Source organism: Tripterygium wilfordii, chromosome 19, assembly GCF_013401445.1.
Source record: "Tripterygium wilfordii isolate XIE 37 chromosome 19, ASM1340144v1, whole genome shotgun sequence".
NCBI classification, from domain to species: domain Eukaryota; kingdom Viridiplantae; phylum Streptophyta; class Magnoliopsida; order Celastrales; family Celastraceae; genus Tripterygium; species Tripterygium wilfordii.
In genome coordinates, this window is record NC_052250.1 from 2208181 (window position 1) to 2262673 (window position 54493).

Here is a 54493-nt window from a genome sequence, read left to right on the forward strand (position 1 = left end):
ACAATATTAAATAGTGTGATCTGGAAAAATCAACAATAAGAAACATAATATATATATTAGACATTCACTTGGTGGACCATCCAGAAGATTGTCATCATGCCCCATAAAGAAAGATGGAGAAATGTGCATTCAATTTTTTGACTAGTTTAAGAATCTTTGACTTCAATCATCCAAAGAAAATTACAATTTCTTGTAGGGTGGGTTTGCTGTCATGATTGTGAATTCAATTAAGGTGACAGATTGTGGGTGCAGCTTGTCATTGTCATGGTCATGGTCATGGTCATGATACCTTAGCCTACTGATAGCCGTAGAGAAACTCATGATTTGATAAGTAGAAAACGAATGAGGGTGCAGGCAGTCGATATATTGACCGTCAGATTCAGGGATGACAAAATTTTATCCCATCTGAATATTCGAATTTGTTTGATCAAGTTTAAATCAAGTTTGGATATAAGTTAAATGTACAAAGTATGAGTCCAAATACAAAAAATTTATCCGATTTAAATTCGGATAAAGGTCTAAACACATAAATTTTATTCGGTTTATTTATCCGACCCTAACTCGAATTAGGTTATTGTCCGATTTAAACCATTTCAAATATGATCAATTAAGTATGTCTGAAATTCAATCCAAATTAGAATCTAGAAATGTTATCTGACACAAAACCGACTCATAACCAATTTCTAGTACCCCATGTTAGATCTGCTTTAAAGTGTGTGGGACCCATACTATTTTTATCTTTCAAAAAATATATCTAACGACGGCACCTTATGCAGTTTCCACGCAGACATCCTTAACTTATAAGGGAAAAAAAAAAAAAACATAAGTGATAAGACCAACGTGGCACACCTTTCGAGCCTATCCTCAAAAGCATACGTGCCTTTTGTACCATACTTATGCACTCTGACACAGGTGGACAAAGTTCTGGATAGAAACATTTCTGTTCCCTCTTCTGAAATCTTATAGAGAATTTCAATGGCTTCCACAGGACCCAAACATCAATGGCTTCCAAGTGAACACTCCATCCAGTCCCTGCATTCTTTGAAACTAAGAGTGTGTTTGGATTGAGGGATTTGGGGGGAAGGGAAAGAAAAGGAAAATGAAGGAAGAGAATGGAAGGAAAAATACATTTCAGTCTCTCATGTTTGGATAAATAAAAAAAAGAAAGGAAGGAAAAATAGTTTAATTTAGTAGTATATCCTTATTTTTTATGTTTAAGTGTTATGTCCAAAGATAAAATAGGTTTTAAACTTATACGTAACTTAATTACTAGTCTTTTCCCTCCAAATGACTTCATTTTGGGAGAAAAGAATTTTGACAAAAATTTAATGAAATCTTCTTCCTGAATCCCCTCAAATCCCTCCCCTCAATTTTTTATAAACTATCCAAACAAGGGAATTAGAAGGAAACTCCTTTTCCCTTCTCTTCTCTTCCCTCCCCTTCAAATCCCTCAATCCAAACACACTCTAAAGCTTTCAAACCAAATACACCATATATATTACCTTTCTTTCAAGACATTAAACTGCTGCATATCATATCTTCAGTCTTCTGTTCAATGAGTCCTGTATATGCATAGATGATGGCTGGACCACCTGTCATGAAGATGGCTCTATCATGAAGATGGCTTTACTTGGCCTTTGCTTCTCTCTTATTCTGCTGATTGGGCTGGCTCTCTTTGGGCTAGTTTGTTTTGTTTGACAAATATTAATGCGGTGATCCGAGCCTGACCATGATGAAGCCCCGGTTCGACCCAACCCATTAACATAGCCCTAAAATAAGAACAAAACATTGTCACTATTTAGATGAATCAAATATAAACCAACCTATACTCATCATTTATGAAGTTTTAACAAATCATAAGTAGGTGATCATTAAATGTAATTTTCTAATTAAGGAAAAAGGTTAGGTATTTTCAAACTTATCATATAATAAAAGACAAGGTTAGGTAAGCACATGTATGGTAATTAATATCTATAAAAGCCAGAAGAATTAGAGAAACAGATTCCATGCAATATACCAATCAATCCTTTAGAACAAGAAAGAAAGATGGAGCAAAAAGAACTCATCGTCGATGCAGCTGCCTCTCTACCTCCTGTGCCTTCTGTTCAAGAATTGGCCAAGGATTCTAATGTCAATGTTTCGAGATATGTACGGTCGGACCACGATCCGTTCATCGTCACTGAGATTGCTCCGATAGCCGACCTACCGATCATCGACATGGAGAGCCTTCTCTCTCAAGAATCAAGTGATGCTGAATTGACCAAACTCGACTTTGCCTGCAAAGAGTGGGGTTTCTTCATGGTATATATACACATTCACTTCTTTGTTATTTTATGCAAAAATGGTAAATTGTTTTTTTCCAAATGAATTGATTGGGGATCAAATGATTTGACTCATCATGAGAATCAAGGGTCTTAGGTTCGGGGCAATGGTAGATCTAGAAAATATATTGAGGGTGGACTTGATCAGTGGGCGGAATAGGAATTTATAAGAGGAAAGCCAATTATTGAAAGGGTTCGGTTTTTAAAGCTGTTTACTGAAAAATACCAAGAATAATCAAATATTGATTAAAATACATATCACAGATAAAAACATAAAATATTCAAAAATAATAAAAAATAATAATCATTTAAGTTGTGCTAGACAATTTTTTATTGAGTATAAATTATTTACCATGTATGATTGTATATATATTAATCAATAATTAAAAGTTTATATTAACTATACATATTATATAAATATTGAAAATATATAAGTATTTTCAAAAATTTCATGGTGGACTTTAACATTAATTTCAAGATTTTGGACCTTCACTATACGTAGTAAAATTTTTTTTCAAAAGTTCAGGGTGGGCTGTGGCTCCGCCATTGAGTCTGGGTTAGATTTGATTTTATTCGTGAATACAAATAATTGTGCCACTTATTTTCTATTTTTCCATAATTTTGTGCATTGAATGTTGTAGCTGGTGAACCATGGAGTGAGCTCAGAAATGCTGGAGAAGATTAAGGTAGAGATTCAAGACTTCTACAACCTCCCAATGGAAGAGAAGAAGAAGTTTTGGCAAAAACCAGGAGAAGTTGAGGGGCTTGGGCAACCCTTTGTTGTTTCTGAGAACCAAAAGCTTGATTGGAGTGATCAGTTCCACATGATTACCCAACCACCTCACTTGAGGAAACCTCACCTCTTCCCCAACCTTCCTCTTCCTTTTAGGTATTCAAATCATATAAATACCCTTCTTTCTTTTTTTTTAACGTGGAACCCACTCAAGTTGGATTGAGAAATGGTCCATCTCACAAATTACGATAATGGAAACACTCATGAGTCTTGAACTCAAGACCTCCCGCTTGGCTAAGAATTACCACAGTCAAGTTCATCATTTCAGTCAACAATTCGTTATTACCATAAGCACTCTCTCTATATAGTCTATATGATTCTTTTGCATTGGTTGTGATATTATCTTTTTTTTTTCCTTATGTTTAATGTAGGGAGACATTGGACAATTACTCGTTGACAGTCAAGAATCTAGCATTGGCGATCCTAGAACAAATGGAAAAGGCCCTGAAAGTGAGTACTGGGATTAAGGAGATTTTTGTAGAGGGAACTCAACAGATGAGGTTTAACTACTACCCGCCGTGCCCTCAATCGGATAAAGTCATCGGCCTGAGCCCTCATTCCGATATGGGTATCACTGTCCTCCTTCAAGTCAATGATGTTGAAGGTCTCCAGATTAAGAAAAATGGCAAATGGCTTACCATTAAGCCCATCCCAGGTGCCTTCATCATCAACCTTGGAGACATGGTTGAGGTATAATTCAAGAAAACAATATTTTTCAATTGGTATATGAATAATCATTAGGTTTGATTGCATATTAATTTCCTTAAATATCATCTATAGTTTCATCTTTTGATTAAGGATATTGTCCACTCTACTCATGGGCCTACACGGATTTGATATCCATGCGCTGTCAGTATTGATTCTTATGCTTAGAAAATGTTTTCTTGCGTGAAAGGTGCAAGACCTTTACTTATACAACACTCAGTTGAGTTATGTCAATCTAATGTGGGATATTAATCTTGAAATAAATTTTGTTTTGTACATCTATGTGACGCATGGAGATTATAACCAACGGCATATACCCTAGCGTCGAGCATCGCGCAATAGTGAACCCGAAGAAAGAAAGGCTCTCAATTGCTGCATTCCATGCCGCGGGACACCACTGCGAGATCGGTCCGGCGTCTAGCTTGGTCACTCCAGAATCACCAGCAATATTCAAAACGGTGGGAGTTGGAGAGTATCTCCAGGGTTTTTTCGCTCGTGAGCTTGGTGGAAAGACCTACCTTGATACCTTGAGAGTGAAGCAAAATGAAGCCTAAACAATATTGTTTTCCTTGTGTGCTATATTTGAGAGATAATTTTGCAAGGGCTTTATGATATATATATATATATAATATTAGAAGTTTTATAATAAAGTTTTCTGGTGAATGTACTTGACCATGTGATCATGTATCCATCCATATTTAAACAACATGGTTTTGTTATGTAATCTTTTTTCTTTAATGAAATTCTTCCTTATCAAAAAAATGATTTTGTGTTTTCATGTATTTGATATAGTAATGAATATCTCATAATAAAGAGTTATATAACAACAAAGATGAATAAAATAAGGTAATGGAATGCTATAAAATTAAACACATAGAAAACAAATAATGGCGTTAGAAAACTGTACATGCATATTTTGCATTCATTCTCCTATAAATAGTTGAAATTTTTTAACATATGACGAACCAAAACAAAGTGTTTATTACATTTTAGATATATACCATGGCAACATTGAAGCAGAGATCGATCTCCTGCGACCAGAGATCTTGAGGCCTTTGAAGTCCGGTAAGGCCCTCGATCTCCGTGACCAGAGATCGAAGACGAACACGAAGAGGTAGAAATTGGCGAAACCAGGGGCGGATGTAATGCATACCTAGCCCACCCTCAATTCTTGAAATTTTTTTACTGAATATACCCAAATATACATATAGGCCCATTTATTTTAATACAAACTAAGCCCAAGTAAGCCCAATTCTCCACAAACCCTAATAAGTCAATTTGTTTCCATTGAACCTCGTAGAGGTCTTACGATATGAAACAATCATGACATTTTCTGGATTGATTGTAAAGACTTTATTTAGCAGTTTTTTTGTATGCATTTTTTGGATCGATTGTAAACAATCATGACATTTTCAGAAAGATGAAAACTCGACAGGGTCGATTGTGAAGACTTTATATAGCAATTTTTTTGTATGTATTTGGAGTCTTAGAGACCTGAGCTCTTGGAGTTGAAATATTAATATATGGATATATTTTGACTACTTTTTTGTTGGATACTTGTAAATAAAAAATTTCGGGCCCTCCAACCTTTTCACCCCCCCTATAGACTAAGCCCCCCTCATAACATTAATTTCTGGATCCACCCCTGGGCGAAACAATTGGTTTGGACAAGCTAGAGGCGCGAGAAAAGCTACCGATTCGAGTACAATAGTCATTCAAGCAGTGGAATTTAGCTCTCCAATCCAGAAAAAGCGAGAGAGAGGTTTTTGGTTCAAGTTGGTTTGGATTTTCATAAAAAAATAAGATGAGCACTATTTGCACCCTGCACTTTATTAAGTACACCCTATTAACATTGCAAAAAAGTGAACCTTCAGCACCCCATTGACCCTACAATTCTTAGTCCCAAATTCTTATCTCATTCTTCTTCCTCCATGAAACCCTAAAACCAAAACACACAAACACCCACAAAAGGGAAAGCCTTTCATGTCCCACAAAAGGGTCCATGTTTTCTTTTGCTCCCCCACCACAAATGACTCTTATTTCTACCGTCAAGCTCACCATTCCAGTCAACGACCCGTTGTTACCATAAACACTCTCTCTATAGTCTATATGATTCTTTTGCATTCATTGTGATTGCATTTTTTTCTTATGTTTAATGTAGGGAGACCTTGGACAATTACTCGTTGGAAGTCAATAATCTAGCATTGGTGATCCTAGGACATATGGAAAAGGCCCTGAAAGTGAGTACTGGGATTAAGGAGGCATTTGCAGATGGAGCTCAACAGATGCAGTTTAACTACTACCCGCCGTGCCCTCAATCAGAGAAAGTCATCGGCCTGAGCCCTCATTCCGATATGGGTCTCACTGTCCTTCAAACCAATGATGTTGTAGGTCTCCAAATTAAGAAAAATGGCAATTGGCTTACTATTAAGCCCATCCCAGGACCCTTCATCGTCAACCTTGGAGACATGATTGAGGTACAATTCAAGAAAAAAATAACATTTTCAGTTTAGATATCTAACAGCTTATAAATTCGTTTATTTTTCACAGCTTATAAATTAGTTTATTTTGACAGCAAATAAATTTTACAAAATGAAGCCATCGATCATCTATATTCTGTAGTTTGATTTGGTTTTGATTTTGTACATCTATGTGATGCATGCAGATTATAACCAACGACATATACCCTAGCGTCGAGCATCACGTGATAGTGAACCCGAAGAAAGAAAGGCTCTGAATTGTTGCATTCCATGTTGCAGGATACCATCGCGAGCTCGTTCCCCCTTCTACCTTGGTCACTCCAGAATCACCAGCAATGTTCAAGAATATATGCAGGGTTTTTACGCTCGTGAGCTTGGTGGAAAAACCTACCTTGACACCTTGAGAGTGAAGCAAAATGAAGCCTAAAAAATATTACATGGCATGATATTTGAGAGATAATTAGGAGTGTTATAATAAAGTACTTGACCTTGTGTGCTATACATGGCATGATATTTCTTTAATGAAAATTTTCATTGTAAAAATTAAAAAAAGAAAAGAAAAGAAAGTATTTTCATGTACTTGATCTATGCATTATTTGTCCACTGACATAAATATTTATTTATGATCGTGAAATCTTGTTCATATGCACAAATATGAACGCCATTTGACAATAATTTATAAAAGAATTAGTTGCACTCTTGAATCAACTATTTGTTAAATAATGGCTCATATTAGAAGTTTTATCTAATACCGAAAAGCTTTGAGGCAATGGGAAGTTGTGCGAGAGGGGAGCATATCTTACCAATCGAGCCGAATGTATTAAGGAATTTTCTATATTGAAAACCGCCACAAAACCTGAGGACGTAGGCACATTGCCAAATCTCATAAATCATGTGTTTTTCTTCTCTATTTCTCTTTTCAATTGCTTCTCTTTATTGTTCTATAATCCGTGATTGTTTGTGAGGGAACCCGTTTTGCAACACTATTAAGAATTATGGTACCATTGACATGAGGGTTTGCGGTGGTTGGGAAAAGAAGGATTGCGGATGGTTTAATAGAATACACCATCATAATAAAGAGTTATATGTAACAACAAAGATGAATAAAGGTTATTGAATGTTATAAAATTAAACAGTTAGAAAACAAATAATGGCGTTAGAAACTATAAATGCATTTGCATTAATTCTCCTAGATCATCCTCCTATAAATAGTTGAAATTTGTTAACATATGACTAACCAAAACCAAGTATAAATTACTATATTATATATATATACACCATGGCAACAATGAAAGAAATCTCAACTATGCTGGTTTTGATTTTGGTGATTGGTGGATCTCTCACGACTGCACTCGGACAACCCTCCAGTTATAAGGAGATAGTTGAGAAATGCAAGAAGAAGATCCTGGAACTGGGATCCTTCCCAGAGAAAACATATGAATACATTTTCTTCAACAAAGGAAGTCTTAATGATACGTTGTGCAAAGATCTTGTGGAGCTGGGTCTAACTTGCCATGTGATATTCACCAACGTTGTTGTCGTAAAACCTGAATTTAAAGCAAAAGATAAAGCATACATATTTTGGTCTAGGGCTATTACAATGTGGGACACATGTCATCAATAAATAGTTCATGTCATGTTGCTTTGATCTAATAAGCTTGATTTAAATTTCCATTTCCCTTATATGTATTCTCCCTTTATCTACCATAAATAAAAGAAGCTCTATTCCTTAACTAAATTGTTGCAACTTTTTTGCATTTACTATTGTGATTTAGTTTTTCCATGTACTATTGTGATTTAAAAGAACCTCATAGGGGTCTTACGATCTGAAACAATCATGGCATTTTCTGAATCAATTGTAAAGAGTTTAGTTAATAGTTTTTTTGTATGTATTTTTTGGATCGATTGTAAACAATCATGACATTTTCAGAAGATGAAAACTCGACGGGGTCGATTGTGAAGACTTTATATAGCAATTTTTTTGTATGTATTTGGAGTCTTAGAGACTTGAGCTCTTGGAGTTGAAATATTAATATATGGATATATTTTGACTACTTTTTTGTTGGATACTTGTAAATAGCTTTTAAAAAAAAAATTCAGGCCCTCCAACCTTTTCGCCTCCTCCCTCCTATAGACCAAACCCCCCTCATAACATTTTCTGGATTTGCCCCTGGGCGAAACAATTGATTTGGACAAGCTAGAGGTGCGAGAAAAGCTATCGATTCGAGTACAATAGTCATTGAAGCAGTGGAATTTACCTCTCCAATCCAGAAGAAGCGAGAGAGAGGTTTTTAGTTCAAGTTGGTTTGGATTTTCTTAAAAAAGAAGATAAGCACTATTTACACCCTATACTTTACTAGGTACACCCCATTAACGTTACAAAATAGTGATCCTTCAGCACCCATTGACCCTACCATTCTCAGCCCCAAATTCTTATCCCCTTCTTCCTCCATGAGACCCTAAAACCAAAACACACAAACACCCACAAAAGGGAAAGCCTTTTATGTCCCACAAAAGGGTCCATGTTTCCTTTTGCTTCCCCACCACAAATGACTCTTATTTCTACGGTCAAGTTCACCATCTCAATCAACGATCCGTTGTTAACATAAACACTCTCTCTATAGTCTATATGATTCTTTTGCATTCATTATGATTGCATTCTTTCTTATGTTTAATGTAGGGAGACATTGAACAATTACTCGTCGGAAGTCAATAATCTAGCGTTGGCCATCCTAGAACAGATGGAAAAGGCCCTGAAAGTGAGTAATGGGATTAAGGAGGCATTTGCAGATGGAGCTCAACAGATGCAGTTTAACTACTACCCGCCGTGCCCTCAATCGGAGAAAGTCATCGGCCTGAGCCCTCATTCCGATATGGGTATCACTGTCCTTCTTCAGGTCAATGATGTTGAAGGTCTCCAGATTAAGAAAAATGGCAAGTGGCTTACTATTAAGCCCATCCCAAGCGCCCTCATCATCAACCTCGGAGACATGATTGAGGTACACTTGATTTTTACAGTTCTTATTTTTTATGTAATTTTTATTCTATCTTTTAAAATAAATTTAAATGGATTTTTTTTTCACCGCTATAAACCAAGGTTAGCTATAAGTTTCATTAAACACCTAACTGACAATTTATAAGTTCGTTTATTTTTCACAGTTTATAAACTAGTTTATTTTGACAACAAATAAATTCTACAAAATGAAGCCATCATCTATATTCTATAGTTTGATCTGGTTTTGATTAGTACAACTATGTGACGCAAGTAGATTATAACCAACGGCATATACCCTAGCGTCGAGCATCGCGCGATAGTGAACCCGAAGAAAGAAAGGCTCTGAATTGTTGCATTCCATGTTGCAGGATACCATCGCGAGCTCGTTCCCCCTTCTACCTTGGTCACTCCAGAATCACCAGCAATGTTCAAAACAATGGAAGTACAAGAATATATGCAGGGTTTTTACGCTCGTGAGCTTGGTGGAAAAACCAACCTTGATACCTTGAGAGTGAAGCAAAATGAAGCCTAAAAAATATTATTTTTCTTCTGTGCTATACATGGCATGATATTTGAGAGATAATTAGGAGTGTTATAATAAAGTGTTTGACCATGTGACCTTGTGTGCTATACATGCATGATATTTCTTTAATGAAAATTTCATTGTCAAAAAAAAAAAAAAAGATTTCGTGTTTTCATGTACTTATATAATCTATGTATTATTTGTCCATTGACATAAATTAAATTTATTTTTATGATCATGAAATCTTGGAAATATGCACAAATATGAACGGCATTTGACATTTATAGAAAGAATTAGTTGCACTTAAATCAATTATTAAGAATGATGGTGCCGTTGAAAGGAGGGTTTGCGGTGGTTGGCAAAAGAAGGGTTGCGGATGATTCAATAGACAAATTTATGGATTACTTTGAGAATTTCTCAATAAATTTAATGAAGAAATACTCGGGTAGAATTCTCTTTAGAAATGGTGTATAATCTTCTTTAAAAAAAATTCCCACAAACTACAATCACAATAAATAAACTAGTTACTAGTATACAAGAGAATACACATCATAATAAAGAGTTATTTGTAACAACAAAGATGAATAAAGGTAATTGAACGCTATAAAATTAAACAGTTAGAAAACAAATAATGGCGTTAGAAAACTATAAATGCATTTGCATTAATTCTCCTAGATCATATATCCTCCTATAAATAGTTGAAATCTTTTAACATATGACTAACCAAAACCAAGTATAAATTACTATATTATATATATATATACACGATGGCAACATTGAAAGAAATCTCAACTATGGTGGTTTTGATTTTGGTGATTGGTGGATCTCTCACGACTGCACTCGGACAAGCCTCCAGTTATAAGGAGATAGTTGAGAAATGCAAGAAGAAGATCCTGGAACTGGGATCCTTCCCAGAGAAAACATATGAATACATTTTCTTCAACAAAGGAAGTCTTAATGATACGTTATGCAAAGATCTTGTGGAGCTGGGTCTAACTTGCCATGTGATATTCACCAACGTTGTTGTCATAAAACCTGAATTTAAAGCAGAAGATAAAGCGTACGTATTTTGGTCTAGGGCTATTACAATGTGGGACACATGTCATCAATAAATAGTTCATGTCATGTTGCTTTGATCCAATAAGCTTGATTTAAATTTCCATTTCCCTTATATGTATTCTCCCTTTATCTACCATAAATAAAAAAGCTCTATTCCTTAACTAAATTGTTGCAACTTTTTTGCATGTACTATTGTGAATTAGTTTTTGCATGTACTATTGTCCACCTTCCATCGATCTCAGGTAAGATCTCGATTTTGACAATCTTGCTTATACGTTCCTATATTTCTTTTGTCCAATACTAGATAAATTCATAAGGTTTATTTTACTCACTGCTTAATAGGAATCAAACCACGACTCTTCATTTCAGTTTTCACCCGAATCCTATAGAATATTAATGACCCGTTTGGTATATTTTTTATTTTATATGTTTCCCGTGTTTTATAATTTTCAAAAAAAAGTCACTTTTTTTTTTAACTGGTTTCATGTTTCCCATGAATTTTAGAATGTAGGGATGAAAGGTTCAGTTTCTGTAGGTTATTTTTCTTTCAATTTTTTGACATAAATTTAACCGATTGGTTGAGCGATTATTGTTGATTTTTTAATTTTTGGTCGGTTTTTTAAAGAAATATATAAACAAATCTAAAATTGATTATTTTGTCAATTAACCGTTCGGTTCGATTTTGTTGGTAAATTTTTACAGCCCGACTAGAATGACAACCAAATTTGTTTTAAAGATTTTTTTTTCGTTTTTCAAAAAATAAAAACAGAAAATACATTAAAAAAAGCATAATAAACACACCTTAAGAGCATCCACAGTGATGCTTGAAATATCAAGCACTTCAAAATTATTCTCTCTCTCCTCCTTTATCCTACGTGGCACAATTTAATTGGATTATTAAATCTCACAATATACACTATTCATCAACACTTCATACATTCCAACACTCCATACTCACTTTCTCTATTTTCTCTCTCTTCCTTTTTATCATCTCTTTCTTCCTTTTCATATCTCTCTCTTCCTTTTCATCTTCTCTTTCTTCCTTTTTATCATCTCTCTCTTCACTATTCATCAACTATATACATACTCCAACTCTCAAGTATCATTTTTCCACAACTAAATTTTCAAGCGTCATTTTTCACCCATTGTGTGCATGTAGCGCTATACTTATCAAAAAAGTAACATTTCAAGTACTTAAAATACACTCCATTATATCCATTGTGAACATCTAGCACTTAACTTATCAAGAAAGTATCATATCAAGTACTTCAAAATCATCCCATTGTGGATGCTCTAACATTCCTATACCAACAGTGATAAAAATGATGATGTGGCAATATCTTATTGGCAGGTACAACAAAAAATCATAGACTCGGGTCAAAGATGAACTTCCAAAACATCTCCTCCCGCCTCCCACACCCCAATTCCATCCACTATTATTTCGTACACTCCACGCGAGGCAATCAAAGTTTGATGCAATAGGTCGTGTAATCCACGCCATATCCTAGCGCGTGAACAAATGTACACCAGTCAAACATCTCGTTTCCTATATGAACAAGGTTTGAAGACCCATTTTTGTCTTTGTCGAGCAGAGCTTCTTCAATGGAGGACTCACAGAGGAGAAGAAGCGAAGCAGAGACGAAAGAATTGAAAAAGAATGCGACCCATGAAGCACTGAATCTCGCCGGGCTTTCTATTGGCTTCAACGTACGGTTGAGATCATCTGATATGCCGGTACATATGCAAGAGCGGGCTCTTCGTTGTACAAGATCGTTCCTCGATTCGAATCCTAGAAAGCGCCCGAACCCGACCCAACTCTCCCAAACCCTCAAAAAGGTAAACTACTTGCTCAGTCAATTTGACAGAATGTGAATTTGTTTGTTTCCGAAAGATGTTTTGATTTTATTTTTCTGATTGTCTGTCTGTGTTTTTGGGGTTTGTTTCGTTTCTTCGAAGGAGTTTGACTCGGTGTACGGACCAGCGTGGCACTGTGTGGCCGGAACGAGTTTTGGGTCGTTTGTGACTCACTCACGCGGTGGGTTCTTGTACTTCTCCGTCGACTCGCTGTTTGTTCTTCTCTTCAAAACGGAGGTTCAAGTGGTCAAAGAAGTTTGACTCGGTCTTTAACACACTCGCAGGAGTAGATAATTCAAGATACTCGCCGTCCCAGGTCACCAACAATGACAATAGATGGAACAACTCTCCTTGTTTTTTTTTCCCCCCTTCTATTCGAGTATGAGTAGCTTTAGCTTGAAAGTAAAAAAATGTTAGAGTAGATAGATATGATATTTGATTGAAAGTTTCTCAAGTGTTTTGGTTTATTTCATCAGAAACTCAATCACGAATCTTAGGGTGTTCGCCGTCAATTTTGGTGGTTTTCCTTTTTCCTCCTGTTTTTGACATAAATTAAATCGATCAAAGTGATTGGTTTTTCTTCTTCTTCTTTTTTTAAGTTCGGTTTTTAATGAAGAAATGCATAAATCGACAAATCAATTCGATTTTGACGATCTTTTGAGCAATCCTGAATATGATTAGTCTCTTCAAGACTTGCAACTTGGGTTGGTTTGGTATTCATTTTGTTTGTTTCAGTTAAAAAATATTAGAGGTCATAGTAAAAAACATCTCAACCATTTCATTAGTGGATCTTGTCCTTTGATCGAGGTAAATATAAAGACCCACAAAATCTAATGATTAAATCAAAGAGTGACACATTTAGTATTAGGATAATCGAGATGTTTTTTATTAGAATCTCTGTTACTTTCTGGTTTGAATAAGCTATAAACAAAATCAGGGCTATTGAAAAAGCTGTGCATATTAAAAACCAAGTGGGGTTTTGTTTAGACTTTGACTTCGTTTAGTTGAGTTTCCCAAAGTTGATTTCTCCTTCATTTGCCATTTAATGATTTAACATTTCTTCCAAAGGTTGTGTTTTGGGAGTCTGTGTTTGGTCAATCAAATTAGACAAGTAGCTGGTTTTCCTTCTCTTCTTTTTTTTTTCCTTCCCTTTTTGCTTTTCAGGGTACGTAGTTGGTAAATGGCAGCAGAATAGGGGAATTGCCTATAATCCAGCCTTACAAGGTCAGTAGTAAGTATGTCCTACAATAAACCTTCAAACAAGGCAATTTGTACCATTTAAAAGACACAGGGAATTAAGTATTGGTTCACATCAGTTTGTGAAATTGTTTGTAAAGTTGATTAAAAAAAAAGGAGTGCAAAGGAGGTTGCCATGGGTGTGGGGGTCAAGAGCTAAATCTTATGCAGGCGGAAACGATAAAGAAAAATTAAGCTAGCGTTCAATCATACAGATACATTGGAATCCATCAAAAAATGAGAAAAATTCTCTAGGGTTTCAATAAATTTCTTAAAATGAGTGATAATGATTATTAGGGTCGGCTACAACTCTAAAATAATGAAAATGCAAAAATGTAAAACTATGGCAATGCCCTTAAAACCAAAAAAAAACCCATTTAAGGCCCTAAACGATAGAATTTCGCAAAAACAAGATGGGGTTAGGGTTTCCTAGTTCGGCTCAGAATGTCGTTTCGTTTCAATTAGTCAAATTTCGTCCAAGTCTGAAAGTTGCAAATTTCAATCATACTAACCGATTTTATTGTAATTAAAGCAAAGTTTTCAAATAGTCCTATATCAAAACTACACTAAACTGATTTGAAAATTGAGATTAATGGACATATGAGCCACTAGTTGAAATGGTAAAAATGGTGTATATCACATTGATTACTAGAGTTCGAATCCACCTTCTCCCATCTTAAAAAAAAACTGAGGTTAATGGTAAGAAGAAAACAAAAGTATATTCAAATTAGATAAAGGAAAAAGAGGCAAACGGGTAACTGGACACCATGGGTTTGCCGAGGATTTGACAAGGTTTGACAAGGAGCTTCCCTGGAACAGAGATTTTGATGATTAAACTTGGGTCAGTAGGCTGCGTAACTTGGGCTTGGCCCAATGGGCTTTCATGTTTGAAAAAGGGTCAAAAAATATTAGGTAGTCTGTCAGATAACCTTGTGACCATCCCAGCCATTACATGACCGAGAACGATCCTCTACCGCCCATGCGATCCAAACGAACCACAGGGCTGTCAATCACGCTCTGATCACATGGTCCTGCTTCATCAACCAGACTTTTGTTCCTGTCTCCTTTCAACTCAAGGACACAGATGTACGATCCTATAGAACAGATCCTGTTCAAGTAAGGTCGTGTTGTGTAAACGTAACCTCCATGCTTATAAACAGTTCTTTGAAACCAGAACTAACCGATGTGGGATATTGTTACATATTGCTTTCTAGTTTATTATTCTCTCTCCTTTCCATCAAAACTGTTCTCTCCATTTATATATGTTTAATTGTCTTATTCGGCTTCTGCCCTTCAGTTTCTACCGCTGCAAAGCCAGCAAAAATATTGTCCTTTTTTTCATTACTAATCACCAGTTATTAAGAGATCAAGGAAAAAAGGATAGTTGATTCAGTAACAGTTGGTAAATAATAGTAAGAGATGTTCGATACAAGATGGGGATTTCCTTGCATTTTCATGGCTAGTTTGATACAAGAACCAAGATGAACATTCAGCCTAACGACTACGACTACGACGATGGACATCATCATTGTTATGCCTCCAACGTTTCTTCTTTGTACCCTTCTCTCTTCTTGAACTACTTTCTTCATGTCTGGCTTTCTGCAACTCTCCGTTTTCTTTCATCTTTTTCTTACCGGACTTGTCTCGAGAGGATGATTTCCTTTTCTTCCCAGAGGACTGAGCACTACCATCTCCAGCGATACCGTCTCCACGTGGTAGTGGGTCTTCTTCATCCTCATACTGCCAGTTGTAGAGAATTCCCTGCTTATCTCCATTGTGTAACTGTAATGGCTCCCCAGCCCCAGGCAGCAGGCTATCAAAAGTCATTTCTCCCGTAGATCCTCCTTTGCGCTCTAGCAAAACTGGGTCTGGTCTAATTATGGTACCAAGAATGCTTCTGTTGGGGCCTAGGCCTAATATGGTCTTTGGATTTGTCAAGGTCGAAAATGCCATACCAAAAGCTGATCGTATCTGAGCAACAAACAGATAAAGAGATTCCGTCAATATATAGTGTCATGCAATGAAGTTTAAACCTACTTTTACTCATTTCATGTTAAAAGAAAAAGAGTAGTCAGAATAAAGTCAATTATTGAGCCCATTTTTTCTTCAACAGAAACTAAACATCTAATGTCAAAATCCTATTAACATATGCACAAAATAGCAACTGCTCTCTGTCGTGAATTACGCCATTTTGCTCGACCTTTCTAAGATAACAGATCGTTACGTTATGTATTTAAAATGAAATAAAGCTCCATATGATCAAAAAACTAAAGCTTCGTAGACTCTGAAGTAATAGAAAGTTATGCAGAAACAGTAAATGTTTCAGTAAAACAGAAACATGATTGTGGAAACAATAAACTGTTGAACACACCTGGAAATAGTTAAAAGAGTTCTTCCCAATGTCGTTCTCTGGTGCCTAGTTAATCATTCGAAGGGAAATCGTCAATAAACGAACAGTTGAAAAAACAGCAATGTCACCAAAGGTGAAAAGGTTTTTATCAAATTGTTAATTTAGATTTGAAGCACCGGACAATGACAGGCTACCGAAAAGCAGGCCTGTTACATACTTAAAGTAGATCAAATACGTGAAAAGTGTGAAATAGCATTTTCTAAGCAGACATTAACATAATTTTAAAAAAAATAAAAATATGTATGCCAACCTGTGGGTCCTCAATTGAGATCAGAAAGGTCCGCCCTTTATTCATAAACCTAAAAAAGAAGAAACAAATATATCAAATCATTAAAATCGGAAGATAAATTTTCCTCCGATAAAGTTCCAGTCCATTCTTTTTACCCTCTGCTACTCTTTGGAAAGAAGATTCCTGCTCCGTTGCAAGATACGCCAACATCCGCCGTGTTCAATTTGCGTCCATAGAAATCAAAAAAGTGCACCTAATACCCCAAAAGCAACATATTTATATTTTATAAGAAATTATTAATCTATAATGTCATATTTTTCAATCCCTTAAAAAGTATATATATCTCATCTAAAATTACAAAACATCTGCTTCAACAAAAAATCCATTTGTCTTCTGATTTAAAATGAAGTTTCTATCCACTGTTTCTTTTTTATTGTATAAACAATTTATGGCAGTCAATTGATTGAAAGAAGTAACCATAACTATGCTAGTTGAGCCGGAGGCTATACCAGTCAACTTGAGAGTTCATGCCCATGACAACAGCATGAAGAAGAAAAAGGAGAAACAATACCCAAAAAAAGCAGCTCATAAGAACATACCAGAAGAACTCCCAAGTTGTGTTCTGGAACAGGATGGGATTCACGGAGACACTGCACCAACATGAATAGTTAGAGCAAAGCTATTAGCACTAATGTTCACAAGATGGGAACTAGATAGATGACAAATGAATAAGCAATAGCAGAAATCCACAAAACTATAAGACACAAGTCTTTCACAGAGAAGCCCTTAAATGGCCATACTAACTCATAGAGGAGACAAAAATCGAATAAGGAACGAAAATGCTTCATTTGCACTACAAACTACAATCATACAGTAGAAGGCACCAAGCATAAATACTATAGAACCACAGGAATTAGGTATTCTATTCACTCCAACCCAACCATCCAACCACCTAGCAGGAAAGTGATTTATGGCTTTCAGTTTTCATGTTTTACTAGGTTGTATTATAGGAGGGGGGCTTCGTCAAGAAAGAAGTGGACAGGATGATGGTTTCAGTCTCTTTGATCAACCAAAAGCTCTTCCCAAACAGAAGAAGCTTCTTCCAAAACATATGGCTTTCTGAATGTTGATGATGATATCTACACAGGTGGATCTTAATATCTTATGTACATTGCAAATATGTGCATCATATAGTGAAGTACCATGCAAGCGAAACAAGCTTGCACCTTTTCTATAAGGACTGCAACAGAAGCCTAAAAGCAGATTGTCAATCAACTCAGCCCTCCAAGGTTTCATCCAACTCATACAGACCATATCCTACAAATGGAGCCAAATGCCAAGGAATGACTCTCCCTCAGCCAATTGTGAACAAATTTAAAGCCAACCAAACAACGGTAAAGATTTCATCTTCCTAAAGTTAACATGTGTTCAACCACCATCCTTTTGCCAGAAATATATATATATCCAAATGAACTATAAACGTTTCCTCCACAGCAATTTTATGAATTCTTCTATAGGAAAGTGAGCATCATTAAGACATATGAACAAAAAGGGCTTTGTTTGTAATCCTACAGACATATGATCCATTTCAACATTTCACCTCTCAAACTGGGTAAATGGTATAACACAATTGAAGTTACTAAATTTTCTTTGAGATTATATTTCTGTGGGCCATTGCTGCTTACCACTGCCAATAAGCCAGTGATAAAGTAAAATAAGCCAGGTATAGTACCACATGCGATGGCTAATAGAGAATCACCATAGGGAAATTTGGGGAAAATTAAGAGTTATCACTTTCTTACCTGCAACATTGCTATCAGCATGGCAAGAAGGGCATAAGATCCTATCCCACCAGAATATACCTGCACATTTAAAACCATTTTTGAGTTGGGCAGAACTGGAGGGAATAACATTTTAATTAAAAAGGAAAATAGTAGTACCCTCCACAAATTATACTACCAACTGATACCTCATTAAGTTCTCTCTGTTGCAAGAATACTTTCAAAATCAAACACAGTGGCCTTAATGGAGGCCACTTGGATACTGCATCCTGGAAAGTTAAAAGCAATGCACAGTAAGTTCGTCATTGTTTCTTCTCATATAGTGTGCATAGTTCTAAAGAAATTTTGTTTGCTGCATCTGAAAAACATAGATACAATGCCCTCAAACAAAAACATAGTTATAAAGGCATAAATCATCTTATACTTGCATGTATGATAACTCTTGGGAAGTCCGTCGCTCATGCGATATAAAAGTTCTAATTTGACATTTTGACTTAATCGCGCAATCTTACAACATTGGGATCCCAATAAGGAGCTAGCCTGTAATTTTTGACATTCAACATGGTTTAAGCAAGTATGACAGAACAAAAGGAGAGACTCATCTTAAACAATTCTAATAGTTGATAGCTCACTCTTTTACTGCACACTTTTTTATTTATGTTATAGATTAATATGGTTTGTGCCTGGCATTCAAATTGTCTTTTTCATTCAGAAAGATAGGGGCTCTGGTATATTTCACATCCAATCTACCACAAATAAGTGCTGACTTTTGATGGAGTTTGCACGCAAATAATAGTGGTCAAGGTGTACTACTAAGCAAAAAAATTAACCCACAGCCATTTAGAATAGAATACTGGGTCCAAGTCTAAGTTCAATAAAAAAAAACATTGTGCACCCTCCAAATGCATTTAGGTCATAGATATTTGGCTAATAATATATCCACTGAATAAACCCAATTATCCTGCAACATACAAAACGTAGACCAAGACAATATATTTTCCAGACAAATACAAGCATGAACAACATTGATTTGAGACAGCAATATACTTTATCTGATCTAATCTATCAAAAACTCTAGAGTCACCTCCAAATCTCCTCGTAAATTTTTTTAGAAGGAATGTAAGCAGTTCGGAGGCATTAGTTCAACAAACCTTGATAAAATCAGCAGCTACGGGTCCATTTTGCACGTCAAAACTGTAGCCAGACAAATTATTGGAGAAAATTCAAAATTGAAAGAATTAAAAATTCAATTTAGGAACAAGAGAGTTAAGAATCAGATGGTGAAATATATGAGCAACAATTGCTGCCCTGTTTATAAAAAATTTACAATCTTGTGCATGCATCAAACATAAAATATGTAAAAATACGTACTGTTGACACCACCTCTCTATCGGAGACAATGCACCTATTCCCTATTCCAACCCCACCACCTCACACCCATTTACCTGTCCCATTTCCGCCTCTCTATCACCACCCACCATCGCCGTTTTTCCCCTTCCAACACCCTTACCATCCTTACTACCTCCCCCAACAAACGCTTCTGCCACCTCCACAATACCCCCTACCCATCAGTCACAACCCACCCCATTTTTCCCAACCCATTCCAAACATCCCTGTACCTTCAACTTCTTACCCAGGCCCACCCCCCCCGCAGCCACCTCACCCATCTTCTCCTCCGACATCTTATCCCCCGTTACCGCCACCTCACCCACCGGAGGCTTCGCCAAACTTAAACCTTACCCATCACAACCAAACAAACCCACCTTTACAACCGCAAACAAATATCAATTCCCACCAAAAAACAGAGGTGTCATGGGCCTCTCTTGTGGCAAACCCTCAAAAAGAGCACAGGGCTGGGGAGATCAGATTAGGAGAGGGTGGGGAGAGTATGGCAAGAGCTGTGGCAGTAGGCGGCAGAGGCTCTAGAAGATTCGTATCCATCGAGCGAAAATCTTTCGATTTATCACTGGAAGGGCGCAAAACAGATTTTCTGCGTATCACAGAAAGATCCAAAGGCCACCGCACCTCCGTGATTTTCAGCGAAACGGGCGTAGATTGGCTATGCAACTGTTTGGAAGACCTAAAAAGCCTCTCCCCTAAATCGCCTTGGTACCGTAGCAAAAAACTGGGAGAAAAAAAATGGGTTTTCCTTCTCCAGACCAACCAATATGGGCGATTTTGGTCTATCACTGAAATCTCGGGTGTCAAATCCTGGACGATTTTGATCCCTGAGGGTCTTGAAGGAAATGGATGGAAGGAGATGGAGATTGCCATTAGAGATCTAGCAATGGTGGTCCACAAAGGAATTTCTTCCCAACCCAGTAGGCAGGTTAAGACAAACCACACCAACAAATGTCCAAACTGTGGGTTCCACTTGACCGAGGCTATGGAATGGCCAAAACTGGGTAAAGTAAATGGACGATCTCTTACAGATCTTAATCGGTCGGAGAAAGGCGTCGTCGGCATGGGAAGACATGGTGCAAATCCCAAAAAGGACAAAGGAAAAGGACAAGTTGCAGAGCTGTACGGGAACAAGTTTCAAATTTCAAAATCTGTACCAGAAAAAATCTGGGCCCCAAAAATTTCGAGGCCCAAGGATGCAGGCCCAAGTAGTACTGATGCGGGCCCAATTAATTGTGATCCCTCGCTGGGCAATGGTACACATACAGAAAGAAGCCCATTTGATGGTAATCAGGAAAGTAGCCTTCATAGATCAAGCCCAGTCCTTGGGCTTACGGGTGAAAACAGAGATTTCGTCAACGAAGATGAATCATATGAGAGCACTATTGCTGAAGGGGTGAACTCTCGGGTCAGTACGCCCAAATCAAGCTTGCAACTCTCGCAGGTTTCTAACTTGGGCAGTGACAAAGAGACTGAGTATTCGGCAGATTTTAGTGGTGGGTGGAGAATCAAGGCGAACATAGAAGAGATCCTCCATGAGGCACACGATAACCCTGTTAGTATGGGAAGATCTGTGGAGGGAAACTCTCATGAAGACTGGAGGTTATTTCAACGATATTTGGAAGACCCGTATGCGGATCAAAGCTACTTTACAAATCAATCAAGAGATCTGATAATCGCAGAGTCTGGGGACAGTTTTGGGCAGGAGATTGCCCTTCCCCTTCAAAACGAGATACTTGCCCCAATCCCGCTCGCCATGTTTTCTTCTTATAGTTTTGGGGGGCAGCGAATATCGAACAAGGAAACACAATCGAAGTGGATCATTCAAAAGTTGCAACACATCAGGAAAATTTTGGGAATCACTTACTATGGCATGGAGAAGGAGGCTCTAGCCCTGTTAGAAGAAATTGAAAGGAGACGAATTGCGGATAAGGAGAATAAGGCTCTGGAAGTTTTGAATACACCCAAGAAAGCTGTGGGCAGGAAAAGGGAGCTTAAGAGGTTGGAATGCTCAGTAAATTATGAGAGGCCCTCAGGCAAGAAAGAGGGAACCAGTGGAAAGGGTCAGTCAAGTATTTAATGGATTGGAAAATTATTAGTTGGAATGTGCGGGGTTTGAACAAGGAGGATAAGCGGGCGATTGTTAGACACCATCTAAGAAAATGGAGGGGGAAGATTGTTTGCTTGCAGGAAACAAAACTAGCAGACTTTAATGCTTCCACTTTCCGTTCGGTTTGGGGAAGCAGTTGTGGGGATTGGCTTGCTATTCCAGCAAAGGGCACTGCTGGTGGAGTAGCCCTCATGTGGAATTACAACCATTTTGAGGTTACAAGCCATAAAATTGGAGAGCACTCTATTTCTGTAATTTTTCGCTCCAAGTGTGACTCCTTCATGTGGGCTTTCTCTGGTATTTATGGGTCTCCTTCTTCCAGAAACCTTGTTTTGTGGGAGGAGCTCTCTGATTTTAGACTGACGTGGAATGGGCCTTGGGTTATTGGGGGTGACTTTAATGATGTGTTATACCCGCATGAAAGGTCAGGGAATGGTGTGGACTCTATGGATATGAGGGACTTCCAAAGTTTTGTGTTCAGGTTCAATCTCAGAGACCTTCCGCTGCAGCAGGGGAATTTTACTTGGTCGAATATGCGCAAGCATCCTTCCCTCTCGAGAATTGATAGATTTCTCATCACTATTGATTGGGAAGACCACTTTGGTTCTGTCATCCAATCCCTCCTCCCCAGGCCTACTTCTGATCACCACCCGATCCTCTTGGAGAGTGGCTCTATAAAATGGGGCCCCACTCCATTTCGGTTCCAGAACCATTGGTTGGAAAATGAGACTTTGGAAGAGTGTGTTAGAAGTTGGTGGAGCTCTAGTCTTCCCATTGGTCATGCTAGTTTCAGGATTTCTGAGAAGTTGAGATTGATCAAGGCTAGATTGAAAGTTTGGAGCAAGGAGAATTATGGAGAGACTGATACCAGAATAAAGAGTCTATCAGAAGTCATAAAGTCACTTGATGATCAAGAAAATTCGGGGATTTCCCTCTCAGATGTTGATCGTGGGTCTAGAGAGACTAGCCGTAGAGAGCTTTCCAATCTTATTAAGGCAGAGGAATCGGCCTGGAGACAAAAATCCAGAATCTGTTGGCTTAAAGAGGGGGATAGAAACACGGAATTTTTTCACAGAATGGCCTCAATTCACAGGAATCAGAACTACATTAAATCTATGCGCATCAATGGCAGAGAAGCTACCCTTGAAGGGACTTTAAAGACAGATATTCCAGCTTATTACACGGCCCTGTTTGCAGAAAACTTTCAGTGGAGGCCCTCTTTCGATGATCTGCCCCTCAATGCCGTAAATGCGGAAGATGTGCTTTGGCTTGAAAGGCCTTTTGAAGAAGAAGAAATAAAGGCAGCCCTGGATAGTTGTAAGAGTGATAAAGCCCCGGGCCCGGATGGGTTCACTATGGAGTTTTTTAAGAGATTCTGGTCTATTGTGAAGGCAGACATTGTGGAAGTCTTTAATGACTTTCATAAGAACGCAGAGTTCGTGGATTCGTTGAACACCACCTTCATCACTTTGATTGCCAAGAAAGCTGGTGCCCATGACATCAAAGATTTCAGACCAATTAGCATGATTGGTAGCATTTATAAATGGTTGGCTAAGCTTCTCTCAAAGAGATTAAGTAAAGTTCTGGGAAGTGTTATCAACGAGGCTCAGCACGCGTTTGTAGAAGGTAGGCAGATTGTTGATGCTTCCTTGGCAGCAAATGAGATTGTTGACCATTATTCTAGACTCAAGAAAACTGGTATCATGTGCAAGCTGGACATGGAAAAAGCCTTTGATAATGTGAGCTGGAATTTTTTGTTCAAAGTTTTGGAGAGAAAAGGTTTTGGGAGGAAGTGGATTTGCTGGATAAAAAAGTGTGTTACTTCAGCTTCCTTTTCAATCTTGGTGAACGGGGCTGCGACAGAATTCTTTCACTCCTCAAAAGGAGTTAGGCAGGGTGACCCCCTGTCTCCCCTCCTTTTCATTTTAGGAATGGATATCCTGAGCTGCATGTTGGATAGAGCCGTCTCAAACGGCATTCTTGAAGGGGTCACTATCAGCAATAGAACAAACTCTGTCATTGTGTCTAATCTTTTATATGCAGATGATGTTTTGTGCTTTTGTGGAGGAAGTGTGGAGCAAGTTAACATCCTTCGCGCCATCCTTTTAGGGTTTGAAGCTATCTCGGGTTTGAAGGTCAACTTAAGCAAAAGTCATATCATTCCTCTGGGAAGCACTGGAGAGGTTGAAGTTTTAGCTGAGGCTCTCGGATGCAGCATTTGCAACTTGCCCACAAATTATCTCGGGCTCCCGCTTGGTGCTAAACATAAAGATCATAATATTTGGAGCCCTTTGATTGCTAGTTTTGACAAGAAGCTGTCAGGATGGAGAAGAAATTGCTTATCAAAAGCTGGAAGGTTAACGCTGATTAAGAGTACCCTCTCTAACCTCCCAGTTTATATGATGTCTATCCTGCCCATTCCTTCCTCAATTGCTGGTAGAATCGAGAAGATCATGTGCAGATTTTTGTGGGGTGATTCCTTGGAGAGCAAGAAGATGCATTTGGTGAATTGGAACTGTGTCAAGCTCCCTAGAGAAGTCGGAGGACTTGGGATAAAATGCCTGTTGACTTTTAACAAAGCCTTACTAGGCAAATGGTTATGGAGATTTGCCACCAGTAGGAATCAATTATGGAGGAGAATCATCGCTTGTAAGTATAGCACTGAACATAGTGGTTGGTGTACTAAGCAGAGTAGAGACCCTCATGGATGCAGCTTGTGGAAATTCATTAGAAAGGGTTGGGAGGTCTGGCTTGCTTTGACTTATTATCAAGCTGGTAAAGGAAACTCTATAAGCTTCTGGAATGACGTCTGGATTGGAGACACTTCTTTAAAGGATTTGTTCCCGAATCTTCACTGTCTAGCTACACAAAAGGGGGCCTCCATCTTACAGTTGCTTCAAACTCATGATAGAGATACTTCTTGGAACATCACCTTTACTCGTGAGGCCCAAGATTGGGAAGTGGAAATGTTTACTAGGTTCTGGCAGTTGGTTTATGGTGCAAAAACCTATCCCACTAAAGAAGACAAAATCTGCTGGAAGTTGGAAAACAGTGAGTTGTTCACGGTGAGCTCCTTTTATAAAGAGCTTCTAAAGGACCACATGCACCTTGGTAACAATCGTTTCCCATGGCTCTGGTTATGGAAGTCTAAGGCTCCTCCTAGAGTTATCTTCTTTAGCTGGGAGGTTGTTTGGCAGAGAATCTTAACTCAAGACAAGCTGCAAAGGAGGGGCTTCTCTCTTGTGAATAGATGCTATTTGTGTAAAGCAGATTCGGAGTCTATTAATCACCTGTTCCTGCGATGCCACTGGTCCAGAAAGGTCTGGGAAAATGTTTGGAAGATGTTGGGGCTATGGTGGGTCTCTCACAATACTGTAGAAAAAGAGCTACTTGCGTGGGCTTCTATTGGAAAAGACAAGCACCAAAAGAATTTCTTTCAACTCATTCCTATGTCAGTTATGTGGCTGATTTGGAAAGAAAGGAACAACAGAATCTTCGAAAATAAGGAATCCTCCCTAGACTTGTTTATTGTAAATTGGTTTGCTTGTCTAAAATTCTGGAGTCTGTCTTTCCCTAGAAATGTTTTTGATCTTATTAACTACTCGTCCTTGTTGTAGTTGTGGGTTGCACCCCTTTGGTGTTTGAATAAATTTTTCTATTCAAAAAAAAAAAAAATATGTAAAATACGATCTGCTACATCAATAATGCAAAGGCTAAGCGAAAAATCTTAAGCAGGTCTTACTTATAATGGACAAGAAAAAAGGAAAAGCATTGGCACTAACCTCAAGAATAATAGTTGCAAAAACAAGAAAGTGGTTATTTCAAAAACAATCTCCAGAATCAATTAGCAACTACAGACTAAGATCACCACCGGAAATAAGAATATAACAGGAACCAATATTATGTAAATTCACGCATATTTGTTCAACCAAGTCTTCAACTCTGAAACTTTAATAGAAAGTTTTTTACATCTTGTGCAATAAAATCTCATAAAAACTCCTTTCAAGAGACTTAGAGTCACTAAGAGCCTAAGAGCCAACAATAAGAAAACACCAAGCCAATGAATATATCTGACATTGTCACATCTAAAAGTCCAAAACAATTAGAAGAAAATTTTGACCATTTTCACATCTAAATAATCGTTTGATTTTCAAATGAGTACAAAAAATGAAAGTGCCAACTGACCAAAATGATGTCAATAACAAAATAGTAAAAAAATAATAATAATAAATTAAAACCTACAAACAAATTTCTCTTCAGTGTTGTCTGAATAACTTAGAGCTCATAGATAACAAGGGCAAAATGCCTTTACCAATTAGTAATATTTAATCCAACACAAGGGGTATGGAAAACGACCTTACATCGAATGCAACACCACTCTTCTTTTCTACAAATTTGATAATGGGCACGCGAGCCCTTGCAATCACCTAAGAAGTTAAAAGACAACAAAATCAGATTATGAGTGAAACAACAGTGATATCTTAGTCGATTGGAACGCACCTGTATCTTTTTTGCAATTCCCCTCTGTGACAAAGCCCTAGAGAGAGCCTGCAAACCAGGTTGTGGGTTTCTGATACCTGACCCAAGAATCACAACCTACAATTAATAGCATAAGCCAAATCGCCCAATTTACTTCGCTAATTCTAAAATTTTCTATCCATCAAATGACATTCCACTATGGCAAAAACTCCAAAGAAAATGCTTAGCTTCCAAAGAAAAATTAGTTTTAACAAACTTATAGCTATGAAGAAGAACTAAAAAACATAGATAAGCCATGCATTCCATAACAGAATGTCAATAAATCATGCTACAGGCATAAAATCAAGCCTCGATATGTTATGTAATGCTGGTCAGTAGGCAACTCCGTGTTAGGCTGTTAATGGAATTCCTAGGAAAACAATTTTTCATGCTTAACTCATAGTTGTCAAAAGCACAAAAAGCGCTCGCCTAGGCACACAGGCACAGCGAGGCGCATTAACTGAGTGCTTAACAACCTTAACTGAGTGCATTAGGCAGGAGCATCACTCAAGGACCATTCAAAGAAAGCATAAGTATTCAACTACATTAAGGTGGAGACAAGTTCGGATACCACTGTTCATTTTACCATAAAATCCAAAAGTTTAGATTCTAAGATCCAGATTATCCGGAACTTTAGGAATTGGCACAAAACATTCAGCTTGTATGCTGGCAGGGACAGGCAAATTATAGTGTATGCAAAGATTATTTTACAAATAACGCAAAGATGGAGATTAAGTAAGAAAAAGGTACAGATATCGTACAGAAGCATGTAACCCAAGTACATGGAGAAAAATTTAGTAAGAGCAATCAGTAATTAAAACAGTGGAAGTAACATAAAGCAGCACACTTACATCAATATCACTAGTAGGCAGATACAGGCCAGTCTTGAATGACCCAAAAACTTCCACCTGCAAAGCAACAGCAGTAACAAAACTTCATTACCTTTAAGCCTTCTAAGATTTAAATGGAAGGAGGGAGGAAAACACGGTACCCTGCAGTTGGGCCAGATATATTTAATAACACCAAAGACAGATTCTACTGCCATGCCGCGGGAAGCTTGTTCTTCAGGAGTTGGAGACAGAAAATCACAAAAATCCACTATTTCTGCAACATAAACAAAAGAGGACAGGTCACGGCACCATTTGATACATAGACATTATAATTCTGCTGATTGTAATGACACTTCTCAGACCCTATTCAACAAGATCGAGTACAGGCTAAAGTATTCATTTTGTTCAGGAAAGATGGGTTGAATTTCATTAAGTCCGTCAATGTTACTTGCTTCAATTAATTCACTAACATCTTCAAGTCGGAAAAAATTAAGTTGCTCCAATTTTACTGGTGTCAACAAGCAGTGAATGCCCAATTTCAACAGAGAAGAGAACAGAGAAACGACAATATTCAATTCCCTTTATAGAGCACTGAAGCCAACAGATTACACCATGCATTAAAGCACTTTAATTTCTCAGCCTTGCAAGTTTCCCTAACCATATAAAGCGAAAAAGTAAACAAATCGAACAAAAATTCCTTTCTTAGCTCTTAAAATTTGATACCTTTATGTAGCTGAAGCATAGGGCTCTTAAACCTGCTATTCCCACTAAACCACCATGCACTCTCGAGTCTAGGCTCAATTCCTCTAACAGGAGTCACCGGTTCAGCTAGTGCACTAGCCGGCGTCACCAGCTCAGGCTCTGGCTCTCCAACATTGAGAGAGAAGAAATCCGGCGCCGCAGGATCTGGTTCCACAGCAGCGTCGAGCGTAGACAGTGAAATCTCATTGCGGAATACGCTGTAGGGCTCCAAGGCATCATCAGACAGCGGGGATTGGACATCGGGAGTGGTGGGTGCTGTTCCGAGAGAGAAAGGAGTTAGGGTTTCGTAGAGATAGATTGGGGTTTGCGTTTCCGTATCGCCGCCGTCCATCGCAGTTTGTGATTAGAGAAAAGGCGGTGCAAACGGAGCTTTTGAATTGCGGTTTATATAGGTAAAAGGTTTTGCAATATGTCCTAAACCTGATACGGGTTAGGACACTTTCAAAGGTAAATTTAGGGATGATAAAAAAATCGATTCTGAGCATTATTCGTAGGGTATCCAATTCGTTTAAAACCCAAAAACCAATCTTATAGGTTTTGGAAACTGTTTTTGTTTTTGTTTTGGTTTTGGTTTTCAAACCCGTCACGGTTTAGAGTTGGGTTTGATTTTTGGTGTAAGGTTTAGGGTACCCGAACCGTTTGATAAAAAGATACATTATAGTAATAATATTATAAATCATCTATAAAGGTATACTACTAGGATACTAAATTATAACATGATAAAGCATATTAAAACGTATATATTTATAGAAGCATACTAATAAAACTATAAATTAGATTAATTTGAATTATAAAATCATAATTAATATAAATCATACTCAATATTAATTTATATTAATATAATTATCAAAGAAAAAAAATATTAAAAGTTAAACGGTAAATGGGTAGCCGATGGTAAACAGTTATGGAACGGTTCCGGGTTTGGAAATTTAAATGGTTTTGGAACGGTTTTGGTATAGAGTATCTTAAATGAAAACGGTTTTGGTATTTACTAATTGGAAGGTACCCGATCCGTTGTCATCCTTAGGTAAATTGTTGTTAGACCAAGAAAGATGTTGTCTTTTATTAATGTGGTTGTATTGAAAAATGTGTTTTGTTGATGTGATTGTATTGAGAGACGTGTTTTGTTGATTGATTGTATTGGGGACAACATGGAGGCATAGAATGTTGTTAGCCTCCATGTTAGATGGAAATGGATAATGTATAGAAATTTGTGTTTTGTTGATGTAGTTGTATTGGGAGACGTGTTTTGCTGATGTAATTGTATTGGGAGCCGTATTTGGCTTGATTTTTTGTATAATAGAGGTGGGACCGGACCAATTTTTTGTTGGTCCAGCAAATAGGGCACCATTGCAGTTGTCCTTAATCCTAAAACAAAAATGGTTCATCTTAAGCAACTCCATCATCCTGGACAGGGGTGAAGCCAATGGTGAACATGAGGGGTCATAGTGGCGGACAAATGATTTTATGTTAGGGTAGGCTAAGCTAGGGTCCGGGGGCAATGTTTCCGAAATTTTTTTAAATTATACATTTGAAAATATAAAAAAATAACACTAAAAATCAAAATTTTATAAAATATAATGAGTAATGTTTGTTACATGTCTTATTATTTCCACCATAAACATTAATTTTTAAAACAAGGTGCCTAAATTGAAAATTCAAAGAGTCTTTTTATGTAATTATTATGTAATTAACGGTATTAAATTTTATTTGTTTGCCAAAGATCTTGAGGTTCATGGTTCTATTCTCACCAGGGGGGTTGGGATTTGGGTAGTTTTCCATCTGTTATGGTGGCTTCATGCCCTTCGGACATGACTTAGCGTATGTGTGGTCCGTGGGCCTTTCAAAAAAAAATTAAAGAAAACAAAAAAAAAAAAAAGCTTCAGAACATGTGAAAAAGAAGATACATTTTACAACCACTTAATCAAATGACTTCTTGAGCCTTCGGACATATTGAACTTCTTCATGATGTCGTCTACCTTGCTTTGATTGCCCTTTAAATACTCTGAACGATACATCTTCATGCTCTCTAACATCTTCGCGTTCTTCAATACCAATTTCACAAAAGACATCTCCACTGAAAGTGCATGAAAAACCCGCAAACATCTTTTCAGGCGAGAAAAAAGAGGTAAGGAATTTCTTTTCCATGCTCCAGCAATTCCTATAAGTACCTAATATCACAAGCAAAGATAAATCTTTTGTTCTTGACTTCAAAGAGGGAAGAAAGGTAAATCATGTTGCGCTAGCTAGAGATTTAATTACCTCCTCAAGGACAAGACATTCAAGAGCAGGTGAATTTTGAGAAATGGCCATCAACACTCCGCTTTGTGCAACAGAAAAGATGCTTGATTTCACCTCCGAAGATGTTAAATTGCAAAAGGTCAGAAAACGATCGACATTCTCCCTCCAAATGTCATAAACAAGCTAGGGTAAACGAAACAAAATGTAGCATTAATATTCAAGGAAAATGTATAAGTAGAGCTTGCTATATATTTAAAATAAACATAAACACTAAAGAAGAGAAGATACCTCAGTGCCATTAATTTTTAAAGATTTGGCAACATAGATACTTGTAAAAAGCTCTGTTGCATTGCGCATAGAAATGGTAGACTTCCCCAACTCATTACTCACTGCTACAGATGCATCAACTAATGAAGGAAGCTTATGAAGATGCAAGGGAATTGACAGATCAGTATCACAACTTAGGTATATGAGATTTTCTGCATGGACCTGCACCTCGCAATTATGGCTTAAACTTATAGTGATGGTTAACCTCTTCAGAGTTGGGATAACAATGGTTGTCTTACTATTCAACAACGGTGTAATGTTAACTCTTCAAGAGCTGGCAGGCCAGAAAAATAGTTTATCGGTGGAGAGATCACTCGTAAAAAAAACATAAGAGCGATGTAAAGTCCTGAGGCTTAGAAAACAACTGGTTTTCGGAGGGAGTGGAGTATTAAAACACTCCCTGTATCTATTTTCAATTCCCTCAAAGTTTTATTGGTAAACAGACAATGAGGCAACTCGATTTGTTTAACTGAAGAGTATGACAGATGAAGCACCTGAACCTGGCGCCCAACAGCGGCAGAAATCCACCAAGTGAGTTGGGATTCATTACAAGGACCGTGATATGCGATGCGAAACATTTCCACATTTGAAGAACGTAAATGAAGCACTCTTTCCACATAACTAACAAAGTTGTTCCAGTACTGATCTCGATCATCTACATTTTTATAGGATAGGAAAGCCCTCAAATGTAAATTGGAAACTAAAATCCAAAGGTTCTGCCACTCATCCTCACAGCATATTTGGTCTGAAGAAGGGACAGGATCTGATAAAGAAGAACATCTGACAATTCGCTAATTCTATCTTTGTTTTCAACCACCTTGAGACCTGCAACAAGCTTTGGTTTCTTCGTGCTAGGCATCATCCTATTGACGGGACATATTTTTAGCTAATAAAAAGGGTACATATGATCAATATTATTCCCATATCATAATAACTCTAAATCATTAAGATCAAATCTCAAGATACAGTCTTTCCAAGTAAAATTAAAACAAGGCTTCTGGGTTTTTGTAATTAGACAAAAATAATATCAATGGCCGCCCAACAGCTCTTTTATAAAAATAAAAAATAAAAAGGGATGAATTTTCAGCATCCACACTCAGGATTCGCTATTAAAGAACAGAACTGTCTTATATTTGATGACAAATGATTCCAAAGCCATAACTGCACAGAGAAAATAAAAAAAAATTAATATATATATATATATGTATGTATGTATGTATGTATGTATGTATGTATGTGTAGATGTTGTTGCTTAATTAAGACCAATTTGTTTTGCTTTGCGTCTCAAGTCTGAACCAAATCATGATTAGAGTCAGAGAAAATAAACATAATATGTTGACAGAGAAGATAAGAGAGTAGTATTACTTTCAGTCGGATAGTTGCCGGGTTTGAGATGGCGGTCTACAATTCTTATTTTAGGGGGTTCGCCTTGCCTTGCCTTGCCTTGCCTTGCCGTGCCGTTAAGAAAATCTCAACAAGTATTTATTTGGGGTTTTTGCCATGAAGGCTAGAAACATGTCTAGGGCTAGAGTGTAGAGAAAAGCTGGCTTTCTCAATTTGGGCTAGAGGTGCCCAACAATCAACTATACCCAAATTAAAACCCCAACCCAACTTCCAAGTCTATGTAGTTTCTTTAAGCGTTTAGTGTATATAGGTCACTGAAAGATACCTAATTTATAATTAGGTCATTAAAAGAAAAAAATTTTAAATTGGATCACTCAATGTTCTGAATTTCAACAATTAGGTCACTCTAGTCAAATTTCAGTCAATTGTTTACCAAAATTTGTTGACATGTCATAAATTCATCGGAACATAAAATAAAATTGTCATGTGGAATATAAAAAAGTAAAAAAAATGATGTGGCTTCTTAAAGAATTAAAATTATAATGAAATATGGCATATATCAACAAAAAAAATATAAAAATTAATGAAAATTAACCAATTTTACAACCGCCACCGCTCACTCTTCCACCTCCGCAACCTTCCTCTATAACCAGATCCGGAGCAACTGTCCCCCCAACCCCCACTCTTCCACCTCCGTAACCTTCCTCCATAGCCAAATCAGGAGCAACCGCAACCTTCCTGGCAAGCCAATCTGTCGTCACAGTGAAACCATATAGGTCGCATGTGCATCAAGAGAAACAAATTAAAAACCTAGATCTATTTTTTTTCCCTCTTTTTGCCCGCCCTTCTCCCTATCAATCTTCTCCACCCATCATCAACGATCTACGATCTCGACTGGGTCACATTAGAGTTCACTTTGCTTATCAACATGAAGATTAAAAATCAACGATCTCAACTTTCTTTTGTCGGACCTGGGCATAGACAAAGGCTTTTTGTCAACCAAAAACTGAGGATGGTTGTGACCTGGGCATAGACAAAGAACGATTTGGGACTGCATAGGAGCGCGCTTCAGACTCATATTGACTTGCAGAGGACAGGGGTGGCGGCGGCTGGGAGGGAAGATAAGAGAGAATAATTTTTTTTCATTTTTATTCTTTTATTGATTAAAAATAAGAAAATCCACGTCAAAAAAAAAACCACGTCATGGCCTCCACAATTGACATGTCATGTCAGCAAATTACGGCAAACAATTGACCGGAATTTGACAAGAGTGACTTAATTGCTTAAATTTAGAACATTGAGTGATTCAATTTGAAATTTTTTTCTTTCAATGACTTAATTGCAAATAGTACTCCTAATTTCTTTCATTTCCTACCACGAATATTAAGAGTTGATTACATAATTCACATACTACTTAGTGGATTTTTGTAAAAAAAAAAAAAGAGTATAACCCCAACAATTGATTTCATGAAAACAAAGTATATCTAACCTGCGATAGTAAACTAAGAAATTACAAACCGAAGTCAAGGAAAGTAGGCACCAATACTCAAGAACAACAAAAACACAACCAAACACTAGACAACAACGGGATGACAACACTATTCTGGTATGAAAATGGATATACTAAAACAATATTGTCTTGAAATGAATCTGGACAGACTAAACAATAAACATAAAATAGACATAAAGCATATGGATTGGATCTAGGTTCTTGACTTTCCCTTTATAAAAAAAGACTGATCTCCACCAAATCTAGGAGCCTCAACACTGTGCATCATATGTGTCGCTAAAACACATAAGAATTCTGAATGGTCAATCCGAGCTTGGCCCTAAATTTTCAGCCCGACTCGATGTCGAGACCTCAATATGAGCCCTATAATGAGAAAAATGAGAGAAAAAGGTCCACACGCATGTCGTGTGAGAGACAAAGGGGGTCGTCGTGTGTGTGGTGTTTTAAACCTTTGAAAACTTTTTTTTTTCTGTTTTTAAAATTTTGGAAAATCTGTTGTAGTTTTCATAAAATTCAAAAACAAAAAATACAAACAAATACAATTTTTTTTATTTTCTATTTTTCGAAAACCAAAACTAAAAACTAAAAATAAAGAGTGATATCAAACATGAGCTTAGTATAAATGTTCAATTGCTATAATTAGAGCTTAAGGCACTTTGCATTACTTAGAATTCTGAATAAGGAGTTTAGTGCATGTACCAAATGCTGGCTTCATGAAATAAAAATAACTAAAACAGTAGGAAAGTATATGTGCAATTAGGGATAACCTAAAGAGGTGAGGAAGAAAAAAAAAAGAAAAGAATTGCTGCTAAAATGGTTACTGCGAGCACTCATATGAACATGACCCATAAAAAGGTATCCAAAGAATTAAAATGATTGAGTTTTTTTGTTAGGGTAAATCATGAAAAGCTATTTTAGGGTTTTAGAGCAAGTAACCTTAGCCCAATAGTTCTCTCCCAGTAACTTAGAGGTTAAAACGTCATGAAATTCTCGTTTTTATGTGTGTTTGGTAGAGTTATGAAAAAAAAGCGCACCTTAAAAGATGTGAAATAAATTATGAAGTGTTTGGTAAAACTGTTAACTATTGTGGGAAAAAAAAAACCGACCTTAAATTATGAGACCCACACCAAAAAAAATTAAAAAATTAAAAAAAAAAACTGCATCTTTCGACGTGAGACCAATACAAAAAGGCATAGGATGCACGCTAATTTGCAAACCACCCCAGAAGCTCCATTTCAGAGCTTTTTTTGGAGTGTCCTGCCTAGTGGCACCGCTATATAGATCGCGTCACCGAACGGAGCCTATAATTCCGTTATGACAACAGACCTGTAATACATTCAAAAGCAATTTTTTTTTTTATCTAAATAGTTTGGGAGAATCAAGTTTTACTCCCCACATTAACAATTCGGGAAAAAATGTGGTAATATTATAAATATCCAAAATTTATATACCTTCAAAATTCACGGTTTCTTGTTGTTAAAAAAAATGAATTATAATCAACAAGGGATGATACGGTTGACAATCGACTGAGTTAGGCATATGTGTGCCCAAGGTTCGATTATAATGAAAAACATATTTCTCATTGGTATTTCAAAAAAATAATAATTATTTCTCACAAAACAAACTCTTATTTTTCATAAGAGCAAACTAGTGCTTAGCGAACGCAAATAAATTTAAATATTTACTATATATCACTATTATTTTTTATCACTGCTAAGGTCCACATATTTAGTACAAAAGTTCTTGTCCAAAACGAACTTGGATTACCTCCCTTAACTAGTATTCACTAAAAACTATTACTTATAGAACCAAGAAAACAAAAGTCCCTGGAAATTCCATTAATAGTAGGATTTGGTTTCTACTCATTCTACTTTATAAAGTAAGTATCGCACAACTTTTCAGCAACTCTTCACATTGTTTCTCTCTTTGACACTAATTACAACCACAATACATACCCAATTATGCCTCTTCCAATTATCACTATTTGTCCCAACGTATGTATCTTCATTCCCCTTGCATTAAGCCTATGCTTCATCATCTTCTACATACTTGTTTCACTAATAGATTACTACTTCCAGCGATTCTCAGATAGATTCGAGAACGACAAAGATGATGGTGAATGAGATCTTGAGGTCGGAGACACAGACGATGAGTGGTAGAGCTATTTCGTTGGTAGTATGCCGACGAAGAGGGATGATTTGAATTTTGAAGGATGGTCTTTCACTCTCAAGGTGTAGAAATATTAGTGAATTGAAGTGCAGTGAGTGTGCAATATGTTATGAGGAATTTCGAGGAGAGGCTTGTTCGGTTCTTGAGTTGTGCAAGCATGGCTTTCATCATTCTTGTATTGAAAAATGGTTGATCAAGGACCAGAATTGCCCGATTTGTAGAAACAAGATGGTCTAATTCATTTGAGCTTGCCATACAATTCATGTGTAATTCATATGTTTTGTAGTTAATACGTTATATATATACATATATCTATATAGTTGGTTGTATGTATTTGCATATATGAATGACATCCATTTAAGACACTATTTTCAGTTTGTGTTATATAATGGATAAGAGTAATCAACAAATAGAAAATTAGAAACTAGCACTCCTAAAATATTTTTTTGACTAAATATTAATTTCCTTTTATAAAAAAATACTACAATCCCGAGTGAATTCGCTCTCCATTGAAGAGTGAATCTCAGCTAGTTAGTCATGTCACCAAACTTTTAATTATTTATTTTGAATATAGGGGAATGGGATGAATAGGCTCGAATTTGAGACCTCTATGAAATATCACATATATATATGAGTATCATCTGAATTACTAGTGGTTTTCAAACTTTTAAAATATTTTTAGTCAAACAAGTTGTTAAACATTTTTTTTTAACAAAGACTTATATAGCTTCCTTGCCAAGTAAAAAGTGTCTATTAAAAGCAAATTTTATGGATCTAGGGGAGGCCTGTGTACATTGAACAGGTTAATAACTTGTTCAGTGTTTTGCGCCGTCAGATCTTGGTTCCAAGATCTGACGGTGGCCCCCTTATTTTTTTTTTAACCTTTAAATTTTCTTAAGGTAAACTACTTGTTGGGTCCAATTGTATTATGCTTATACTTTAACACCGATTATTGATCTTTTCGTTTCTTGGAATTTGTTTGATTTATTGTTATTTGCGTTGTTTGTACTGGTGTAGAGAATTTCCTTACTTTAGTTCTTCCAGATCTGTTAATTTGATAATTTCTTTTGTGGAACTAATGAACTACTTCAGATCTTTTTATAAGCCTGTACTTGCGTGACTGAGAATAGTTTATTTTCAAGGCATTGATCATCTTTGCACATGCTGATTTGGAATTGGTTTTGTTTTAATTATCTACTATAGCAAATTCTGATGCATACAGTTCATCTACAGCAGTAGTGTTATAGTTTTTTTTTAATATTTAAAGATAAAAAAATAGGCTCTCTTTGGTTTATGGGTTGAGAGAGAGAGAGAGGAAGGAGAAGAGTTGGAATTGAAGAAAGAAATAGGGGGCCATTGTTTACTCCTCTCAATATTTGAAGGTAAAAAAAAAATAGGGGGGCCACCGTCAGATCTTGGTTCCAAGATCTGGCGGTGCAAAACACTGAACAGGTTATTAACCTATTCAGTGTGCACAGGCTCCCCCTGGATCCAATTTTATGACATTAAACCATATCTCTAATATATCAAAAAATTTCCAAAATCTACTAAATCCAACTCATTCACAAATAACCCAAAAATAACTATAAACCCAACTTCTAGCTAGGTCATTTTAATGTCAATTAAATCCAAGTATAATTGGAAGATAAATAGAAAAATTAGAGGGAAAAGATAATAAAAATGGGACAATATGATTTGACAAAGTCTATTTGCCAACCCAACATATAACAAAATCCATCTCATATGGATGATGAGGAGGTTTTGCTAAATACTTAAGCTAGCCCTCTATATTTGGGAACAATCACAACCAATTTAGGTTTATAGTAACATAAGGTATTCCTAATCCTTTCTTGTGCACAAGTATAGATATAAATAATTTCTCCAAATGAATTCTCAATTAGGGTTTTGCCCACATAATGATCAAAAACCCAAATCCCAAATCATCGTCATGTCAACAACACTCTTCAAACAAGTATTCCCTCAATCCCTTGTTCTTCCATCTCCTCTATCCCAACATCACAACATTATTTTCTATGATTTCCAAGATATCTTAGCATTCCTTTTGGTTTGCGCCATGATCTCTTTGCTCTTCATGTTCATCTGCCACATTTTGAATGTGTTATACGGACATCTCCTTCGACGTGAAAGGCAGGTGAATGATCTTGAATTAGGAGAATCAACAAGTCGCGATCATCACCGGGGTTCATTTCGTAATCATAATAACTTGCAAATTCTGCTCGACAGATTCATGCAGGCGATAGATGAACGACGAGGCGTAAGGCAACTTGTTTTGGAGAAGATGTTGCCAATTGTAGATTACCGAAGCAAAAATGGAGCAACATTATCGGATTCTAACTGGGTCGAGTGTGCGATTTGCTTGGAGGAATTTGAAGACGATGATTCGTGTAGGGTGTTTCCGGTTTGTAATCATGTTTTTCATTTCGATTGCATTGATCGATGGTTGAAGAAGAACCTAACTTGCCCGCTTTGTCGGAATTGTGTATTGGTGCATGAGTTGCATTATTTGTGCTGTTAAGCTTGTGAACAAGAATAAGCTGTCCTTCATTACTACATTTTGTACATACCAAACATGTTTTTCTAATTCCTTGATGTTCTCTTTAATATTTACAACAAACAATGCGACAACGCAAACAAAAATAGAGATGTGAACGGTCGGTTATTCAGTATATTGATCCTAGACGAGAATTCAATTTTTTCATCAGTGAAAATCAATGACTGATCAATTTTGATGACATTGAAGTCATAACCGGCAATTCAGCTTTTGTCGGTGTTATCGATTTATGACCTAATCATACTGAATTGTGTATAATTAATCAAATTATACACAAATTAATTTCCTGCACCTTCCTCAGGATTGGAACTTACCCAAATCACAAAATTCTCAAAAGTCACAGAATTGCTATGAGAAGCTTCTATTTTGGGCTCGCATTGGGCCTAACCCATTCTATATTCATTGAGATTGCCTTGTAGGCAATGGATAGATGACATTGGGCTTTTGGACTGATGGGCTTTTTTCTTTGTTCCTCCCTCCTTTTTTATTTTGTTAGTAAAGAGTTAGAGATATTAAAAAGCAATTGTTCGTCTTCTCATTTTTGAAGTATAAAATATGTTTTTAGAAAATTTTCAAAACTAATAATTAGAAAGCATATAATATTTTGACCGTTGAATATTCAAATAAAAGAAAAAAATCTAACGGCTTAGAACCATTCATGTTTCTCAAACATTTTTTTTCTTCATTAATTCGACCTTTTTATTCTATAAAAATTATCCATGGTCGATCTGGATCGTAAGATTGTACAACAAAACGATTCGGATCAATATTATGTAAGATACCGAATTTGACAACCTTGAGTACATCAATTAAAAATCATTGATATTTATTATTTATAGGAAAATCCCTTTAAATATGGTTAGAGTAATATTCATATAACCTTGACTAATATTGGATTCGCTTCCAGCATTCACCATTTAGCAATTAGCATACTCAAAGTTTTACCAAGAACTGGATCTAGCTTTTCTTGTAAAATTGAACTTTTTTTTTGGTGTAAATTAGAAGTTCTTGTTATTTAAATAATTGTCTTCATTAATCGTGATTGCATTGAATTAACCTACCTAGGTTAGCTTTTCTTCATTAACATTAAATTGATTTATTTCTTTTCATTCATCAATAAACCTAAATCGGAAACTAAAAAAAAAAAAAAAAAAAAAAGAAAAAATGTAAAATCTAGACTAAGAAATAGAAAACAAAACCCAATAAATTAATTTTATTTCAAACTCTGAACAACTAGAGAATACGACAAATCCACGAATTAATCAAATCCCGACCCTACACGTACACTCGCCGCAGCTTGTGACGAAAATCCTTAAACGACGTCGTTGACGGACTGGTAGGAAATGCTCTTACTCAATCATCATCGGAATCTGAACCGCGCCGATTGATACCAATACCATCATAGTCATCAGTATCATAGTCCCCATCATCATCGTCGGACACATCGAGATCAGAATCCGACGCCGGCTTCCGCCCACGCGCCGCCTCCATCACATCGCGGTGGTTCAGGAACCCGGTCTTCCAGAACAAAACCGCATCGCCGACAACGACTCTCTCGCTTTTATCAGCACTGGTATTATTTTCGGTGTTGTAAAGGGTGTATGGCCCACAGGATCGTGATTTGGGAACGGCGAGCAGTAGAGGCTCGAAGTCAATTTTACTGGACCGATTGAAGGTTGGAGATTTGAGGAGTTGGAGAGTGGACCTAGCGTTTCTCAGGACTGACATTTTTGTTGTTGCGGAAGCCATTGTTGTAGCAGTGCTTGTAAGGTGTTCCAGCGAGTTCTTCTAGGGAGGAGGCTATGGGGTTTTATATAGGGAGGGTTTAGGGTTTTAGGAGGAGAGAAAAATGCGGGATGAATGGACACGTGTCGGCCAAGTATATCTTGAGTTCGTTAGACTTACTGACTTAGTTCCACAGACTACTATAGACTTTAAAATAAAAAAGTTTTGAAAGTTGATGGGCTTTTCTTTTATTCAATACCAACGGCCCAGCCCATCTTATTACCGGTGGCCCAAGTTTCATTCTCATAATTAACATAACTTAATTTGTTTGTTCTCATAATGACGTGAGAAAACTGAAAAGCAGAGTCCATAGCCTGGAACCAGTAAAACCTAATCTTAGTGACACTCATTGTACATTAACTTTTTCGTGCTGGTCACATAGTTCCAATGGATCAGCCGAAAGTTGCTATGGACATGATTCGAAGATGGATGCAAGGGGAAATCGAACTCGTCGAGGTTTTTTTTTTTAAAATGGGACAATGTTGTGTCTCATCTTGGTCTTCCCAATATATATATACACACATGTGTGTGTGTATTGTGTTGTACTAGATTCTACTTATTTTAGTTTAAACAAAACATAGACATAATTGATGTAGGATCTCAACATTCTAAGAAAATTTTGTACCCACATAATTATTGTAGAATCCACAAGGCATATCTAACCGATTTCATGAATGTAATGAAAAAGAAAGAAGACCTCTCCTTTGGAGTCAGAATATATATGCTTTCGAACCAGAAGCGCTCCTTGTTTCAAAGATAAACACCCAATTATGGTATCCGAAATTATTTACAAAAGCATAATGTATTATTAACATTTCAACTCTGTAAGCTTGTAATTAAAAAGAACTAGGTTGCAAGCCTATAGTAAAAAAGGCTGTTTCAAGTCTCAGAATTCGGACCTGACAGGGAAAATAAATCCATTCTTTTTTTACAGCTGGGGGATAATACTGGCTCAAGACTTCCCACTTTCTTTTTCTGCTGGTTTTTGGAACTTCTCCAAATTCATGGCTCCAATTCTCTTGAACTCTCCCAGAAGCACCTCTATAACGCCAGGGAGAGAGCCCTTGAACTTCTCTGAGCAACGCTTATCACCCTGATCAACGTCTTGAACTCCATCTTTGATGAGACATCCAACTTGAGCGCCATCCATGTATGCTTTACAAGCAATCAGAATGTCATGAGCACGATTGTAGAAGTGGCCCCGAACAAAGTCCTCAAAATGCTGCATCATAAAAAAGTTACCTCATATGGCAGAATCCAAAAATACATAAACATGATAAATTGGATAAGAAAACAGACGAGCAAGCAATCACAATACATTTCTCCTAGTAAATAAGGGCATGAATTGGTGGCAAAACCAGTAGAGAAGTATACTCGAGTAAAGCACTCCTAGATGCTAGATCATTGAAGATATTATTGAGAAGGCATTGATGAGGATAATGATGATATGCACTAACGCCAAAAAAAATCCCATATAATCCCTTTTTTCTCTAAAAAATACAGCATCTGTAATTCTTTATACCTAATCCCTACTAGAACACCGGAAAATATTCGGTAAAACTCTAAGCACGATCTTAACTCTTGAGTAGTAAACACTTCAAACAAGGGAAAACCTGACAAATTGCATCCTTCTAGGCATTCATAATTTATTTATCACTTTTTATCAAGAAAAACAATTGGTCCACAGAAAAACTTAAATTACAAGCTTTTTATACAAGAGAATTTCTTGGTTTCCCATCCGTCTTCCACATACAAACAACACTTGATAGAATGCATTCCAAATAAGAAAGGGAAGAAACACAAGTTCGTGGATACAATATTTGAAGAATTAAACAAATATAACAAAAATTTTCAATGATGATGAAGACCTAGAGAAGAGAAATCTACCTTAGGTGGCATCCTCATTGTGTAAATCATTGTCCACAGTGATAAGATGAATGTATCTTCATTATACTGCTGCGACCTCGACTCTCCATTTTCTGAACCACGCAAAGGCGCCCATCCAGGCTCATTGAAAAAGGGCTTCTGATTCAATATTAGAGCCTGTATTGAGACAAGCACTTGTAGTATGGTTGACACATTAGGGATCCACTTCTCATTTTTGCCTCCACCCCATGTGTTAAGAAGACTGATGCATACTTTCCCACAATTATATAAATTTGGGTTGAGACGAAGGCCACCAGAGCGGTAGTAGACATGCTAACACACAAAGTTTCATTGTTTTGAGAATAAAAGAAAAAACAAGATGCAAACATAATCCCACGCACCCAAAACACAAACACATACCGGCGGTACTCCAGGATAGCCACTAGGGAAGAAAACATCAAAGAAGAAAAGACCATCATGGTAGGGAGTACACTGTGCTCCCATGATTACAGCCCTCAAGAGATCCATTCGCTTTTCATAAACTCTAACAAATATCATATCTGTTGAAGTGGGAAAAAGAGGGGGGGGGGGGGGGGGGGGGGGACATTGGCAAACAAAGAGTGAGTAAATATAATGAAATCAATTGAACTTATCGAAGCAATTACTTAAGGTTTAGCACTCGGAAAATATGCATTCCTTAATCCTTGACTTGAGTTTTTAAACTATATATCCTGGGAACAATTTTATTTTCACTTGTAACCTCCTTTTGGTAGCAATTGCCTATGCAAAGTGCAAAAGAAGAAAACTATAATTTCTGCCTGATCACATCGTCTACTGTACACTGGAAAATAATTATAGGCGCCAAATTTCATACGATATTAGATGCTCAAACTAGCTTTTGACTTTAATAGGTGACTTGAGTTCTCAGCTATCAATAGGGTGGAGGGTGAGGGGGAAAAGTAGCAAAGAAATGATGACCTTTTCTTGAAATTATTATGCATGTTTTTTAAAAAAAAAACGATGACTTAAAAGATCAGGTGCGAATCTATTTCGTAGTTACTGACATAACTCACCAGGCAAATCATTTTCCAGGATTCTCCATTCTTCTTGTATCCTCTTTGCCCAATTCTTAGGTGGCAGGTGGAAAGTAGATAACTGAAAAAAAAAATCCATAGGAAATTATACTTTCAAAAATATTGAGGTAGACATATTGCTACAAAAATAGCTACCTGCTTCATAGAAGAACCTCCAGCATTATAGTGATGATCAGAATAATCTTCAACACTATCAAACTGCTTAAAATGCTCGAATTTTCCTAGAATATCATTTCCATCACTGACACCATGATTTATGTTGGCACCTTCTTCAAGAAGAAAGATGTTTGCAGTATTAAAGGGATCTTTGAGTCTTGGAATAGTTGTATAATTACTGAAAGAATTCATATGGGGATTGAAACCCACTGGCCATGAGGTCATCGATGGTTCTAGAATAGGAGGATGGATTGATGCATAAGGTTGTGGAGGATGTGCATCAAAATATGGATAATATAAACTACTTGGAACTCCATGATGCTTTGAACTAGAAAAGGCATGTGTTCCCAAACAAGGCTCAACTCCAGCAGGATGCATCACTGCGTTCAGAGTATTACTGGAACTAGAAATGGTTGAATTACTGGAAGAACCTGATTTCTTTCCACACGACCAAGCGAGCGAAAGCGAAGATTCTGAATCAATGTCAAGAGGGATGTTAAGAGCGCTCCCGCTACTCCTGGAATCTCTTAATTTTTCCTTTCTTTGGTTGATCTGGGATTGCAACATAGGTGAAAAGAAATCCACTCCAGAAGGGTGGCCCACAGAATCCATTGGGGTTGGCAAAGACTTATTGACTGGAGTCTCCATATTGAGCTGGGGAGGCTTCAACAAGGAAGAAGAGAGAGATGGCTCTATCCCTTTAAAAGAATTATATAAATTGGTTCCACTAGCTGTTTTTTTATTTTCTACATAAGCAGAGAACCAAGGAACAGATGCCTCCACTCCAGGAGGAACATCCATACGATCAAAATGCGCTTGCAAGCTTTCATACTTGTCAATATCCATAAAATTATCCAATGAAAGATCGGTACAATCATCGTCAGAAAATTTATCAACTGATAAATTAGTACTAAGACCATCTAGGTTGATTGCTTTATCCAAGCCTTGGATGGAACTTTTATTGACCCCATTGACCAATTCTAGTGCTTCCACATCAGGACAGGGAAAGAAATTGGCATTTTTCTGGAAAAAAAAGAAATATAATATATATAAGAAAATAATAAAAAATACTGTGCAAGTCTAAACTATAACTGATAAGAGAATAAGAAAACCCTTTGTATCCCTAACAATTTCTTCCATAACCAGCCATAACAGTATTATGCTATCTAATTACATTAAATTGCGTTATTACATTGACTTCGTTATTACGTTGTCTAATTACATTGACTTTCGTTATTACGCTATCTAATTACATGTTATAGCTGGTTATGACTGAATTCGTTAGGGATACGTAGCACTGCCGAAGAGAATATGAGGCAAAAGCAGATTTACAGTAACAACATGTTATGCATCAGTAATAATTGAAATAACAAAGAAATCAGCAAGTACAACAGAATAAAATTACCTTTATTTGATCATTAGAAGAAGCCTCAGTACCATTTTTGATGACTTTCCCTTTATTTTTCCTACCGACATTATCTTCAATGGAAATTATATCAACATCTTCATCTTTGTCAACATCAATTACCTGATGGAATATAACCTACATTAAGAAAAAAAAAAATAGGTGTTAAAGTTAGAGGTATATGTTGGATGAATAGAGACATCTTCATTTTTCTTAAAAAAGACGAGTACGAAATAGATGGATATAAATAAAAGTATAGAAAACTTAAAAAGTAACAAGAGTAGTAAGAATGAAAACATCAACTACAACGACAATGAGTAAGAATCAAGGGAAACAAAAACAGTATAGAGAACCTTGAAATCAAATAAGTGCGGCTGTCACAATAAACGAACTATCCCTACTCAAGCGTGTTGCTGCTGACATAACCTTATCTTTTGATTATGCTTTTAGTGACTAAAATATTAACTGGCCAACTCCTTCACATGAATCATCTGCTTCAATGATTGAATATCATTAGTTTCTGAGCATTACTCCTGAAATCGACTAAAGCGTAGAGACCCAATACTCCAATAGCTTCACCCAAGCTCTTTTAAACAAGAAATTGCTTCAATATCAATAAAACTTCTGAGCATTACTCCTAAAATCAACCCCATGTGTTAAACCATAAACCATACACCCTCTAGCTTGACCCAAGGCTCTAGAAATTGCTTCCCCCTCCAGATCTCATGTCGCTAGAAGACACCCTATTACACCACCTCATCCTTACTCAATTAGTGTTTCCCTTGCATGATTAAAGAATCATATTGTGGTTAATGTAGCAGCTCTTCTTTTTAAAGGGAAGCATTGACGATGAAGCAAAACCAATAGTCGGGAATTATAATTTTGACATTGGTGAACAACTTCAAACCTTTTCACTAACTCAAACCCTACTCTACCTCCTATGAGGCCTTTGTGGTCAAGTATGCATCCTCATGAGGTGACTTTAGGACTAACAGCATTGCACTAATAGAAACATGCCTCATCCAACTATCTAAGAATGACTCGACAATTCCGCTCAATTTCATTTTGCTGAGAGAAAAAAATATGCTCAAAATTATACCCCTCTTAGACAATGTGCAACTCTGATGTATCTGGTTCAAACTAAAATGGCTAGCCTTATAAAGAAATATTATATGATAATTACCTTGGTATTAAGTCAACAATATTACACCACCCTAATTTTCCATGGAATAATCCCATTTGCAAACGTCAATAAAGTCACAAACTTTACAAGAATTCAAAACCAAAGAGACTCTAATCAATCAGAATTGAATATCAGGAAAATGATCAGTAAAGCAGGAAACAACAGAAAAATAACGATTTTAAAAAAAGATTAGATAGAGGACCTCTTTCTTCTTAGGCCGTCTCAGAGTCCGAGGAACCGGAGGCGGAATCTCAATCATTTCCGGCTCCATCACTGATCGCTTCCTGTTTGAACAGTGAGAAAGTCAAAAAGATGAGACGAGGGGACAAAACCCCATATTCAAGAAGAGACATGGAATTCTGCAGAAGGTTGCGCCATTGACCGGCTCTCCAACGCTGCTCGATGAGGAGACCACCGCAGCTATGATCAAAGAAAAAAAATAATTTGTGGAATTTTTGTTTAGAGAGGGCTATCGAGGTTTTTCCGGCTTCGCGCCTAGTGACTGTGTCAATGATCAACTTCGGATACAGACGACTCTGAACTCCTTGAGAGTTACGACACAAGCTGTACATAACTACACATACAGGTCTGTACTCTCCATTACAAATACGACACCGTTTGCAAATAATCTAATATCAACACCACCACTTATTCCTAACAAAGTCAATCATACTCAGCCATAACATGTCAATGTAATTAAACAACGTAACGGAGAATGAAAACTGATAAAGGTATGATCGGCGTCAATATCTCCAAAACAAGTAAACTCAAGAACTTGAGAACAATTCTCGTACTAATAAAATTTCAAGTGTATCCCGAATTACAACTTAAAGGAGTATTTATGCCTAAAAAGAAATCATAAACCTATTAGAATAATAGAAAGGAAACTCTAAACCAATTAGAAAAACAAACAAAGGAAACCGAATTAAATAAGGAAAAGGACACATAATAAAATAAAAGTGTTGTGTACACCACTTAAACGTGAGAATTTGGGCCTGAACTTTGTCGATACAGAGGACAAAGTCTTTGCAATTTGTGTAGGGCACAGAATTCCCTTTCTGAAAACATATTATATTATTATGGGCCTTGTAACTCCTTCCGGATTGAAAGTTATGGACTTTTCAAGCTTTACCGTTAAAACCCTTATTTTTTATCCTAAGATTTATAGAATTCAACTGCAATTTGTTCTACGTCACAACGGCTCAATTAATTAGACAACGTAATAATGAAAGTCAATGTAATTAGACAACATAATACTATTATGGCCGGTTATGGAAGAAATTGATAGAGATTTATAGAGTTTTTGATCTAATATATATTGTATTACGGTACAAATAAATCTATTTCGGTTAACTAACTGATGTGGTAGGTTGACCGTTAAAACAATATTAAGTACTGTTAAAGTTAGAAATCTATGGACACTCCTAAAGTCAGAAAATTATTGGTTCATTTGACTTGATTTCTAAGTCCTTTTGAGAATATAAATCCTACAAAAAGAACAAAAGTACTTCAAAACCATCAGTCAACCTATTGATATGGCAGGTTGACCGTTAAAAGTAATATTAAATACTGTTTAGACTTTAGAGTTACTAGGCTATGGATTCATTTGACTTGACTTCAAATCCTCTTCAACATATAAATCCTGCAAAAGAACAAAAATACTTCATAACCATTTCACGTATGGATTATTATTTATTTGAATGTGCCTTAAATCTGTAAATCAGACAAATATATTATATATCCCTTCCACAGATGGGAGAACCCACACCAAGAGTTGAGAAATCTCTCTACATTTTGGTTAAAAGAACTCTAGAAGCCTTTCAATGAGGGATTGAGGATCAAGTAGCAGGCATATATAAGATGTAGAAGATCATTTTAAGTCTCAGAAATCCTTCATACTACTGCCCGTCGCATACCGGCTTAGACTTCCTACTCACCCTACTCTTCTTTCTTTCTGTTGCTCCTAGTTTTTGGAACTTCTCCAAGTTCTTTACTCTGATTTTCATGAACTCTCCCGGAAGCATATCAATACAACTAGGAAGAGAGTCCTTAAGCTTCCGCGAGCAGGTTTAATTATCACCTTCCTCAATATGTTGAACCCCAGCTTTAACCAGACATCCAACTTGAGCGCCATCCGTGTATGCCTTGCAAACAACCAGAATGTCGCGAGCACGCCTACACGCGGCCTCGAACAAAATCCTCAAAATGCTGCAGCAGAAAACATTAGCTCAGATGACAGATTCCAAAACTACGTAATTGTGTACATAATAAATTAGATAAGAAAGGTGATAAGCAAGCCCTTAAACTTCGGCGAGGTTTTATCACCTTCCTCAACATCTTGAACCCCACCATTAACCAGACATCTAACTTGAGCGCCATCCGTGTGTGCCTAGCAAGCAACCAGAATGTTGCGAGCACGCTTGTAGAAGTGGCCTCGAACAAAATCCTCAAAATGCTGCAGCAGAAAACATTAGCTCAGTGATGTAAAATTTCTCGCAAGTGCACAAGAGTCTACGAATAGTACAGTGTATGCAAGTACGAGGTCGATCCCACGGAGACTAGTTAATCTAATTAATGTACCTAACTTGATGAATGATTGAGATTTGGGAAAGAAGGAAGAATGATTGATGTAAATAAAATAAAATAAAAACAAAGAAATAAAATTCAAATTTTTGTGATATCAATATGAGAAGAACACTAGGGCAATGATTTCACCTAGTAATCCTATCACAAGCATCCAATTAACAAACACATAATTATGGTTCCGATCCAAGGGTTGATTCTTTCTTAAATATGTTGGTTCGTTCGTTCGCGGTGCCAACAAATATTATTAACAATGGATTAATCCTGTTCGGTTCGCAGTTTTTAATCCAAGGCTAACAACTCATTATGATCTAAAGAACTATAACAACCAATCAATCCCCTAAACCTTGTTCATGGCAGTCGACAATTGATTTCCTTAATTTCAGATCCACTAAGACACGTGAATTCGGTTCGTTCCTTAGTCCTAGCTAGATGAATCTAATTGAGCATTCAATTGATGGCCAATCAACCAAACAAGCAATAGATTATAAGCATAGAAGTTAAAGACAAGAATCATGAACCAAAATTATGCATTCAATTACTTGAAGTACTTGCAATAATCATACTAGGCTACATCAAGCCCTAGCAAAGAAGTTTAGCTACTCATGTTACAAGAACACAAGGAAACTAAATATGAGAACATCATGAACCAAGAACAAGAACAAAGAGAAAAGCTAGAGACAAGAACAAAAGCTAGAGAATGTGGCTCTCCCAATCCTCCTTCTATTGTGATAGAGGACTCCCTTTTATAGTGACAAAAGCTTCCTTCAATTAATCATCTTGTCAAACTTGGTTTCCTTCACTTAATTTGATTCGATTTCCTTTACTTGCCGTGCAAATCTCGCGGTTGCTTTTGCTCTTTTAATGACCAACGCCTTCATGCGTGTAGCTCTAACTTTCCATGCAACTTTTTGACTTTCATTCTCCTTTGCTTATTTGTCTTGATTTCCTTCTTTTATTTATTTATTTCTTTCCTTCATTGATCTCTACGTACCTTGCTTTCTCATTGTCAAAAGAGGTGGCTCTACTTCTTTCAAAACCCCAAGATTGACTTTTATTGAACTTTCTTTGTCCTTTCCTTGACAATGTCTCACGAGTAGCACTAGTAACCCATTTTGTTCTTTTATTTATTTCCTTTCTTCTTTCTTTCTTGATCTGCAAGTATCCTTCATTCCTCATGTGTATTGGATTATCTCAAGGCAAGCATTTTTCATCACTTTCCTAATAAATATTCTGAAAATCAAAATAATGAGAAGTTATGTAGAATCCATGCTTAGTTCAATTAAAAGAGACAAAAAAACAAGTGTAAAGTGAGGTTTAAAAATATATAAAATATAGTACGATCACTCAGATGACAGGATCCAAAACTATGCAACTGTGTACAGAATCCATATTTTCTTTCACAAGCTCAGCAATATCAGTAATCCCATTTTCCCATTACCCTGATAGAATACTTGAAAATATTCAACGAAACTCTAATCACAATCCTAATGCTCAGCATACAATGGAAATAACACAGGAAAAATCCAGAACTGAGTTCCTTGACTTTGGTGGGTGGCCGGCCATTGCTAGGTTTTAATAACACGCACCTTGATTTTCATCCAAGGGAACCGTGTACACCTTGACATGAAAGTTCTCCCCTCTGCTCTCTCCACTGATAATCTCTTTTTTTTGTCCGGATAATCTTTGTTTGTCGACATTCTTGTGCTTAATAGGTGTAAAAATGGTCAATGCATCTTTCACTTCCTTGAGATCCCTGTCCTATTTACTATGTGCTTTTGCTTAGGAAGTAGATAATGCTGCTAGAAGATGGTGTATACTGTATAAACTTAGCAGATGATCACCTGACAAGTTTCTCCAAAACTCAAGATGGAAAATCATGGAAATGATTCCTGGAATCAACGAAATGCTATGGCCACTACTGTTGTATTATGTGAACTTTTAAAGTCTGAGATTTTGATTGATTAGTTAATTATAATTTATAATCTCTTTGTAACTAATCTTTATTAATGAATCTCATAATTCATATAAAAAAATGTGGATGGCAACTTGTGAATGAATTGAATTGTAGTTACTTTGTGTATCTGCAACTTCTAATACGATGAGTTTCATTTCAGATTCTCAATTTTGTCTATAAACAACAATATAAAATTTCTAATCAATAGTTAATTTAAAGCTTCACTTTCAGGGATAAACATCGTCCGCGCAACGCGCGGGTTCATCACTAAATATGAGGAACAACAGACCAAAGTTGGGCTTGTTAGCAAAGTGGAAACTAAAGCCCATTAAAATAAGGCTACTTAGGTAGGGGTGTCCACAACCGATCCGTAAACCGAAAACAGATCCATAACCGTGGTGATTTGATTTTCGGTTCGGTTTTTTCGGTTATGGTTTCGGATATGGTTATGATTTTAGTAAAATATCGGATATTTTTTCGGTTATGGTTATTTTGGTTACGGTTACGGTTATAACCAAAAAAATTGAAAAATATTTATATATATTGTATAAATATCCAAACATTATATACATTATATATATATATATATTATATATTTAGATTAAAACTCTGATTATATCTTTATAACAAATTATAAATTTAGATATCAATTAACCTAATCATTACACAAATTATAAATTAAGATTGATTAATTGAAACTCATGGTGGCCTTATCATTTTAAAATTCATATAAATTAAGATTGATTATTGTTAAAGTGAAAGTGGGGAGACATTTTCATGTATATTTTCTTTTTTTTTTCATTGATCATATTATTTCTCTCGGTCTTGTAAATTTATTTTTCTTTAATTGTGATGAAATAATATATTTATTATCATTATCATGAATTTTTATCAAATTTTGTTAGATGGAGTTGGAATCGATCATAGCTATTTTCTCACTCTATTTGAGATTTATTCATACTTTTTCGTTTCTTCAAAAACCGCAAACCGATCCGATCCGAACCGAAAAATATGGTTATTTTGGTTTGGTTAATCGAACTATATGATTCGGTTATGGATTCTAAAATATCATAACCGAATCGATTTGGACATTTCGGTTATAGTTAAAAACCGAACCGAAAATCGAATGGACACCCCTAACCTTAGGCGCATTCATGAGCCCACAAAGAGGTCTTGTGGGGTCCGGTTGAGAAGAAAAACAAAGAAACTCACGTGGAAGCTTGTCAAGGAAAGACAAAGAAAGAAGACTTTGGTTGTTCAAATCGTAAGTGGACTCGACTTATCTCGAAGGAAATCAACGGCTGAAGGAATTTTTTAGGTTTTGAGATTTTATTATATAAGGGATGCAAGGCAATAATTTCATAGGAGTTGGATAGCGGCATTTTCTCTACCTCTTATTTTGTTCTTTTTAGCATAAAGAGCTAAAACCCTTTTTGCTATAGGATTATGTAGCCTCTTTGATTAATTATTGATATTAGTTTGATTAGTTATTGATTTCTTTTTTATGTCATGTCAAGTGTTAATTGCTATGCTTAATTGACGATTGAATTGTGGTTTTTAGCTACCATTTAGGTTTGATTATTTTGATGCAATTTGATAATACTCTTGGTTGATTTGTATTCTCAATCAATTTCATTATTGTTGATTATATAATTAATTCTTGAGATTTAGATTATTTCCTGTTTTCAGTGATTAAATGATTTTGGTGGACTATTAGTTATTAGTTATTGTGCCTAATGAATTGGGCTTCGTGTATAAACTAGAATGCACATTGGTATTCTCTCCTTTATAATACATGTGCTTTCTTGTATGCACTACTCAAACAAGCAATTGGAATGCTAACAAGCCCAACAAGACAAAGGAAGAGGTCACATGGAAACTGTTAATCTTCCGCTTCACCAGAAACTGTTTGGCAAATCCGCTTTGCCAAGCATCAACAAAACGCTGGGCATTATCGCAAGCAAAACGAAAAGAATTTTCAAGGGCGTTTGCCCTTTACTTTTTTTTAAAAAAATCATGTGGTCCCCACCTGCAAAAGTTTACTTTTTTTTAAATGATGGGACCTACTTGTTTTACATTTAAATAATAATAATATGAAATAAATTAAATTCTTAATAAACTATAAAATGTATTATTATTGTATTTAATTCTTAATAAATATTAAAGTGAATTAATAACAATTATAACTTAGTCATTATACTTATAAATTATTAAATTCTTATAATAAATTAATAGTAATTTATATTTATCAATTTATGATTATAAAAATTGATATTTATAATAAATTATTTTTATTCATTTATAATAATTAACTTATATTTATTCATTTACATATTTACATTATATATTTAAATACTTTTTTATTTAAATATATTTATAATTTATATTATACATATTAAATTAAAGTAATTATAATTTTTACTTAATGATAATACAAACAAAATATATTTTACACAATTTAACCTACCTCACATCTTTTCGCTCAATTTTTCTTTCATGGCTTAAGATTTAGCGTTGAAAATCAATACAATTGCTCTGTCAAACATACACCAAATGTCGATCCCCGATCTTTCTCTTCTACTACATTTCGGCAACCAGACAGAGAGGAAACTGTATGAATAAATATTTTTCATTACCTAAAAAATCGAAACTAGATTTCTCCGCTAAACCTCGATCATCTGCTTGTCGATCAGCTTATGGCTTCAAACCCTTGAAATTGGACAGTACTAAGTAAGTCATAGCAAGCAATGAACTAGCCAATAACTTTCTAAGTAGCGAGAAGAAAGTTGTGTTCCCAAATCGAAGCGAGAGAGAGGGAGAGATGGCACGGCTTTCACTGATTTTTGAAAAAATGGAATCAGAATATTTCTCTTCCACTACATTCCATCAACCTTCTTAGGGGAAGCTGCCTCTGCTTCGGCGGTTCTGGTTTGACAAGATATGAAATTTCATGGATGCCCATGTGTCTTGTTTTCAGTATAATTGATTAATTGGTGCGCTACCTGGTTCATGCTTTCATGGCTGGTGTTGGCTGTTGAGATAATACGAATTCACTCCGTCTTCCTCTAATTAATTTCATCCCAATTAATTCTTGAGGAACCAAAATAGACATTACAATGGTTCTGCACAGAACAGGATTTCTGAAACTGACCGGCAACTAATTATTAAAATTATTTTTTTATATAAAATTGGTTGATTGAATAATTTCGTTCAAAATTTGAAATTGTATGACCAAGTGGGGGTAGCAAAACTCTATTTGGTTCAGATGACCGAATTTGTCTGATTAAGATTAAACCAAGTTTGGACATAAGTTATATGTCGGAAATTCAGGTCTAAACACAAAAAAAATTCCTGGTTTAAAATCTTGTCCAGGTCTAAATACATAAATACTGTTCAAATTTCATTAATTAAATACGTTCGAAATTCAATCTGGATTAGGGTACGAACATGTAAATATTTCGTAACCGGGTGATATTGTCCAATTGGAAACAGATTTTTTTTTCCCAACCCTTAGACTCAAGCTGGGTATCTTTTAAAATATAATTTAAACTAGGGCCGTGTTTGGAAAATAGGTATCAAAAGAATTTGTTAAACCCAAATCCATCGCGCATTTGACACCCTACGATGTGCTTAGCACACTTAAGATTCCAATTATTATAGAATCTATAGATTCAAGATATAAAGTTGAGGGTATTGAAAATGACAAGCATTGATACAAAGATTCAAATTTCTTCTGAAATAGTTGGAAATAGCATTGTCATTTGTCAAGTTGGAGTAAAAACGCATCGGAAAGGGGAGCATTCCGCCTTAGAGGAAAGCACCCGCGCGAGCAAGTGTAGAGAAGCAATTCCAATGAAAAGCCAATAAGAAGGTATTTCTTATTCTTCTTTCTTTTCACTGGCTACTAAAAGCATATATGAATATAGATGGACTGGTTTTGCTGTAAAGATTCTATAAATGTTCCAATCCTTTAGAAGAAAAGTTTCAATCTTTAAGAAAGTCGAACCATAAGTAAAGATGTCCATCCAATTGGTACATACATTGGTTGGATGGTCTTCATTGAAAATGAATGGATTCTTATTTGAGAGTGCAAAGTTTTATCTTTTTTTTTAATGGAGAACGATACTATATAAGTAAATTTTTGGACATCCAATATGGACCGTGCACACAGATATTTTCCACCTGATGATAAGGTAAATTAAGTCAGGCCACAGTTCAGCACGTATCCACAAATATATTGATCCCAATGGAAATCGAACTCGGAATCTCCCAAGTCCATACAGTATGCCCCAGA

General features: G+C 36.3%; 6 protein-coding genes and 1 non-coding gene across 7 annotated transcripts; 4 read left to right on the forward strand and 3 right to left on the reverse strand.

Annotated features, from left to right (window-relative positions):
• Positions 1–2040: 2040 nt before the first annotated feature.
• Positions 2041–4373, forward strand: LOC119984969 (protein SRG1-like). Its single transcript, XM_038829102.1, has 4 exons — positions 2041–2301; positions 2963–3210; positions 3486–3804; positions 4116–4373. Exons 1-4 carry the CDS (start codon positions 2047–2049, stop codon positions 4371–4373), a joined length of 1080 nt encoding a protein of 359 aa, XP_038685030.1. The 5' UTR covers positions 2041–2046.
• Positions 4374–4706: 333 nt separating this feature from the next.
• On the forward strand, positions 4707–6556 carry LOC119985442 (thebaine 6-O-demethylase-like). Its single transcript, XM_038829748.1, has 4 exons — positions 4707–4722; positions 4813–4933; positions 5981–6296; positions 6485–6556. Exons 1-4 carry the CDS (start codon positions 4707–4709, stop codon positions 6554–6556), a joined length of 525 nt encoding a protein of 174 aa, XP_038685676.1.
• A 1022-nt stretch (positions 6557–7578) lies between these two features.
• On the forward strand, positions 7579–10197 carry LOC119985443 (S-norcoclaurine synthase 1-like). Its single transcript, XM_038829749.1, has 3 exons — positions 7579–7901; positions 8980–9298; positions 10105–10197. Exons 1-3 carry the CDS (start codon positions 7579–7581, stop codon positions 10195–10197), a joined length of 735 nt encoding a protein of 244 aa, XP_038685677.1.
• Positions 10198–12451: 2254 nt separating this feature from the next.
• On the forward strand, positions 12452–13315 carry LOC119986049 (dynein light chain, cytoplasmic-like). Its single transcript, XM_038830584.1, has 2 exons — positions 12452–12712; positions 12833–13315. The coding sequence occupies exons 1-2, from the start codon at positions 12479–12481 to the stop codon at positions 12989–12991; spliced, it is 393 nt and encodes a 130-aa protein (XP_038686512.1). The 5' UTR covers positions 12452–12478; the 3' UTR covers positions 12992–13315.
• A 1565-nt stretch (positions 13316–14880) lies between these two features.
• On the reverse strand, positions 14881–15092 carry LOC119986377. Its single transcript, XR_005465264.1, has one exon. It is a non-coding gene; the product is annotated as a small nucleolar RNA U3 (small nucleolar RNA).
• A 240-nt stretch (positions 15093–15332) lies between these two features.
• LOC119985783 (terminal nucleotidyltransferase 4B-like) lies at positions 15333–28389 on the reverse strand. The gene is made up of 13 exons (XM_038830164.1): positions 27969–28389; positions 27407–27519; positions 27267–27323; positions 26398–26493; positions 26254–26324; positions 19538–19580; positions 18575–18655; positions 18408–18467; positions 17205–17255; positions 16761–16858; positions 16627–16675; positions 16338–16382; positions 15333–15937 (listed from the first exon to the last, which is right to left on the reverse strand). Exons 1-13 carry the CDS (start codon positions 28336–28338, stop codon positions 15461–15463), a joined length of 1611 nt encoding a protein of 536 aa, XP_038686092.1. The 5' UTR covers positions 28339–28389; the 3' UTR covers positions 15333–15460.
• A 12266-nt stretch (positions 28390–40655) lies between these two features.
• LOC119985010 (probable ubiquitin-conjugating enzyme E2 26) lies at positions 40656–46208 on the reverse strand. Its single transcript, XM_038829161.1, has 7 exons — positions 45862–46208; positions 44477–44614; positions 43051–44094; positions 42895–42976; positions 42242–42381; positions 41843–42154; positions 40656–41177 (listed from the first exon to the last, which is right to left on the reverse strand). Exons 1-7 carry the CDS (start codon positions 45928–45930, stop codon positions 40908–40910), a joined length of 2055 nt encoding a protein of 684 aa, XP_038685089.1. The 5' UTR covers positions 45931–46208; the 3' UTR covers positions 40656–40907.
• Positions 46209–54493: the final 8285 nt, after the last annotated feature.

Coding starts and splice junctions, on each gene's coding strand:
- LOC119985443 (XM_038829749.1), top strand. CDS start 7,579: ATGGCAACAATGAAAGAAATCTCAACTATGCTGGTTTTGATTTTGGTG. Junction 7,902..8,979: donor TGGTCTAGGGCTATTACAAT/GTGGGACACATG, acceptor TGTTTAATGTAG/GGAGACATTGAACAATTACT. Junction 9,299..10,104: donor ACCTCGGAGACATGATTGAG/GTACACTTGATT, acceptor TGACATTTATAG/AAAGAATTAGTTGCACTTAA.
- LOC119985442 (XM_038829748.1), top strand. Junction 4,934..5,980: donor TCGAAGACGAACACGAAGAG/GTAGAAATTGGC, acceptor TGTTTAATGTAG/GGAGACCTTGGACAATTACT. Junction 6,297..6,484: donor ACCTTGGAGACATGATTGAG/GTACAATTCAAG, acceptor TGATGCATGCAG/ATTATAACCAACGACATATA.
- LOC119986049 (XM_038830584.1), top strand. CDS start 12,479: ATGGAGGACTCACAGAGGAGAAGAAGCGAAGCAGAGACGAAAGAATTG. Junction 12,713..12,832: donor TCTCCCAAACCCTCAAAAAG/GTAAACTACTTG, acceptor GTTTCTTCGAAG/GAGTTTGACTCGGTGTACGG.
- LOC119984969 (XM_038829102.1), top strand. CDS start 2,047: ATGGAGCAAAAAGAACTCATCGTCGATGCAGCTGCCTCTCTACCTCCT. Junction 2,302..2,962: donor AAGAGTGGGGTTTCTTCATG/GTATATATACAC, acceptor TGAATGTTGTAG/CTGGTGAACCATGGAGTGAG. Junction 3,211..3,485: donor AACCTTCCTCTTCCTTTTAG/GTATTCAAATCA, acceptor TGTTTAATGTAG/GGAGACATTGGACAATTACT.
- LOC119985783 (XM_038830164.1), bottom strand. CDS start 28,338: ATGGACGGCGGCGATACGGAAACGCAAACCCCAATCTATCTCTACGAA. Junction 16,676..16,760: donor TTTCCAAAGAGTAGCAGAGG/GTAAAAAGAATG, acceptor CTTCTTTTTTAG/GTTTATGAATAAAGGGCGGA. Junction 15,938..16,337: donor ACTCTTTTAACTATTTCCAG/GTGTGTTCAACA, acceptor TTTGTTGCTCAG/ATACGATCAGCTTTTGGTAT.
- LOC119985010 (XM_038829161.1), bottom strand. CDS start 45,930: ATGGAGCCGGAAATGATTGAGATTCCGCCTCCGGTTCCTCGGACTCTG. Junction 44,615..45,861: donor GACGGCCTAAGAAGAAAGAG/GTCCTCTATCTA, acceptor TTCTTAATGTAG/GTTATATTCCATCAGGTAAT. Junction 42,977..43,050: donor GAGGTTCTTCTATGAAGCAG/GTAGCTATTTTT, acceptor TTTTTTTTTCAG/TTATCTACTTTCCACCTGCC.